Here is a 72,089-nt window from a genome sequence, read left to right on the forward strand (position 1 = left end):
CCAGAAGTGACAGTCACTCCATTGAGGGTAAAGATTAGGGAGGTTTAGCCTCAACCTTTACACTTTTCTTTGAATACATATAACAAAGTGAAATTTCAGTTTTGAATTTTCTCTAAAACTCTTAAATTTCATTCCAGGCTCATTGATACAACTATAATGTTGGCTCCAACAATAAAATTTCACCACATATGTTCAGTTTCATTTGAAGAACATGGGGATTTAGGAAATCAATGTCTTTCTATGAATTCCACTGTGAGTCCAACATGGTTCTCCAAACTTACACATTATCTCATCAACCTACACAGTGGCACTTTGTTAGAATAATCATCTTTAGCATGTATATGAGAAACAGGAGGCAATAGGAATAAATTTGTTAGAAGTTGAATAAAACCAAAATTTAATTTTACTCCAAATCTCCTTCTTTAGAGAATGCAATTTATTGGTTACATCCTGAAATATATATATATACACACACATCTTATATATGCAAAATATTATGCATAACATTACATATATAACTATATTGCATATGTTTATATACATATTTACATACTCTATATTTACATATGTAATATGTATATGTAGATATATGTAATATTTATGTATTTAAGTACTTACATATATAAATATGTGCAAATACATATTAGGTATTACATATATAGGATGTATATATATTATATCACAGAATGAAACCAATAAATTGCATTCTCTAAAGAAGGAGATTTGGAGTAAATTTAAATTTTGGTTTTATTCAACTTTAACAAATGTATTCCTATTACCTCCTGTTTCCCATATGCATGCTAAAGACGATTGTTCTAACAATGTGCTACCATGTGGGTATGTAAATGTAGATATGTACATATATACATATAAAACATATAATATTACATATTAATATGTAGTAGAATTATATATGTGTATATGTATATTAGATTATATATAATTATCTATGTTCTCTAAAGTCCACTGATACTCAATGTCATGACTCAGGGTATCAGTAGAATTTAGAGATGAGGACATAAAAATGTGTTAGGAGAGAAACAACCTCACAAGGGGAAGACAGAAGGGAAGACACAAGGGAAAGACAAAGCACCTATTTATAGTTTCTTCCTGTGGCTTGGAAATTTTCACCACGTGGTGGCCTAAGTTTAGGAAGACTACTTTACATGATCGCTAAAAGTTTTAGGAATTGCTGTTCTAGTGAGTGAAGCAGAAGTTGCTTCATCTTTATAACCTAGTCTTGGAAGTTACAAAGTATATTGTATTGGCTCAAACAGTCACAAAAACCTGACTAGTTTTAAGGAGACAGGTCATAAAATGATGAAGATTTTTATAATCTTTAGAAACATCAAAGTGCCTCAAAACCCAAAATAGGTAAAAATAGATTTAGACATAAAACAATAAGCAAAATACTACATTTAAAATGTCACTTTTGAGAGATAATATCATACTATTTGATATATATCAGGAGCCAAAAACATAAATTTGAATTTTAAGGATCCATGTCCATCAGTGCAAATTATCATAGTACTAGGCAAAAAGAGGAATTTCATATGGCTTTCTTAGCATAAAATGAAAATAACTTGGTAATATTCTATATATATATATATATTATAATAAGTCATAGAACACTAGACAAAGAATGGAAATAAAGTCCGGTGATGCTTAACAATGGGATATATTTGAGAAATGCATTGTTAGATAATTAAGTCATTGTGTGAGCATCATAGAATGTACTTACACACACCTAGATGACATAGCCTACTACACATCTAGGCTATATGGTATGGCCTAGTATTCCTAGGCTACAAACCTGTGCAGAATGTTCCTATACTGAATATTGTACATAATTATAAAACCACTGTAAATATATATATATATATATATATATATATACACACACATACCTAAACATAGAAAAGGTACAAGAAAAATATGGTATAAATGACATAAAATGATGTGTATACCTGTGTAGGGCAGCTCCATTATATTCTTATGGGGCCACTTCGTACATGTGGTCCATTCTGGACAGAAATGTTCTTATGCAGTGCATGCATGTACTTAAGGTACCAAAGTTTACATAAAGATTGATACATTTATTTTACAATTAGAATTAAGATGGGAATGATCACTATGACCACAATTGCTTAAAATTTTGATGAATGTCTTTTAGAGAAAAACACTAAATTAACAGATACTCTATTAAACCAAGAAGATAGTTTATCAAGACCAGTCTATAAAATTATGTAACATTTTTTCTATGCCAGCGATAATGATTTGAGAAACATATAATAGAGTACTTGATAACAAAAACAAGTGTATAATATATAAAAATTAATATAACATAGAATGCAAAAATCTGCCTCAATAGATACAATTTAAAAGTGTAATAAAAGACTTACTAGAATATTGGAAAAAGTAGGCATTCTGTATTCAAGGATGGGATCACAATATAACCTTGTAAATTCCACTCAATACAAATTTCTAAATATTTATTTTAAAGACCTAATACAGCTTACTACATTATTCCTTATTATAAATTAACTAAGAGATAATAAATGTCCAAAATAACTTAGTAAATGTTGAAAAGTAAAGAACAAAGATGAGTAGTTTTCCTAATACCTATTGCTATATAACATAAAGTCATATTTATAACATCATCCTGATACATCGTAATATACACATCTCTATAATCAAATATAGAGAAACAGTTGGGACACTATTGCTCTCAAAAGTCAACTTACAATATATGAAACAGTATCTAATAAAGGAGAAATTTTATATTGAAAGAACAAAACATGCTATTACTCGATGTAGGAAAAACTTGCTCAACAACTAAAGAAAAAAATTATATTTCTATTTAAAAATATATAGAAACTAGACTTCAGATTAAGACTTAAATACATAACGTAATGCTATAGAGTTACTTGAACGTAATAGAAAATAATCTCTTTCTCATAAAGTGGAAGGGACACATAACTTCAACAGCAAAAGATTAATGAAATATATTTAATTACATAAAAATTAATAATATTTATCTAGTGAATGACATCATGGGCAAACAACATACTAATACAAATTGAAAGAAGATAATTTGCATCTCAGAGACAAATAAGCCAATAAAACCTAAAATATTCAATGTATTCCTACACATCTTAGGATGCCCATTTTAATTAGTAATCAGATAATTACTTAATCAGAGAATTAATTACTTAATCAGAGAATTACTTAAGATGCCCAGTTTAATTTGTAATCAGAGAAAGGGCAATTAAACAAAATAAAATATTACTTTAGATCCAATAAATTAGCAACATTTCAGGAGCTGAATAATGCTAAATGGTGCAAAAGATGTGAATGAATAAGAACGCTTGGAACTACATTTGAAAACATGATCTGATGTTGGTATCTTTCTTTTTTTTTTTTTTATTTTGAGAAAGTCTCACTCTGTCATCCAGGCTGGAGTGCAGTGGCACAATCTTAGCTCACTGCAACCTCCGCCCTCTGGGTTCAAGCGATTCTCCTGCCTCAGCTTCCCAAGTAGCGAGGATTACAGGTTCATGCTACCATGCCCAGCTAATTTTTGTATTTTTAGTAGAGACAGGGTTTCGTGGTGTTGATATCTTGAAGAGCAATCTGCTGGTGTCTAGGAAATTTATATTTTCATATCAATTAGAAGTCAGCAATTCTGCCTAAGCCCATTTATACCAAACAAATTCTCAGAAAGGTCCAGAATAAAGAAAATAATCCAAACAAGTTAAATATTATTTTTAGTTATAAATAAGTTATCAATAATAACATGGAATTAAAGCACAAAATTGTGATTTTTTAAAAACAAAGCCAAGATTTAAGTAGCTTACGATGGAAAATAAAGCATAAAGAATGCTTAATGCATTTTTTTTTGACATGGGGTCTGGCTCTGTCACTCAGCCTGGAGTGCAGTGGTGAGATTATAGCTCATGGCAGCCTAGAACTCCTCAGCTCAGTCTCCTGAGTAGCAAGGACTGCAAGTATGCGCCACCACACCCAACACATTTTTAAATTTTTTTTGTAGAGATGGGGTCTTGTTATGTTGCCCAGCCTGGTCTCAAATTCCTGGACTCAAGTGATTCTCCCACCTCAGCCTCCCCAAATAGTAAGATTATAGATATAAGCCACTGTGCCCAGCCTGGAATGCTTAATACTGTAAAAGCAAATAAAATAATGACACAAGATAACACATCTTCAGTAACATCAAGATTTGTTTATAAGCTACAGAAATAAAAACCAGGTAGGGGGTTGGGGGAAAGAGGAGGGAAAGCATTAGGACAAATACCTAATGCATGCGGGAGTTAAAACCTAGATGATGGGTTGATGGGTGCAGCAAACCACCATGGCACACTTTTGCCTATGCAACAAACCCACACATCCTGCACATATATCCCAGGACTTAAAATACAATAAAATTTAATAAAGTAGAAAAAATTATTAATATATACACATGAAATATAAATATATATGCACATACACATGTGGAAATAGAAAAAATGCGCACAGGATTTGACAGATATTTCACAAAGCAACAGTTAAACACATCAAAAGTCATGTAAACATTAGTAATCAAAAAGGCACATTGAACAATGATGCACCTATCAAATTGACTAAGACGGAAAAGTGCATAGAATTCAGTCCTGGTACATGTAAAGTTTATTGCTGTGATGCTGTAACACAAGTTGAAAACATTTTTGGACAGGGAATTTAGTTTATGGATATTAAGAAATTTGAAAACTTTGTATCTTCTTGCAAATCACTTTAGGAAAAAACACACTTAGAGAATGCTATCTGGGAAAGGTGGCGGGGGAGAGTATACGGAAATGTTGGTCAAAGAGTTAAAAGTTGCAGTTGTGTAGGATAAATAAGTCTAGAGATCTAATGTATAGCTTGATGACTATAGCTAATAATATTGTATTGTACACTGGGAAGTAGCCAAGAGAGTAGGTTTCAGGTGCTCTTAGCACATGTAGACACACACACACACACACACACACAAAGTAAAGATGGACATGCTTATTTTCTTGACTGTAGTAATAGTAATAATTTCACTATGTATATAAAAATATGTTGCATACCTTAAATATATACAATAAAAAGAGAATCCTTTGTACATAAGCTATTAAAAATGTCAAACAATTTATCACTTAGAAATTTGAACACAACCTAAATAACCACTATTTGGATTTTAATTGTGGTATAATTAATTTGATAGGATATCAATGTCTAGTCACATATATACACTTAACCTATTTTAAATAGAATAGATTTAATGTACAAAAGTGGTTACAGGGTGGCACAAAGGGCTGGAGGGAAGGCTGATGCAGCAAGGAGCCGAGTGTTATCACTCACAGACCAGGAGTTGTCACCAGTGGCGCCTCATATGCTCCTCAGTGCTGAGCTGATGGAGACCGCACGCCCAGGGCTGCTTGTGTGACTTTCCCATGCTGATATGCGGCAACTTAGATGCCCTGCATCCCCACAAATGCAGCTGAAACTGACTGTAAGCCCACAACTCCCTCAGGACCCCTGCTGCCTGCAGTTGCTGCTGCTGCCGCCACAGATCATCACCAGAAGCAGGAAATAAGACACAGTTTCCTTCTTTCTCCTGCTCTCCAGTGTTCCACCAGGGCCTGCCCTCTCATAGCCTTACAGGAAACCAGGTAGCACAGGAGTCAGGACAAGCTCTCTGCGGGCTGAAGCCCTAGAAGTCAGCGGAGACACCAGCCCTAAAGTGTGGGCCCAACAAACAGAAGACAGACACCATCTGGACAAACGTTTTCATGAAAAGACTTCCGTGACATGGTAACATGATCAACATCATTCTAGAACACACGCACAGAAAACGGTTCAGAAATACTTGTCTGCAAGATCCAAGAGGGTGGAGTTGCTTCCACCTAGTTACCTATTTTATTCCAACTGTCTGCTACATGGTGTACACTTCATAAATATTCATAGTATGAAGTCAAGACATGAATTTTAAAGTTTTGTTTCTATCTGAACTATTACATTATGGTTGATTTTTAAATTTTATTTGTACTAGACTGTGATTTTAGATTTTTTAGTCATATCAATATTTAAAATAAAAACAAACTTTAAAATTAAATGCATCACTAAAGTAACAGAGCTTGCAGGTGAATAACAGAAGAAAGAACATAACAAGCTAATGAAGAGTGATAGCAATGAAGATGTGAAAAAGACAACCTCAATTTTAGTATGGAGTTCATTACTGATCAGCGATACTCTCTTTGACACATCAACTGAACTCTGAGTTTCAAAGCCTATATTTGTGAAAGATTGGAACACAAATAGCAATATTTTATAAAAATTTCCTAAAGTTTAAAGGAGGAGGCACATACACATGAAAATATTGTGTAAAACACAAAAGGCCATATATAACTAACTCATATATCATAGGTAAAAATTCATTAGTAATGGCTAACTTTGAGATTATTGTTAATATTTGTTGAGATTTTCAGTTTAACAATAAAAGAAGATTAAATAACAACAACAAAACAGCTGGGCACAGTGGTGTGTGTCTGTAGTACCAGCTATTCAGGAGAGTGATGTGGAGGGGGTTCACTTGAGGCCAGGAGGTCGAGGCCTTTGTGCACTGTGATCTCACCTGTAAAAATCTACTGCACTCCAGCCTGGGCAACATAGTAAGATTCTGTCGCTTAAAAAAAAATGAGAAGAAAATCAGAAAAGGGCAACAGAGATATCTATTAGCTTCTTTAGCTCCTTTATTTGCATTCGTCTTCAAAACCCCAGAGAGGACTTATTAACAGAAAACTTTTATCTACACCCCTAATGGACACAGTGAAGCCAGGGATGATGTCACTTTTGTTTTTCTTTGCACACTTAAGCCAGCCACACACCATGAGCCCCTCCAAATGAGGGTCAAGACATCATCTGATGGTGAGTTACACCAGATAGGTAGACAGTATTGCAGGAACAAAAGATGGTCACGGTTCTTGACTTGTTCTGCTTTTGAAACATTTCTATTAGTTCTTGACTGTATTTCCTCATTTCCCTCTATCATCTATTTTTATGGAGAAAAGCCAATCTGTTTTATTTTTCCTTTGAGTCTCATTTTATATAATACTTATTTACTGCAACATATTAGTAAACGGGTTTTTCATTTCCAAAGTATTTATGGACAAAATCATATATATTCTTCCTCTGTTATTGAATGATACATTTGTTTTAGTGGGATGAAAATTTTGCAGAGGAAAAACAACTAATTTTTCTTTGAATGGAAATTAGGTCTTAGAGTTAGAAAACACTAGCAACAAATGTTTCAATCATATTTATGTTTCCCTGGTGAAACCAATAGTGAGTTATCTAAAACCCAAATTTTAGTCTACGGAAGCAGGACTGTGTCCCCAAGAGAACTGAGGTAAGTGACATGCTCTGGGTCCCGCACCTGCACCGATGTACTTACTCCATGGGGTTAGCTGTGTGATGTTAGATAGATACCCCAGAACTTGAACTTTTAAATCTGTAAATGGTGAAATTAGATTATATACCTCATAGGTTCTTGAGGAAAATTAAATGTGGTAAACTGGCATTAAGAACAATTCCTAGGATACTGTAAGCTTCACATAAATGCTCAATATTGCCCTACCACCACTATTAATTATTCCCTGGGTTAAACATGCATTGTGCTGTTTGGAAACTCAAGCAATGTGATCAAGAAAAATAAAAGAAAGAAAAAGTCCAGTTGTGCTGCATGCTGCAGTCACAGTTTTCCCTCACTGATCTGGTGTCCCAGGTCAGCTGTTCAGCGTGGCTTAATGACAGGGACTTCCATTTACAAAAGTGCAGCAGAGATTTGCCCAGCATCCACCTCCCATCCCGCACTGCCCTCTTGGTCTCCCTCCATTCACTTAGCAAACAGCTGCCCAGTCTCCGCATCTAATTATTATTCTCCAAAACTTGAAAATATTAATAAGTCTAATTAGAATTATTAAAAGAATTCAAAATGTATTTGAAACTTGGAAATTCTTCCTGAAATATGACTGTATGATAACCACTGCTAAAGTCTTCCCTGAAAAAGGACCCTATATTTTCTTCCTATTGATAAATACTAAAATTTAACAACATGTCAGAAATCGAAAAGTTGCAAAGTTTTAATCTTCTTAAGAGAAAATGTAGGAGTTATCAGTGATTCTCTTCAGAAAGGTTAAATGTATTTTGCTTCTATTAGCCTTGTTAATGTAGCTCATAGCTATTCTAATCTGAAGTTGTACTTTAAATCATGTTTATATGTTTTTTCCTGAATAGACTGACTGTGACCTCCTCAAGCTTAATCAAATATAATTTGTCTTTGATTCCTGCACTAGCTAACACAGAGTCAGGCTGTGAGTAGCAAGATAGAGGAAGGAATTTAATTGAAGTGAGAGACATCTTAGTGTTTTATTTTCTTTTCTGCCTCACAGTTTCCGTGAAAAAATTCACTGTAGCAGGCAATAAAGCAGATATTTGCAAAAACACCAAAAGCCTTACCTGGTAAATAGCAGGGAGTTTCTAAATCCCAGTTATGCCCCCCTGAGATTTAATGCGAATGACAGGAGCTTTAAGGAGTTAAGCTTGGAGAAGCATGCACTAGTCACAAAGAAGGTGGATTCTGCATAAATCTCTGCTCAACATGAAAATAAGAGACATACCTTACATTAATATATGCATTTCTATTTGTAAATATGCATATACAATGTATTCTTATATTTGTAAATCTGCACATATATAAAAATGCATATCTATAAATTTATATAAAATAAATGTAAACTGTATACATACAAGTTGTCTGGGACTAGAGAAATTATCAAATCCAAATTCTTACAAGTCTGACTAAATGATAAAATCAGCAAACTGAAGTAATGAAGCTCATATCATAAGATGATTATAGTAATACAGTCTGCAGAATAATTTGTGTAGATATTAACTCTTTGACAGTGTATGTATTTGTTCATTTGTAACTGGTAATATTCTAAGCACTTTCATTACTTTTCTGCATTTAATCTTCATCAACCCTGAGGTCAAACCTTTTCTTACCATCTATTTTTATGTGCAGTAAACAGAGGAATAGCAGGTAGAGGGGAAGCTGGGTCCACCCTGCAGTCCAGCCACGGTCCCTGGGCTCCTCACCCCATGCGACTCTGGTTTCTGAGGAGTCTGGTGTGTAGGAGGACCCTGGCTTGCTCATGGGGATGTGTGGGGTTTTGCTCCACGAAACCACAGAGCCTCACAGCATTGTCCAATACTGTGGGTAGAAGGGTGCAAATGTTTGGTATGGATTTTCCACAAGTGATATTTTAGTCATGTTCTAAATCATTCCTATATGGAATACACTTTTGGGAGTTTTTAAGATTCCAGATGGATCCTTAAACCAGAGAATGTAATTCACTTTAGACTTCTCTAAACAACTCTAAAAACAGGGGGACAAAATTCTCCTTTGTTTTCAATAATTCACTATTCATGTCTGCATAAGGCAGTGACACTGCCAGTTTCCAGGACTTGTTTATAACAGACACTCTCATCGGGAAATCTCATGACTCAGAACTGTGGCAACTTCACTACAAATCACCCTTTTGATCCACAGTTGTGAATTCTTAGTTCCTGGTAAATTTTTTGAATTGCAGATAATTTATAACACCCAAATCTACAGGCCCATGGGCCTTTCTTTGGTTAGAACACACACACACACACACAATTTGTTTCAGAGGCTCAAATTACTTTAACCCCAAGCTTTCCTTTGTGGCCTAGGTGAAACCTCATGGACAACATCACCTGGATGGCCAGCCACACTGGATGGTCGGATTTCATCCTGATGGGACTCTTCAGACAATCCAAACATCCAATGGCCAATATCACCTGGATGGCCAACCACACTGGATGGTCGGATTTCATCCTGTTGGGACTCTTCAGACAATCCAAACATCCAGCACTACTTTGTGTGGTCATTTTTGTGGTTTTCCTGATGGCGTTGTCTGGAAATGCTGTCCTGATCCTTCTGATACACTGTGACGCCCACCTCCACACCCCCATGTACTTTTTCATCAGTCAATTGTCTCTCATGGACATGGCGTACATTTCTGTCACTGTGCCCAAGATGCTCCTGGACCAGGTCATGGGTGTGAATAAGATCTCAGCCCCTGAGTGTGGGATGCAGATGTTCTTCTACGTGACACTAGCAGGTTCAGAATTTTTCCTTCTAGCCACCATGGCCTATGACCGCTACGTGGCCATCTGCCATCCTCTCCGTTACCCTGTCCTCATGAACCATAGGGTGTGTCTCTTCCTGTCATCAGGCTGCTGGTTCCTGGGCTCAGTGGATGGCTTCACATTCACTCCCATCACCATGACCTTCCCCTTCCGTGGATCCCGGGAGATTCATCATTTCTTCTGTGAAGTTCCTGCTGTATTGAATCTCTCCTGCTCAGACACCTCACTCTATGAGATTTTCATGTACTTGTGCTGTGTCCTCATGCTCCTCATCCCTGTGGTGATCATTTCAAGCTCCTATTTACTCATCCTCCTCACCATCCACGGGATGAACTCAGCAGAGGGCCGGAAAAAGGCCTTTGCCACCTGCTCCTCCCACCTGACTGTGGTCATCCTCTTCTATGGGGCTGCCATCTACACCTACATGCTCCCCAGCTCCTACCACACCCCTGAGAAGGACATGATGGTATCTGTCTTCTATACCATCCTCACTCCAGTGGTGAACCCTTTAATCTATAGTCTTAGGAATAAGGATGTCATGGGGGCTCTGAAGAAAATGTTAACAGTGGAACCTGCCTTTCAAAAAGCTATGGAGTAGACCATTTTGAGAGTAATTTACTTTTCCTTCTCTCTGCACTTCACATATGAGAATGTTATACCAGTGTTATTTCCCAGACTCCAAGACTGCCATGGTGTTTGATCTCATTTTCACACCTCTTTTAGAAATCGCTTTCCTGTACTAGAAACTTTTCAATTTACACTCCGTCTCACTTCAAAATGCATTATTCAGTCATATTATATTGATGTTACAGTTACTGAAGTTCATAACTACTTTCTAATTCTATAGGATATTTTCATATTCTGGGAATACATAATGATACTACTTAGAGGATAAAGGTTATAAGGCATAAAATTGAGAGAGAGGGAGAAATGAGGAAGAAAAAGGGTTCATATAGATGTTCTTTGTACTACTTTTATTTATGCTAATTTTCTGTAAAATTGAAATTAATTTTAAATAAATAATTAAAATATGTCCCCTCCCTCCCACCTTTTTTGAGCAGTACACATGATATAATATCTTAGAAAACTTGCTGATTGCAATGTAGTTATTCACTGCTGAGACAATCCAGCCATTTGTCCACCCTTATTGGAGGCTGTCTTGGCCCACATGGTTGGTTCCTGAAAGATTAAGGTCTGTTATTGAGGTTAACAGTCTTCATCAAGTGCTGGGTTTTGAATCCCGAATTCCGTTAAGAGACTGTGGAAAACATATTAGCCTGGGGTGAAAAGAAGCTTTAGAGAAGATTTCCAGCACAAAGTGACATCTGAGCTGAGTTTTGAAGTATGTAATTTATTAGACAAATAAGAAGAGGTAGAGTATCAAATATCCAATTGTTCATTTATCCAGTAAATATTTGTTATGCTATATTAAATCTAAAATATTCACTAAAGAAAATTCAAAGGTGAATACTACATACTGCTTTCCCCAAGAAATTTGAACTAGTAATTCTGTGTGCAAATAGGTGCTATAAAGTGTATGAAATGCTTTGATGCACATGTGGAAAGGGTATAGCTCATTCTGGCACCTCGCTTCTTCCTGTGCTGTGCACATTCAATCAAGCAGAAGATGCTGAGTGCAGCCCCAGGAGCTCAGTGTTAAAGGTGCCTAGCTGTTCCCCTCAGATAACTACACATGGCTGGGGAAGGGGGAGGGACTTTGTCAGGGATGTGATTATGCCTGGGAAAAGGCACAGCAAGAGCAAAGGTCAGACAATTGACCAAGCAGGAGTGGCAAATATTCTAATCGTGCCTTCTTTCCTGTTTTATTTTGTGGAATAATTCCTTGCTTTCTGTGACCCAGATGTTTACAAACAGTAGAAAATGATCAGTCTTGCATTTCAGAAATATTACTTTGGTGACAATAGATTGGAGAAGTGCAAACCTGGTGGCAGGCAGACCAGGTGAGTGAGGATGGTGAAATGCACGAACTCAGTGGAACGATGTGTACCTTACCACCAGGAGGGACTTAGGGAGAGGAAATGTTTGGGGTATGCAGGGATGTGAGACTTTGTCAAACCAATTGGATTATAATTACAGACCTAGTTGCAGGTGTATCATTTTCCAATTGCCTGTGTCCAACTTGTGAAAAATCAAGTGGCTTCAGATTTACAGATTCTGCTTTCCTCTTGACAATATGATCCTAAACATGTAAAACTTAAAATCTCCACAAAAGCTCTGTTAGAACAATTGAAAGCCTTCACATAAAGTTGCAGAAATCAAAATCAACATACATCAATAATTTTTCTATGCACTAACATCAAACTACCTGAAAAAGAAATTTAAAAACAATTTTATTTATAATAGTGTCAAATCAAACAAACAAAAACTTTGGGATAAATTTAACCAAAAGGGTTAAATATCTACACTGAAAAACATAAAACATTGATGTAGGAAATTAAAGAAGACACCAATAAATGAGAACTATCCCATATTCATGGATTGGAAGAATTAATATGTTAAATTTTTCATATTACCCAAAGGGGTCTATACATTTAATGACATTCTTGTCACATTTCAATGTCATTTTTCACAGAACTGGAGAAAAAAATGATTTATATGAACAGTAAGAACAAAAGGGGAGCATCACACTACTTTTTTTCTAAATATATTACAAAGCTATGACACTCAAAACAGCATGGTACACGCATTACAAAAGGCACATTGACCAGTGGAACAGGATTTAGAGCCGAGAAATAAACCCACACATTTATAGTCAATTGATTTTTGACAAATGTGCCAAAAACACACCTGAGGAAAGGACTGTTCCTTCAACAAATGATACTGGAAAAATTAGATATCCACATGCAAAAGAACAAAATTGAACCCTTTTCTCACACCATATACAAAAATCAATTCAAAATGAATTAAACTTGGATATAAGACCCGAAACTGTAAAGCTACTAGAAGAAAATATAGGGAAAAGCTCTGTGACATTGGTTTGGGCAATGTTTTTCTGGATATAAACTCAAACTCCCATGGAACAAAAGCACAAATAAACAAATCAGATTATGCAAAACTAAAAAGGTTCTGCACAGTAAAGGAAACAATCAATAGAGTGAAGGGACAACCCACAGAATTAGATAAAGTATTTGTAAACTATATTATCTGATAAGGGATTAATAGAAAAAATATATCAGGAACTCAGAAACCTCAATAGTAAGAAAATAAATAACACAATTTAAAAATGGGCATAAGACCTGAATAGACATTTCTGGAAAGAAGACAGACAGATGGCCAACAGGTATATGAAAAATAATGCTTATTATCACTAGTCATCAGGGAAACACAAAACAAAACCACAATGAGATATCACTTCACTCTTGTTAGAATGGCTATTATCAAAAAGACAAAAGATAACAAGTGTTGGTGAGGACATGGAGACAACTTCCCTCCCTCCCACCTCCAACTTTGAGGGTACAGTGGGCTAAACTGAAGAATGCATGAGCTGGGGGAGGCAGAGGATGCTGGGTCCTGTCTCCCCACTCTCGGGGCCGACTCCTTGACCTGATACAGGCAGAACAGGTGAGGCCCCGAGGCTTTACCTTGACTGAGAGCTCTAGCTGTGAGTAGGATCTAGGCATGTTAGTAACGACTGATTCTGGACTGAATGTGCTGGGAGGTCATTTGAAAGTCTAGGAAGGTTGAAAAAACCTCATAGCTTGAACAGGCATTTGAATGAAACCTCAAAGTTCTTTTGTGCTTGTAACTTGAAGACATTTGCTCTTTGGAAATAGCATACACATATACAGACCATCTATATGGTATACACAGATGACAAAGGTTTGTGCTCTCCATAGTTTCTTTTCTTCTTTATTTGATGGATTTATTCTTTCTTGCACACCTGTAATTATATTTCTCTTGACACCTTGCTGTATATCAACTTCTTGAGTTACACTCCTTGTCAATAGTTGAAAAGTTTCTGTCTTTCAGCTTCCAACAAATTTGCTGACGAGTCAGTTGCTGCTCAGATTTTTTAAAAATCAATTTTATATAAGTAGTTCTTTCTATCTGGTGACTGCAAAATGTTAACTTGCATTTACTCTGAAAATAATTCATGTACATATTTTAACTTACTGTTACAATTGCTAACTGTTGTTAATGTATAATTTCTATAAATGTATATCTATTGCGTTGAATATCAGAGTATTAATTTAAAAGTGGTACTTTTTACATATATAACTAGGAGTGGAATAGCAGGGTAATATAATAATTCTATACTTTGTGTTTTGAAAAGCTGTCAAACTGTTTTCAACTATGGCTGAAACATTTTGCATTTCCACCAGCAATGCATGAGTCTTAATTTCTCCATATTCTCACCAACACTTATTACTGCTTAATGAGTAAGGGGTTTTACAGCTTGGGATCGTGGAAATGTTTTGGAACTAGAGGTTGTTGTTGCCCAATATTGTGAATGTATAAGATACCACTGAATTGTTCACTTTAAAATGGTTAATTACATTGCATGAAGTTCACTTGAATAAATTATTTTTAAGTGGCGCTGTTTGTTTGGAAGACTATGAGAGAAATTTATTTTCACATAGGGTTATCCCATGGAACTAGGCAAAATCTTGAGAAATAGTATTTCCAAATAATTCACAATAATTTTTCAACTTATTCCAAGAAGACAACTTCTCTAAAAACATGTAACATAATGGGCCTGGTCAGTTCTTGGTTGATGCTTTGACTCTTTCAGTGTTTCTTATTTTAAAACATGATTTTAAGTTTCAGTTTTGGCTGGGAGAAAATACCCTGTCTAAAGCTGTATTTCAGCCTCTTGCTTTCAGATTTACCAAATTGTCTTTGTTTGACTTAAAAAAAATTTTTAGTTGTCTGTTTCCAACATATTTGCATTGTTGATTTAAAAAAACTTTGAAAAGCATGTGTGTTCATTTGAGAATAATTTTAGCTCATTTTTGATAGGGGAAGTGTATAATTTATTTTATTAGTTCTAAGTCCTCCTTATTTCTAAATTTTATTTTTATGAAATAACATTTTAAATGTGCTTCAAAATATTTCCACAGGGCAGTGTGTGTGTGTGTGTGTGTGTGTGTGTGTGTGTGTGTGTGTGAAAAATAATCATACATTTTATTTAGAGTCGGTTTCCTTTCACAGAAAATTTTCATTAGCTCTTATGCATGAAAATAAATAGTCAAATGATTTACAGTTTTAAAATGTGACCTGTAAATTCAAAAATGTTTAAAAATCATTCAGAGTTCCTATTATAATAGATTTGTATGATAATTTTAAAAAAAATTTTTTTTTGAGAGTTTCACTCTTGTTGCCCAGGCTGGAATGCAATGGTACAATCTCGGCTCACTGCAACCTCCACCTCCCGGGTTCAAGCGATTCTCCTGCCTCACCCCCTCACTAGCTGGGATTACAGGTGCCTGCCACAATGCCTGGCTAATTTTTTGTATTTTTAGTAGAGATTGGGTTTCACCATTTTGGCCAGGCTGGTCTCAAACTCCTGACCTCAGGTGATCCGCCCACTTTGGCCTTCCAAAGTGTTGGGATGACAGGCATGAGCCACCATGCCTGGCCTGTTTGATAATTTTAAAAAATGTTGTTACCATCCACATTTTACTCAATTTTTATAAAACTTATCTTTTATTTTGTTTTTCAGAATAATTTGTTCAATTTAGGCTTGTTTCAAAACATATTTATTTAATTTTGCAATTATATTTCGGTAAAGGAAGGAAAAAGAACAATGAGCATTCCAGTGTGACAGGAGACATGTAACTGCAGTAAACAAACAGCTCCATGATGGTGACAGAGCTACCGGGTGTAGAAGGTACACATTCTAATAGCTATGGTTATTCCCATTCCACAGATACTGATTAACGAGTTTCACAAAAGATATGTTGAGAATGAATTACTTCAGTGGTAGAGTAAGCAGAGATGAATTACAAAAGCTTTTAGTAAATACAGTCAGCCCTCTTTATCCGAGTTCTGCATGTGTGGATTCAATCAACTGCAGATAAAAAATATTCAGAAAAAAATGTTCTGAAGTTCCAAAAAGCAAAACTTGCCATGTTCTGAGCACTATGTTGAATCAATTCCAATGAAGTGATATATAGACCTTGCATGAGGTATAATAAGTAATCTAAAGATGATTTAAAGTATGTGAGAGGATGTGCATAGCTTACATGCACATACCGCAGCATTTTATATAAGGCACTTAAGCATCCTCAGGTTTTGGTACCTACAAGGTGTCCTGGAACCAAACCCCACAATGAATACCAAGAGACAAATGTGTTTTTAAAACAAATGAGAATTGGTCTTGCAGGGTCCTCACCAAGTGAAAGATCACTCCCTGCCTTATGGAGGTGGGAGGGAAATAGGAAAAATTGTATTAAGTAAATGTCTACCATGAAGTCATAAATACGATTTGTTCAAAATACTTAACAGTGAAATTTATATTTTGAAAACATCATTTAATATTGAAAAGAAAAATTTAGGGAACGGCTAGTGGAATAAAAATTACATAGAAGAATCAGGACAATGAAGTAAACTTACATAGGGGAAAAGGGAAATCAAAATCATTTGGGGCCAGGCATGGTGGATCACACCTGTAATCCCAACACTCTGGGAGGCGGAGGTGGAAGTATTGCTTAAGTCCAGGAGTTCAAGACTAGCCTGGGCAACATACTGAGACCCCATCTCTACAAAAAATAAAACAATTATCCTGGCATGGTAGCAGGTATCTATAGTCCAAGCTACTTGTGAGGCTGATATGGGAGGATCAGTTGAGCCCAGAAGGTTGAGGGTGTAGTGAGCCATGAATCATACCACCACATTTCAGCCTGGGCAACAGAGTGAGACTCTGTCTCAAAATAAAAATAAAAAAAATCATTTGTAAAACATAAGTGAAATGAATTTAAATACAAGTTTCAAATCAGTATACATGAACGCTAATACAATTTTCTTGAACTAGAGAGACTGTACAAGGAAACTGTGCATCTGGACATTGCTGTAATTTTTTTTTAACAGGGTCTTGCTCTGTCCCCTAGGCTGGAGACAACCTCCACATCCTGGCTTCAAGGGATTCTCATCCATCAGTTTTCAGACTAGCTGGGATTACAGGCGTGGGCCACCACACCCAGCTAATTTCTTGTATTTTTAGTAGAGATGGAGTTTTCCTATGTTGGCCAGGCTTGTCTTGAACTCCAGGTCTGAAGTGATCCACCCATCTCGGCCTCCCAAAGTGTTAGGATTACAGGCATGAGCCACGGCATCTGGCCTATTGCTGTAATTATTGATCATAACTGTGGTCATTAATGCATATATTTTTGTTAAGTTGTTTTCTTGGTTTAATTCAATATGGCTTAGGGATATGGACTGCATATTTCAAACTTTGTAGAATTCTCTTGAGTTTTGTTATGTGGCTGAGAACATTTTATATTGTACAGGAAATTCATAACTTTTGGGCAATGATTTTATCATTCCTTGAAGACTTCTGCCCTGCTCCTCTTAAAGGGCACATTGCCTGCTCCATCCACTCCTGAGTGTTCTTTTCACCTGGAGTGACCTGATCTGCCTGCTCTAGGCTTTAGAAGGGCAGAGGTAATGTGGGTCATTTCTCCACTTCTACCCCAGGCTCTTGAGTGCATCTCAATGTCAAGGTTTATTAAACAGAACAAGAAACCGTTCTTCCTTTCCCGAAATAAATTAATTCTCCTTTTAGATCTCACAAATAAGTGAGAACATGCAATGTGTGTCTTTCTGTGCCTGGCTTACTTCACTTAACATAGTGACCTCCAGTTCCATCCATGTTGTTGCAAATTAAAAGATCTCATTATTTTTTATAGCTGAATAGTACTCCATTGTGTATAAGTACCACATTTTCTTTATCCATTTATCTGTTGATGGATACTTAGGTTGCTTCAAAATCTCGACTATTGTGAAAAGTGCCACAACAAACATACGAGTGCAGATATCTCTTTGATCTCTTTTCCTTTATTTTGGGTATATCCCCGGGGGATCGATGGATCATATGATGGCTCTGTTTTTAGTTTCTTGAGGAACCTCCAAACCATTCTTCATAGTGGTTATACTAATTTACATTCTCACCAAGAGTGTACAATGGTTTTCTTTTCTCCACATCCTTGCCAGCATTTGTTGTTGCCTTTTGGATGTAAGCCATTTTAACTGGGGTGAGATTATATCTCATTATAGTTTTGATTTGCATTTCTTTTATAATCAATGATGTTGAGCACCCTTTTCTATGCGTGTTTGCAATTCGTATGTCTTCTTTGGAGAAATGTGCATTCAGATCTTTTGCCCATTTTATAATTACATTACTAGATTTCTAGACAGTTGTTTGAGCTCCTTATATACTCTGGTTATTAATCCCTTGTCAGATGGGTAGTTTGCAAATATTTTCTCCCATTCTGTGGATTGTCTATTCATTTCATTGATTGATAAGTTTCCTTTGCTGTGCAGAAGCTTTTTAACTTGATGGGATCCCATTTGTCCATTTTTGCTCTGTTGTCTGTGCTTGTAGGGTATTACTTAAGAAATCTTTGCCCAGACCAATGTCCTGGAGACTTTTCCCAATGTTTTCTTGTAGTACTTTCATAATTTGAGGTATTAGATTTAACTCTTTAATCCATTTTGATTTGATTTTTGTATATGGCAAGAGATAGGGGTGTAGTTTCATTCTTCTGCATGTGAATATCCAGTTTTCCCAGCACATTTATAGAAGAGACTGTCTTTTCCCCAATGTATGTACTTGGCATCTTTGATTGCAAATGAGTTAACTGTAGGTGTGTGGATTTCCTTTTTGGGTCTTTATGCTGTTCCATTGGTCTGTGTGTCTGTTTTTGTGCCAGTATCCTGCTATTTTGTTTATATAGCTCTGTAGTATAATTTGAAGTCAATTAATGTGATTCCTCTAGTTGTGGTTTTTGCTAAAGATAGTTTTGTCTATTCAGGGTCTTTTATGGGTTGCTATAAATTTTAGGATTGTTTTTTCCATTTCTGTAAAAAATGTCATTGGTATATTGATAGGGACTGCATTGAATCTGTATACTGCTTTAGATAGTATGGACATTTTAAGAATATTTATTTTTCCCATTCATGAACATGGAATATCTTTCCATTTTTTTGTTTCCTCTTCAATTTGTTTGATCAGTGTTTTATAGTTTTTATTGTAGAGATCTTTCACTTCTGAGGTTAAGTTAATACCTGGGTATTTAATGTTATTCATGGCTATGATAAATGAGATTACATTTTTTCATATTGTTCACTGTTGGCAGATAGAAATGCTTCTGACTTTTAAATGTTAATTTTGTATCCTGCAACTTTACTGAATTTGTTCATCAGTTCCAAGAGGTTTTGGTAACGTCTTTAGGTTTTTCCAAATATAAGGTGATATCATCCACAAACAAGAATAATTTTACTTTTTCCATTCCAATTTGGATGCCCTTTATTTCATTCTCTTGTCTAATTGCTCCAGCTAAGACTTCCAGTGCTATATTGAATAATAGTAGAGAAAGTGGACATCTTTGTCATAATCTAGACCTTAGAGGAAAGGGTTTTAGTTTTTCCCTATTCAGTATACTAGCTGTGTGTCTGTCATATATAGCTTTTATTATGTTGAGTTATGCTCCTTCTATCTTCAGTTTTTTAATGGTTTTTATCATGAAGGGATGTTGCATTTTATCAAGTGCTTTTTTTTAACATCAATTTAAATGATCATATGGCTTTTATCCTTCATCTGTTAATATGATTCATCACATTGATAAATTTGCCTATGTTGAACCATCCTTGCATCTCAGGGATAAATCCCACTTGGTCATGATGAGTGATCTTTCTAGTGTATTGCATGCCAATTGTATTCTCCAGCTCTAGAATTTCTGCTTGATTCTTTTTAATGTTTTCAATCTCTTTGTTAAATTTATCTGATAGACTTCTGAATGCCCTCTCTGTGTTAGCTTGGATTTCCCTGAGTTTCCTCAAAACAGCTACTTTGAATTCCCTGTCTGAAAGGTCACATATCTCTGTTTCTCCAGGATTGTTCCCTGTTGGCTATTTAGTTTATTTGGTAAGGTCATGTTTTTTTGAATGGTGTTGATGATAGTAGATGTTTAGTGTCTGGGCATTGAAGAGTTACGTATTTATTGTAGTCTTCACTATCTGGGCTTTTTGTACACATCCTACTTGGGAAGGCATTCAAGATATTCAAAAGTACATGTGTGTTGTGATCTAAGCTGTGTCTACCTTAGGGGGCACACTAAGCCCAGTAATTCTGTAGTTCTTGAGACTCATTGAGGTACCGCCTTGATATTCTTGAACAAGATCTGGATGAATTCTACAGATTACCAGACAAAGATTCTTGTTCTCTTCCCTTACTTTCTCCCAAACAAATGAAATCTTTGTCTGTGTTCTGAGCCACTTGGAGATAAGAGTGGAGTTATACAAGCACCACCGTGGCAACCACCACTAAAAGTGCCCTGGTTCAGGCCTGCAGCTAGCACAACACTGAATCTCAGCCACGGCCTGCTGTAACCACTTCCTGACTACCACTCATGTTTGCTCAGGGCACTGCAGCTCTAAAATCAGCAGGTGACAAAGCCAGCCAGGCCTGTATCTTTCTCTTCGGGGTATCAAGGTCCCGTAGGCCCCAGGAAGGTCCAGAGGTGACATCTGGGAGCCAGGGACAAAAGTAAAAAACCTTAGAAATCTACCCGATATTCTGTTGTATTGCAGCTGAGCTGGCACTCAAACCACAAGATACTGTCTTTCCCACTCTCCCCTTCCCTTTCAAAAGCAGAGGAGCCTCACCCTATGGCCACGGCCAGCACATGCCCATGGGAAGTGTTGCCAGTCTACTGCTGATGTTCCCTCAAGGCCCAAGCGCTCTTCAGTCAGCTTGTGGGGAAGGCTCCTTGGCTTGGGACTCATCCTTCAGGACAGTGGGCTCCCCTCTGGCCCAGGGAAGGACCAGAAATGCTGCCCAAGAGCCAAGTCCGAGAATTGAGGAAACCAAGAGCCCACTTGGTGCTCTACCCTCCTAAGGCCTTGCTAATACCTAAAGTCCAAGACGAAGTCCCGTTTACTCTTTCCTCCACTTTTTTTTTTTAAAGCAGAAGGAGTTTCACCCCATAGCCACCACATGTGGGAATGTGCTGAGTCTCATCTGTGAGCCAGTAATCTCAGAGGCTCACCTAAGGTCCTCAACGTGGTACCTGGGTATCACTGCTGGTTATTCAGGGCTCAAGGGCCCTTCAGTTAGCAGGTGATGAATGCTTCCAGGATTGGGTTCTTCCCTTCATAATAACAGGTTCCCTTTTGGCCCAAGGAGTGTCTAGAAATGTCCACAATCTGGGGCCTGGAGCTAGGGGGTGGAGCAATGATTAGATCAATGATGAAATTCTCAAAGCTTTGGCACAGTGGTACTGATTAGTTGTAGCGATTTCTGATGACTCTGATTGGTGCCCTCTCCTGCTGTGGCTGAGCTGATTCCAAGATGCAAGAAAAAGTCCTCACTCTTTCTTATCTTCTCAAGTGGAGGGAAGGGGTTTTTTAGGAGCCACAAACTGTGCAGCCTGGGGCTAGGGGAGGGGTTCCAGCACCCCCTTACTTGCTCTGGCTGGTGTCTCAGTAGGTTGTGTCCCCCCATAGTCCACAGGCTCTGGGCCAGGTCAGCACTTGGACTCATTTAGGAGTTGTGGTCATTGTGGCCTGGTTTCTTTTTCTCATGTTTCTTTTAAGGCCCCAGAGCACTTTAGTCCATGGTGGAAAGGCTTGCAGGAACTCAAGTTCAGACGGCTGGGATTGGTAATTGCCCTCGGGCTAGTCTAAATGCTCCCTCCATGGATGGGCATCAGCTGAGTTTGGTCCAGCTTTGTTTTCTGCTCCAGCAGAGCAGCGCTGAGTTCAATGACTCACGATTGCTGTGCTCTCCCTCTCCCCAGAGCACAGAATTGCTCTCTGCACCATGCTGATGCTGCTGGGGAATGAGGCAAGGGTGCATTTGCAATTCACAATTGTTTTTCTATCTCTTCAGTGCTTCTTTCAGCAATATAAAGTTAAGGCCAGGTACAGTGAGTGCTCACCTGATTTTTGTTTGTATAAAGGTGCTTTTTGTGTGTAGGCAGTTATTAAATTGGTGTCCTTGCAGTGGGAACAATTGGGGGAGCCTTCTATTCTGCCGTCTTGTTCCTCCTCCTTCCAAATTTTGATTCCTTTAAAATAACATAACTGAGCTTATTATGCCTGTCATGATTCTCTTTTGTACATATAAAGTGTTTCCAGTTATGGCTACCTAATATTGTCATTGTCTATGTTTGCATTTTTTACTTTACAACTCATATCCTCTCTTTCTCTATATACACACACACATAAATATATATTTATGTACATATAAATATTTGTTACATTTATATATATGTGTGTATGTGCTAAAACTAAGATGTAGGCATTTTCACATGAGTAGTATCCCTTAAAAAAAACTAATAGAAGTTGCCATGTATATGAATAAGGAAATCTGAGGTGGATGGTGGAAGGCGCAGAGAGAGGCAATCTGAAATGGAAAAGAGTCAAGAATCCATTAAACCTTTAAGTCACATTGTTTCCTTTTCTTGGAACTAACATTGACACAAACTATTTTACATGCTGTTTCGTTTTCTTTAGGTTTTACGATTAAACACATTTAAAGCCCAGTTGATATCTCTACAGTTAAAAATTGAATGTGTATGTTATGATGTGTCACAAGATAAGTAGCAAAATATAACTAACAAAACTTAGCAGGCAAAAAAATAGAATGTTGGAAAACAGCACATATGCACGTGTTAATTTCATCTTTTAAACCAGGCATAGATTTATCATTTAAAGTTGATACATCGGTAATACAATATAATTTACATTCATATATATTACTATGAGAAGACTAAACAAAAATGATTCATAACCGTACACCTTATGCATCAAGAGAATGCAACCAGGCCGGTCACAGTGGCTCACGCCTATAATGCCAGCAGTTTCGGGGGCCGAGGCAGGCAGGTCGCCTGAGCTCAGGAGAATGAGAGCCACCCATCGAGTATAAAGTGATTTTCATCAACTTCATCTCTTATCATGTGTTCAAAAGGGTTTTGTAGCAATAGTTTCCATAAGTTGGATTTTTACACTAACCTGTTCATCAAGAGCCTGCCTGATATATTTTCTTAAAAGATTGTTTGGTACCTTTACTGAATTGGCAATTAAAAGTTTTTCTTAGTGACATTTAGTAAATGAGTGATGTTTATTGGGAAGCTGCTTAATGCAAGAGAAAAATGAAAAGATTAGATCATGACTATTGTTAAAGTGAGAAATTAAATGACCACATAAAAAACTTCTCTTCTCTTCCTTGGGTATTTTTCCAATATTACTCATTTGCCCTCTAGGGAAACAAACAACAGAGTTTTGTGATGAAACATGCATTAAACAGCTGTTCTCAAGCTGTTAATTAAAAACAAAACAAACAAACAAACTGCAGAGGAGGCAGCCCAGGCATTTGTTGTGGAACACATTCTCTGCTTGCCACTTACATGTTTTGAGTACAGTTTTCAGTACCCATCAGAACCAGTTTAGTTGATATTCCTTCTGGATTATTAGAAGGAGTTTTCTCCATGAGAAATCTCAGGATGTTTATGATGTCACATACTAGATTACTTAAACTCTTCCCTCTTTGGTTCCTGGAGCTGTGTGCACAGTGCTGAAGTATGACATCCATGCCTTCAGTTAAGTGGTCATCTTCAAATACCTCTAACTGGCACTCTCTTTTTTTTTTTGAAGCTTTTGCCTTTTAACCTGGATCTCCTCTCATCTTTTCAAGGAAAGATACTAATATGAAGACAGAAAAAAAGAAGATCAAGAAGGTTCCCTTTTATCTCTTGTTTCTAAGGTCTCACCTCTTGTGAAGTTGTTTGTAAACAATTTTGTCTTTACCTAATATTCCTCTCTCTGGATATATTATACCTGTAAGTGATCCACTATCATCAACTTATATCTCCATACTCACAGTAAGAAAGCCATTTGGCTCTCTTAGATAATGTGTGTGAGTAGGAGAAAAACAAATAGGGAAGTTCACTCATTTAAGATAATTCAGATATTTTGTGCATGTTCAGTTCCCACAAATGTGATATCTTCTAAGTTACAGGGAATTAGGTAAGATGATCAAAATAATTAAATCGAATGGGATTGGAAGGTAGGAATTTTGGTGGAGGTATGAGTAATTGGCATGTTTACTTTAAGAAGATTTGATTGAAGGAAATGAATTAAGCATAATCCAGGAGTACAGAGGTAAATACTTTTAACTGAACTAACAAAGGAAAGACTAGACAAAAACTTAGTTGTCAAAACTAAAAACATAGGTTACTGTTGAACTGTTCCTGAATACTGTCAAACTCTTCATTTAGCACACTTAAAAATACATTTTTCAGGGAAAAGTGGAACTTTTACAATTAAATGGAGTCACCAGTTGGGCATCAATAACCATGGAAACACTTGAGGAAGGCTGTACATTTTCTGTTGTTTCATCTATAAAATACCCACTCATGTATGTATTTAATTTTTTTAATTTTTAAATTTTTTTCAACTTTTATTTTAGATTCAGGTGGTACATGTGCAGGTTTGTTAGCTGGTAATATTTTGTGACGGTGAGGTTTGGGGTGTAAATGATCCCATCATACAGGCACCTAGCATATACCCAATAGTTAGTTTTTGATCCTTGCCCCTCTATCTTCCTTCTAGCAGTCTCTATTTTCTGTTGTTGCCATCTTTATGTCTATGAGTATATAAATGTTGAGCTCTTATTCATAAGTGCCACTCACTTATTTAAAACAAACATCACTTTCTTGAAAAAATGTTTAAAAATGGTCAACTACCCTGATAGCATTTTGATAGATTCAGTCACTCTTTTGTGAACTTATTTTATTGATTGCTTTTTGTGACCCATTTTGGACACACTAAGAGACAGTATCTGAAAGACAGGAACATTCTTGCTATCGTGTGATGGTTGGTTGGTCAGATGTTGTCAGTCTGGCTATGTTGAAAGCACGGGCATAACACTTCCTGTGAGGTTAGAAGGGACCAAGTGGCCTACATATTCCTATTGCCTTCTGGACTGCGTCATTAGCTTGCTTTCTTTTCCAAAGATCAGTTTTATTTGCATTTAAGTGGTCTTCAAAGTTAGCCACTTGTCACAATGCAATATCATAGAAGATATCAAAGCAAATCTTCTGTCATTTGTGCTCTCAAATTATTAGTATGAGTTTGAAATGGGAAAAGATAAAGTGTTCTAGGAGTAATCAATTGATGTATAGACCACCTAATACATACAAGGCTGTGCTAATGGCTGTTGATATAAGGACTATTTAGAGGATGACTCTACCCTCAAAGAGCTCATATTATATTTGAGGAGGCAGAAGCATGCAGCAAATAAAAACAACAAAGAGAGTTGTAGAAACAAGTTGAAGAGGTGTCATGAGGGCAAGGGCAGCATGGGGCTCGCCCCTGTCAGAGCGCGTCACAGAAAGACTCAAGATGTCTTCATTAAACTCTGGTAACCATCCGAGTGTGGTCCATCTTATTTGGAAAGGCATGAAATACAAAGTTCATAGTATGTGATGAGTAAAATAAATAATCAGATTCACGGATGCTCTGGTAAAGTGTATTCCTGATTCTTCAATCTCCATTCAGTTCAGCAAAATCTCCTGATTGCTCTACCTTGAGCTTCATTTCTGCCTTTGGGCGCATTTTTTTCCTATCCCAACCCAAAACTTTCCAGGCTGACTACACGTGATTATAATTTATCTATGCACATATATGTTTGTAAACAGGCAGTGCTATGTTTCCTACTTAAAAATATATTATGTATATCTTTACATGAAAAGACAACTAAGCTACACCATTATCAATGAGTATAATGTAAATTGAGCAATGTTTGATTTAGTCAACCCATTAATGTTGATCATTAAGATTGTTTCTAGTTTATTTTCACAATCAATGGCAATAATTTATTTAATGTCTTCATATATTATTCCCACTTCATACTATTTATTTCCTCAGAATAAACTGATGAAAATGGCTAAAAGATGGATTTTTTAAGTTTGCTAAATGCCAGACGCTTACAGAAAAAAATGGTTTCAATTTGTACTTACACTAGCAGTGTGTGATGTTCCCCGCTTCTTCACAATAAAAATCCTAATTTATTGTCATTACTTTAGCATTTTTTCAGAATACAAACAACATACCTTTTCATTAAAGAGACTCAAACATCATAAAAAAGTTTTCATAAAGAAATGTATTTATTTCTTGTACTTAAGTTTTTGAGCCACTTGATCTGGAGTGTGCGTTTTAAAGTCTTACTCTTTACCTCTAAGTTGCAATTTTGTTTTCTTCATATATATAAACTCTACCTTTCCCAGTTATCCGAATTCTCATCTTACTTGTGTGAAACATTTGCGCATATGTGGGTTTTTTTGTATTTTGGCGGGAGACAGCAGTGTTTATTTCCAGATACTCTTCCGTTTAGTTGTTGAGCCTTGTTTTTTCTATTCAGTTACTCATCCTTTACATTTCACACTGGTCCTACAGAGGTCAAAGTCAATTTTTAGCATTGTTTTTCCCCAGACAATTCATATGTGTTTGTCCTTTCAGATCAAATTTATAATCATTTTGACAAATTCCTCTAGAATAATTTTCTATTGCTTTTTAAATTAATACTGAATTATTTAGTTTTATAAATGTTCTCCAAAAGTTTAGCATATTACCAGTTATTTTACCATTTTTATTGTTATTATATAGAAATTTTTTTTGTGTCTGGGTGCGGTAGCTCATGTCTGTAATCCCAATACTTTGGGAGACCAAGACAGGAAGATTTCTTCAGGCCAGAAGTTCAAGACCAGCCTGGACAACATGGCAAGACCCTGTTTCTACAAAAAATACAAAAACATAAGCTGGATATGGTGGTCTGTGCCTATAGTCCCAGCTACGCAGGAGGCTGAGGTAGGACAATTGCTTGAGCCCAAAAGGTTGAGGCTACAATGAGCAGTGATCGTGCCACTGTGCTCCAGCCCGAGGAACAGAGCAAGTTCCTGTCTCAAAAAGGAAAAGAAAAAGAAAAAGAAATATTTTTGTTGATATGTTGTTGATATTATGAGTAACTACTTGTTCATATATGCTGGGGCATTTGACATTGTTATTAAAACCATAGGGGATTCCTGCAAGAAGTATAAGTGACCTGAGACCTGGGTCTACAGTAACCAGATGAAGAGAGAATTGTGCTCCAGGCAGAGAGAGCTCCTGAGTCAGGCTATTTTCTGGGAGAGAGGTGCCAGGAATTGACAGAGTGCTGCAGAGTAGAGAGCTGAGTATCCAGGTCACTTAGGGACATACAAACCACAATCAAAACTTGATCTTTAGCTCACAAACAACCAAGAATCTTTGAAGGGGGATAGAATGGGAAAAGAGGGAGTTTATATGAACAGGTTTGAAGATGTGTTGTTATTAATATACTTCTGAGTTCAATAATTAATATTCATTTGGGAAATATTTATATATGTGAACTTGGTTTATAATTATGAGAGTTTTCTGTCTTTTGAAGGCTATATATATTTATAAAATAAATGATTAATTAATTCCATTTTTTTGTGTACAAAGATTTTTAAATTTTCTGTCCTTAGAAGATTTTTATGGGATGTTTTCTGAACTAGGAATTTTGGGAAAGCAGAATTCCATTAAAACTTTTAAATTGTTCCAAATTTAGAGATCTTCTTTGGTATTTTCTTTTTTTTGATTTATTTTTATCATACTTTAAGTTCTAGGGTACATGTGCACAACGTGCAGGTTTATTACATATTTATACATGTGCCATGTTGGTGTGCTGCACCCGTTAACTCGTCATTTACATTGGGTATATCTCCTAATGCTGTCCCTCCCCCCACCTATATGTGTGTGTATGCATTATATCTACTTATAATTATATATGAATATTAAGAATTTTAACTGTATGTGTGTATGTATTATATCTACTTATAATTATATATGCATATTAAGAATTTTGACTATATTTGTGTGTATGCATTATATCTACTTATAACTATATATGCATATTATGTGTATGCATGCACTCATACAAAACTATACTTTAAAATCGTCTTCTTCATTAAAATTTCAAACTATATTAATATAATGTTAAAATAACTTCTCATACTATAAATATTTTATCACTCTTCTCATATCTGTAGTTGGATCATTTTTCTTACTTTTAATGATGTTTTGTGTCATCCTTTCTGCCCTCAAATATCATTAGCATGGCCAGAAATAGGTCTATTTTGTTTCAGTTTTAAAGAATCAACTTTAAATATTCAGTCTGCTTATTTTAAAATCCATTAATATCTATTTAAGTCTTTTATATGGTCTTTCTCTTATTTAAATGTATTTTGCAGATATTTTTCTAATGTATTGGGTTGAATCTTTATTAACATCACATATTTTTTCTATAAGAATTACATTATTAGAGGTTATAAAATTTTGTCTGGATACATCTTTAGCTATATCCTATAGGCTTCCATACATAATATATTTAATTTAATGAAAGTTTGAACTTCCTTTGGTCTAAGTAGTGTTTTAGGCATACGTTAAAGTATTTCAAATTCTCTGATTTAGATGTGAACCTATTATTATGATTTTAGAATTCTAATATATTTTAGTAAAAAAAAAAAAAGAGATTGTCCTATGGAAGCTAACTGAATATATTAAGCACATAATGCATTTCCATTTAAAATCCAAATTACAGAATTGTTCTCTTTGTTCCATTTATAATATCACCTCATATTGTAGTTTATATATACTATGTCATTCCTTTTTGCATTTTTTTAGTTTTCTTTTCCATTTTGTACATTTTGTTTTGTTTTCTTTGAAGAGTAAATCTACACTTTGAAAGCGGATGTTTACTCTGAATGATGTTGTAGCCATGATTAACCTAGTTGTTTCTATCTCATTTCATCATATGCTTCGCGTTAATTTCCTGTGCTGTTATGCCTTTTTTTCTTTCATTATTTTAAACCATTTTAATAGACACCCAAACACACATGTACACACATACAAACATTCTTTTAACTCATTTTAATACCAGTAACTGATTTGGTTAATCTTTTTCAAAATTGTTCTTATTCTTATAGTTGCCTCTGTGTTGGAGTCATAGGCTCCAGAAAAAAAAAATGTATTTTTTTTTCTGGCTCATTTACTTAGAAAAAATGTTAGATTCTTCATAATTGTATATGTTTTTATTTATAATCAGCCCTTTGCCCTGTATGTTCCAAGAAAGAGGGAATATTGTTAATGGTATCTTCTGCTCCTAGAAAAATGTCTAGTGAATACTGGATCACAATAAATACTTGAATGTATAAATACATAAATGAATGAAAGCTGCTTTCTGGTACTTCTTAATTTTACATTCTATTTAAATAGAATTTGTTTTGCATGTATAGTATTAGCATTCCATTTTCAGACCCTGTTTTCTGTATAGACAGAGATAGGTATGTCTGTGTCTACAGATTAGATGTCATAGATATATATGTATCTATCTATTTCTACATATATATGTCTTTGTTGATAAGAATCTTTTGAGTTCTATGCAATAAGGCAATCATATTTACATTATTTTTAAATATATATATATTTAACCTGAATTCAACGTTTACTGTTAGTAATATTACAGTTTCTTCCCTTTTCTTAATTTTGTTTCATCTACAAAAATATTCAGCTGTATCTTACTGTTTATCCCCCCTAATTTATCTCAGAATGTCTTCCTGTTTGAGCCACACATTACTCTCAACTAAAATGTATCTAATGATATCGATAATAAGTTTTACTGAACAGATAGCACATTCTAGATACTAGTCTAAGAAACTGATGTGTGTGAATGATGTAAACTTTGAAACTTGGGCCCTTTCTATTATTACAGAGCAAATGGGGGAAATGGATACAAAAGTAATTTCAGTATCCGTGGCCACACAATTTGGTGGTGGAGAAAGGGTCAAACCCAAGGAAATTCTGGCTCCAGAGCTCTCTCTTTTTACTGCAACATTGTATATCTTCAGTTTAGACATTTTTTCACTTTTATTTGGAATTTATCAGGAAGACACCTGTGGTCAGTGTGAATTTTAGCCTGTGTAGGTGACTGTGTTTTCCTTTTCTTGTGTTTTGTTTGCATGCAACTATGTTTTTATTAGATGCTGCCAGATGCTTTTACTTCAAATAACTTTCCCAGACACACACAGTGTATTTATTAATGAAATGAAACATCCATATACAGAGTCTTTTTGTTCCTTTCCCAAGTTTTCCTTTTCAATTTTTATTAATAATTCTCTCCTATTTGTGAAATCACTCTTTTTAAAACACTGATTATTTATATTTTGCTTTTGTAATTCCAATACTCCATGTCTACCTTTCTTTCTTTCTTTTTTTTTTTTTTTAGATGGAGACTTGCTTTGTTGCCCAGGCTGGAGTTCAATGGTGCAATCTCAGCTCACTGCAACCCCTGCCTCCCTGGTTCAAGCGATCCTCCCACCTCAGCCTCCAGAGTAGCTGGGACTACAGGCACCCGCCATCATGCCTGGCTAACTTTTGTAGAGACAGGGTTTCACCATGTTGGCCAGGCTGGTCTTGAACTCCTGACCTCAGGTGATCCACCCACTTTGGCCTCCCAAAATGCTGGGATTACAGGGGTGAGCCACCGTGCCCGGCCCATGTCTATCTTTCTTACCATTTAATATCTGCCTTTCTGCATCCTGGAGAGCTACTCAAGTTTTATCCTCCACAACCCTAACAAAATTTTATGTCTTCAGCGCTCTTCTTTGCAGCCTTTCTTGTAACGTCTCATCCTGGAACTGTTTTTAATTGTCATGGGTAAAGCACCGCACTTGCCTGAGTGTGTTCACCCTCTCCTGAAGTGTTTCCTAGTGTTATCATCATGGAGAAAGCACTGCACTAGCCTGAGTGTGCTCATCCTATCCTAATGTGTTTCCTAGTGTTATCATCATGGAGAAAGCACTGCACTAGCCTGAGTGTGCTCATCCTATCCTGGTGTGTTTCCTAGTGTTATCATCATGGAGAAAGCACTGCACTAGCCTGAGTGTGTTCATCCTATCCTGAAGTGTATCCTAGTGTTATCATCATGGAGAAAGCACTGCACTAGCCTGAGTGTGCTCATCCTATCCTGATGTGTTTCCTAATGTTATTGTCATGGGTAAAGCACTGCACTAGCCTGAGTGTGCTCATCCTATCCTGATGTGTTTCCTAGTGTTATCGTCATGGAGAAAGCACTGCACTAGCCTGAGTGTGCTCATCCTATCCTGAAGTGTTTCCTAGTGTTATCATCATGGAGAAAGCACTGCACTAGCCTGAGTGTGCTCATCCTATCCTGATGTGTTTCCTAGTGTTATCATCATGGAGAAAGCACTGCACTAGCCTGAGTGTGCTCATCCTCTCCTGAAGTGTTTCCTAATGTTATTGTCATGGGTAAAGCACTGCACTAGCCTGAGTGTGCTCATCCTATCCTGAAGTGTTTCCTAATGTTATTGTCATGGGTAAAGCACTGCACTAGCCTGAGTGTGCTCATCCTATCCTGATGTGTTTCCTAGTGTTATCGTCATGGAGAAAGCACTGCACTAGCCTGAGTGTGCTCATCCTATCCTGAAGTGTTTCCTAGTGTTATCATCATGGAGAAAGCACTGCACTAGCCTGAGTGTGCTCATCCTATCCTGATGTGTTTCCTAGTGTTATCATCATGGAGAAAGCACTGCACTAGCCTGAGTGTGCTCATCCTCTCCTGAAGTGTTTCCTAATGTTATTGTCATGGGTAAAGCACTGCACTAGCCTGAGTGTGCTCATCCTATCCTGAAGTGTTTCCTAGTGTTATCATCATGGAGAAAGCACTGCACTAGCCTGAGTGTGTTCATCCTATCCTGAAGTGTTTCCTAGTGTTATCATCATGGGTAAAGCACTGCACTAGCCTGAGTGTGCTCATCCTATCCTGATGTGTTTCCTAGTGTTATTGTCATGGGTAAAGCACTGCACTAGCCTGAGTGTGCTCATCCTATCCTGAAGTGTTTCCTAGTGTTATCATCATGGAGAAAGCACTGCACTAGCCTGAGTGTGCTCATCCTCTCCTGAAGTGTTTCCTAATGTTATTGTCATGGGTAAAGCACTGCACTAGCCTGAGTGTGCTCATCCTATCCTGATGTGTTTCCTAGTGTTATCATCATGGAGAAAGCACTGCACTAGCCTGAGTGTGCTCATCCTATCCTGGTGTGTTTCCTAGTGTTATCATCATGGAGAAAGCACTGCACTAGCCTGAGTGTGCTCATCCTCTCCTGAAGTGTTTCCTAATGTTATTGTCATGGGTAAAGCACTGCACTACCCTGAGTGTGCTCATCCTATCCTGATGTGTTTCCTAGTGTTATCATCATGGAGAAAGCACTGCACTAGCCTGAGTGTGCTCATCCTATCCTGAAGTGTTTCCTAGTGTTATCATCATGGAGAAAGCACTGCACTAGCCTGAGTGTGTTCATCCTCTCCTGAAGTGCTCCCTAATGTTATCGTCTGTTTCTGCTCCCATTGACATTGCGGGAAGCTCCTTCTGATTCATCAGGTCCTCACGAGGAGCTCGTTAGATGAGATGCTACCCATTAGATGGAGGATCTGCATTTTGGGTGGACAGTGGACAGAATAAATCTTCAGCCCGTTTTTCCCCTCACCACCTGATCCACTCAGCCTCTTCTAAACCGGTAAGCAAAACTGTGCAGTTATGTTTGAATTTTTGTTGAAAGAGAAGGAAAAACTTAGAAAGGAAAAGTTTCGATTTCTTGTTAGCTAGCATTTTTCCTTGTGTCTGTGTATTTCTCACTTTCCTAAATGAAGTCTCCTGTTCACTGTGCTGAGAACACTCCTTCAAGAACCTCCTTTGTTGGTCTACTTGCAAAACTCTACCCTTTTTCTCCATAATTTCTTGGCTAGGGGAGGGTAAGAATGGGGAAAGCAGAGAAGCAGACCCTGCTGCAGAGAAAATCTGGCACAGAGACACACAGCCAATCCTTTTTCTGAGTGGTTCACGCCATGAGAGACCTTGTACATGTGCTGGCCAAAACCGAAGAGGCTTTTCTCTACTGAGGAGTCGCTAGGGTTCATCTTTTTCTAGTACTCAAGATTTTTAATTTTCAGTATAGATAAAAAATTGAATCGTTTCTGTGGTTTCGTGAGCATGTACTGAGAAGTTTGAAACAGGCCACCCTGGAGAATATGTAGACACTTGCAAATTATTTTTTAGGCCCTGTTGTTCATGTAATGCTATTACCTAACATCTTGATAGTCACTGTTTAATCTGAGAGTGAACTTAGGAAATGACAGTCTTCTTCCTGGAATCAGTTTTCCCAGAAACTAGTCTTTTACGAGTCCATATCTTTTGCTAAAAGATTCCTCTAATGGCAATTATTTGCATGATCAGGAAGAATGTTCTGAGATTTTATCATTTTAAATAACTCACAAGACAATGCACAAGCCTGCAGCCCTGCCTAGTTAGTGTTCAACAGGTGACACATAATTTTAGAGTGTGTCCCCTAGTGCTCAACAGGTGACACGTGCTTTTTAGAGTGTGTCTCCTATTGTTTGTGCCTGTGGTATACACACAGTAGCTAAGAAATGCAATATTGCCTTCGGCAAGATATTGTGTGTCCTCATTATCAGCATTCTCTCACAAGCGCAACAGCTTATCATAGATTAGCATTTGAATTTACTCAGCTGTGGTCCTTTGCATATGTTACATGACGTTTGATCATGACAACATCCCGTAAGTTTCCTGTGATATCCTAATTATAGATCAGGAAACGGGCTCTAAGTTTTTAAGTAATGTGCATTAGGGCACATTGCAAATGATGAAGCCAGAACCCCAAACAAGCATTCTCAGTGCAAGTATTTCAGAATTGAGCAACCCCCTACTCCAAAACGGTGTTCTGGAAGCTGGCTGCCGGCTCTGTGCACTTACTGCTACATCATCTGCCTCTCTGTCTGGTGTAACACCTGAGTGCACACAGAAGGGTCCAAGAATTCGAAATTCAAGTTGGATTTCAAAGAGTGTTAAACCTGATGAGGAAACTTTTAAAAGATATTCTTATATTCATCGTGTATTCAAGATGTGAATGCACCACCCATAGCTATCTAAGATTGTGTATGGTTTCCTGCCTCTGGCCTACAAGATCTTTTATGCATTTCCTTCAGTCACCATCTCCAAGGCTTACGACTGACCAACCAAATCAGGAAGTTTTGAGTGAAATGAGGAGGACATTAGGACAGAAAGCACAACCTGGTCTATCCCAGTCTAAGCCTTCAAGACCCACAAAAATACAACACTAAGCAAAAACAAAAAATGACTCAAATGTACCAAAGAGATAAAAAGAAAAAAACAGAAAGATCATAATGAACATGTTAAAGTTAAACTGTTACATGTTACAAACTGCAACTCAATTCTACTGATAACACTTAGAAAATAATTCTGTTCTCTTTACCCCGGCCTGCATACCTTGAAGAACTGATCACTAATATCTCACTGTCTTCATCACTTGCAATTCTCTTCCTGAACTGACTTTTGTTTCCTGACTATCCCAAACTCCTTTTTGCTTTAGGGATGTCACATTTGCTATTTATTTTGTAGGAACACCCTAGCCCTAAATCTTCACATGAATTTTCTTTTATCTTTCATTGTCTGTGTTGAAGTTTTCCGCAAAGCCCTTATTTGCATTACCTGGAACCATGGTTCCCACTTTTGATTTACTGTGCTTATTTCATAACTAGAATGTAAGTCACATGATTCATATTCTTTTTATTTACTACAGTATCCCCAGAGCTTAGAACACTGCACAGTACTCTCTCCATAAATAAAGATTAAGTGTGCAAATGGATGAGAAATTGACAAATGGTGAGGGAACACATAAGAATGACCAATGATCAGGCAGATAATGTAATCATGTTTATTACAGTTCAACATAGTTTTCAGTTGTGTCTACAATTTATGGTTATTTCTGGATGAGACCAATAGGTTTTAAAATTATCACAGAAATTCCCAATTTGAGCCAATGGCCTATTGAATTATTTTATTGGGTTGTTTGAATTGATTGGATCAATAGTCTTTCAGTTGTATCCACATTTTAAGTAAATGGAGCCAACTCCAAATGAAGGATCCTCTCTAGGGCCCAGATTTTCTTCAATCATAATGAAACTCCCTTAAGCCAAGTATCAATTGCCAAACATTCATTCATCTTCATCCCATGGGGTCCTAATGTTGAAATTATTCTTCATCAAAAAGAAATAGCCAAGAAAAAGGAAGCTACAAATCTACCACACCAAAAAAAGTTTTATATTAGCTACATAAAAGATTTTAATCTAATAATGTTTACACAGACATGTTTAAGTGATTTATCTTTTGTCATTTTCATTGACCCTGCTTCTCTTCTTATGCCTCCATTTCAAACTCAGTACCATGAATGAAAACAATGAAACCTTGACCAGAGGCTTTACCCTCATGGGGCTCTTCACTCACAATAAATGCTCAGGATTCTTTTTCGGTGTCATTTGTGCCGTCTTCTTCATGGCCATGATAGCTAATGGGGTCATGATCTTCCTGATTAACATAGACCCTCATCTCCACACCCCCATGTACTTCCTCCTCAGCCACCTCTCCGTCATTGACACATTATACATCTCCACCATTGTGCCCAAGATGCTGGTAGATTATCTCATGGGCGAGGGGACCATCTCTTTCATCGCCTGCACTGCTCAGTGCTTTCTCTACATGGGCTTTATGGGGGCTGAATTCTTCCTGCTGGGGCTCATGGCCTATGACCGCTACGTGGCCATCTGCAACCCACTGCGCTATCCTGTCCTCATCAGCTGGCGGGTCTGCTGGATGATCCTGGCCAGCTCTTGGTTCGGTGGGGCTTTGGACAGTTTTCTCCTCACCCCCATTACCATGAGTCTCCCGTTCTGTGCCTCTCACCAAATCAATCACTTTTTCTGTGAGGCACCCACCATGCTGAGGCTGGCCTGTGGGGACAAAACCACCTATGAAACAGTGATGTATGTGTGCTGCGTTGCAATGCTGCTGATCCCCTTCTCGGTGGTGACTGCATCCTACACCAGGATTCTCATCACAGTGCATCAGATGACATCGGCTGAAGGGAGGAAGAAGGCCTTTGCCACCTGCTCTTCACACATGATGGTGGTGACATTGTTCTATGGGGCTGCCTTGTATACGTATACGCTTCCCCAATCTTACCACACCCCAATCAAAGATAAGGTCTTCTCTGCCTTTTATACCATCCTCACACCCTTATTAAACCCTCTCATCTACAGTCTGAGGAACAGGGATGTGATGGGTGCCTTGAAGAGAGTTGTGGCAAGATGTTAGGGGACATGTGGTGTGATGAGGAAAGAATTCTGATGGTCTAAAACCTCCACATCCTGTTCAGGCATATATGGGGTCGTATCATGGATACCACGGATGATGCTGACAGGAACTTTCAATACCAGCTGTGCTAAATGGTGTATCAACAGTACCCCCATCAAAAATGGGAAGTTGCTGTAACAGTCACACACAAATAATGCCAGAGTTCTAGAAACACCACTCATGTTTATTCTTCTTTTGTTTCTACTGATTCCAAGTCTTCTCTCATATCACTTCTCTGATTGCAGTTTGTGTATATGAATGCCCCAAAATGTTGAGTTAATATTACATATTCTGCCCATTTTCAATGGCTCCATAAGAACTGGTGATTTTGACTATATTGTTTAAACAATCCATCAATTGGCTTGTCAAAGATTTAGGGATGCCAAGGTTTGAAAGACATATGAAAGAGACTAAACTGTCATAAAACTGTAAAAGAAAAATCTACATAGACTTACACCAAGATTTAGAAAATCCAAATATCTCTTCTTTGAGTAACCACTGAAAACACTCCTCCTTTATCTACATTTGGAGCTAAAAAAAAATGAATCATGTGTTTTGTAGAAATGCCAAGACTAAATCTTTATGGGGGAGGGAGTCTGTAATGTTAGTTTTTTAATATGGTAACTAACTGTTACATTGGAAGACACAGCAAAAGGTAGTTGAGAAAGAAATGCCCTATTAACTAGCAGTTTCTGTAATCACTTTACAGCTTCTTCTCCAATTCACTAGCATTTTTAAACTTTTGGGATCCCTGTGCAGATGTTAGTGTTGTTGGAGCTATTTCTACCAACTTTTCTCTTTTAAAAAAGTAGTAGACAGCGTCATATTTTTCCTTCTCTATAGCACTGGCTTTTGCATTGGATAGCATTGCAAAGTGGGAAGGAAATACCCAGCTTTTCATGTGAAAATTAGAACTGGAAACCCTTGTAAATGACTTAGTGTCATGAGCGGTGCAAAGTTAGAAATAACCAGGACCACAAATGCTTGTGTCTTTCCACAATGTCAGGATTTTATTGATGCTGTTTCAATCACAAAAGCCACCATGAGCTACATAGAGTTCCCAAGGGGGCAACTCTCCTTAGTACTTTTCATTCACTTGGTAGTCAGCGTTGTGGGCACACAGACTCAAGCCACTCCACAAGTCAGTCAATATTGCAAACCATACATAATAGTATACTTAATCAATATGTAAATGTTATAGGTTTAACATTTCACAACAAACAAACTAACATTTAACACAAGAAGGAAAAGGGATAGGAGAAAGGATCACAAACCAGTCCAAGGGGAGAGAAGAAGAGAAAAGCGGTCCTGGTCCAGGCCGGGTGGTCCACTGGTCTTGCAAGAAAGAGTCTCTGAGGTGGCAGAGACTTCAGCAGCAGATGCCAAGTTTTCATCACCAGTGACTGCAAGATGGCATCAGTTAACATGGCTATTTCGAGCTGCTGAAGGCCTGCTCTTTTACGGTTACAGAGTCCTCCCATGAGAACTGATCATGGAAGAGTGTGCTTGTTTGAGTCCTTATCTGGTTGGATACAGTCTTTTATTTTTTAATTTGTTTAGTAGACAACACATCTTATCCTTGTTGGAAAAGTGCTCTATGAAATATAAAATAAAGTCTTTTTCTAAGATGGAGTTGGCTACGTCAAGGGTGTTCTATACACTTAGTATGATTTCTTTTTAAGTGGCTAAGAACTGGAGAAAAAATGTTTGGCCTAAACTGTAGACACAGTAGTAAAAACCAGGACCACATCCCAAACCCCTCAGGCCACCTCTACAAGCTGCTGTGCCAGGCTTTGTACTGTCATTGGTTTAACAAAATCCAAGCCGGGTTCAGTGACGTTCTGCAGCGACTGAAGATGGTGGGTGAATGAAAGATAGCCACACCTCCTTTTGTACTGAAAAAAGCTGCTGGGTATTTGACAAAATATTTAGCCAAATAGAACAGCTCAACTTGGCATTGGGCTGAGCACTTAATCAAGAAAATAGACCAGGTCTTGCCTAACAGAGCAGGGTTTTCAGTTGAAATCCAGGAACAGCTTTTCCGAGGCTCTTCAGCTGGAGGCTCAACATCTCCTCAATCTTGTCAGACTGTCTTGGACAACAGTATGTGCCAGATAATATGAGGGAGCATTTCCAACCAAGAAGATGTTGAGGTACAAAAAACACAACAAATCAGAAGAGAAGGAGAGGGCTGGCCCATAAGAACTGATCATCAGTTTCAGCTCCACGTAAACACCATGTGAATTTCTGTCAATCATACAATGCTTCTGAGGACCAACTTTCTTTTTTATAAAATTTGACTTAATACATACTTTTTTTCTTGTAAGATTTTAAAATCAAGTAAAATGATGAATGTAATAAAACCTTATAAATGCTAGTCATTATTTCAGCTATTCTTTGAAAAGATGATTGACTTTTATATTCAGTTTTTACAATTTCTTTCATTTCTATCGATCCGTTACAGACAAAAGCACACTCTCTTGTACAGCCACTTTGGAATACAGTTTGACAGTTTCTTACAATATTGAACATAATCTTATCATATGATCTGGCAATTGTGTTTCTTGGTGTTAACTCTGCTGATTTGGAAACTTATGTTCACAGTAGATTTTTCATACATTCCAAAACATAGACTTAATCAGAAAGTCCTTCAGAAATTAAATGGATAAAGTGTGGCACATGCATACAGTGGAATATTATTTAGTGTTAAAAATAAATGATTTATCAAGCCATTGGAAGACATGGAGGAAATTTAAATGTATATTGTGAAGTGAAAGAAGCCAATCTGAAAAGGCTGCATACTGTGTGATTCCAGCTGCATGACATCCTGGAAAAAACAAAACTGTGGATACAGGAAAAAGATAAGTGTTGCAAGGGGTCTGGGGGAAGTATGGATGGATGGACAGAGCACAGAGGACTTTTAGAGCAGTGAAACTATTGTATATGACACAGTAATTAATGTTACATAAGATTATGCTACATGGTACTATGTATTTGTGGAAAAAAACATACAACTCTGGAACAGAAAGACTCATCCTTATGTAAAATATGAACTATTAATAATAATGTATCAAAATTGATTCATCTATTGTAACAAATGTACTACACTAATGCCAGATGTTAACAATAGGGAAAAGAGAGGGGATATATAAAAACTTTCTGAACTATCCATTCAATTTTTTGGTAAACCTCATTGTTCTAAAATATAAAATTTCATTTTAAAACAGTTTTCTAACAATTATATAACTCTCTGATACTATATTTCTTGATTGGATTTCAGTCAATAAATCATTAGGAGTTCTCATCAAAGAATTGTGGTGTTTGTAGAAGTTAGGATGGGGGATGGGGATGAAATAATAAAAGTTTGTTAATCTAATTGGTCTTGTTTTGGGAGTTTGGTTATATGTTGTTTTGAAGACGCGGGAGCAGTGAGGCTAATATTTCCTGGAAAGTTAGAAGAACATGGGCCAAATATTAATTAGTTTTATGCTTGGGGCATATGGTAGGAGCCCCTCATTCCAAGTTAGCATTCCTTCCCTGTTCTGCATATATAAGAAAATACTGGAAATGCATCATCTGTATATGGAAGAGGGGGGGAAATGTCTATATTACCTCACACCAGAAAACCAAAACCTATTAAAAGAGGGATGCTGCTTCAGGAGAAGGCCTTTTTAGAGTGAGTGAATTTTTTTTAAAGAATTTGATTATTCATGACCCATCATTGGGAATTTCATCTCGAGTTCAGATATTCAGCCTTTGATGGAATGTGAAGCCACTTGTGGGCCATTTGGCCATCCCTGCAGGAAAATCAGTTCAAAACTCAGCCTGACTCTGCGGGAAACCTCTTAGAAACATGTGCTTCCCCTGGTTGGAACCAGCTAGCAAAATGCATAATTTGTGCTCAAAGAAGAATTAGTAATGGCTAGAAGAGAGATTAATTTTTCTTTTAGCTCTCCTAGTAACTCAGTCTACCATTTGGATGACTCTGTTGCCTTAGCCTGAGTTTCTACTTAAGTGAATAGGGAATACTCTCCTAGATATGGTTGTTGATTCCCTCAGAACAAAATTAACACGGCAACTATCAAGTCATGCACAACCCTTTTGGAAACTTGAGGAAGAACGTGAGCAACATTTCTAAAGGTTTTTGTCACTATTCTGAAATTCATAATGTCATAAATATATGTCATTTTATTACTAGACTTTAGAAATATGTAGGCGTTGTGTAGCACAGAGTGATTTTTGATATGAATTGATGTTCTCAAGAAGTCAATGGTTTTACATTAAAAAATGCAGGACTGTGCATGGGAAGGAGTGTAGGTGGAATGATTGGGGACCATAGAGCAACAGGAGTCTGGCGCCTTCTAGGACCTATCCAGAGATATTCAGCCTGACAAGCATCAGGCATTCACAATGATGCTCAAATGAAATGTGAAGAATTATTAATGCAGGAGAAGAATTCAAGGTAGTTTTGTCAAACTGATGAGTTTTTGGTACATGCTAGTTGCAAAGATCACTGCTAGGTTTTTGGATTGCTGTGCTGAGGATTTTTCTGAGGTCACATGTAGGCCCTGTGGGAAGAGTGATGTAAACTAATTAGCCAGGATGGACACAGGTGGGTGCCTCGGGATGAGTTCTAGGACGTGGGGTGCCACATTGGCTGTAGTCAGCTCTTACCCCCAAGTGCCATCTAATGGTTTATAGCATAGCAGTTGCACAGCAAGAAGAAATAAAAAGCATCTAAATAAGGAAAAGAAGAAGGCAAACTATGTCTGTTTGCTGATAATATGATTCAATACCCCCCAAAAACCAAAAGACTTTGCCAAAAGATTCCTGGAACTGAGAAACAACTTCAAGTAAAGACTCAGGATACAAAATTAATATACAAAATTCAGTGACATTTCTAAACACCAAAAACATTCAAGCTGAGATCCAAATCAAGAACTCAATTCAATTTACAACAGCCACAAAAATAAAAAATCTAGGAATGCAGTTAGCCACAGAGGTGAAAGATCTCTGCTAGGAGAACCACAAAACACTGCTGAAAGAAAGTAAATAAGACTCAAACAAACAGATAAACATTCCATGCTCACTGGTTGGAAGAATTAATCTCATTAAAGTGGCCCAAGGAAATCTACAGATTTAATGTTATTCAGAAAAAACTACAGACTTTATTTTTCACAGAATTAGAGGCAACTATTATAAAATTAAGATGAAACAAAAAAAGAGACCAAAAAGCCAAAGTAACCCTAAGCAAAAAGAATAATGCTAAAGATATCACAATACCTGGCTTCAAACTATACTATAATGTTCCAGTAACCAAAGCAGATGGTACTGGTATAAAAACAGACACATAGACCAAATTGAATCAAATAGAGAACAAATAAATAAAGCCACAGACCTCCACCCTGTTTATCTTTGACAAAGTTGACAAAAGCAAGCAATGGGGAAAGGACTCCCTACCTAATAAATGGTGCTGTAATAGCTGGATAGCCATATGCAGAAGAATGAAAGTGGACCCCTGCCTTTCACTATATACAAAAATTAAATCATGATGAAATAAAGATTTAAATGTAATAACTCAAACTAAGAAGCCTAGAAGGAAGCCTACAAAACCCCATTCTGAACATTGGCCATGGGAAATAATGTATGACTAAATCCTCAAAAGCAATTGCAAGCAAAACAAAAATTGACAAGAGGGACCTAATTAAACTAAAGAGCTTTTGCACAGCAAAAGAAACTATCAACTGGGTAAGCAAACAACCTATAGAAAGGGATAAAATAGATTTTCTAGTTTATTTGCATAGAGATGTTTATAGTATTCTCTGATGGTAGTTTGTACTTCTGTGAGATCAGTGGTGATATTCCCTTTATCATATTTTACTGTGTCTATTTGATTCTTCTCTCTTTTCTTCTTTATTAGTCTGCCTAGCATTCTATCTGTTTTGTTAATCTTTTCAAAAAACCAGCTCCTGGATTCACTGAATTTTTGAAGGGATTTTTTGTGTCTCTATCTCCTTCAATTCTGCTCTGATCTTAGTTATTTCTTGTCTTCTGCTAGCTTTTGAATTTGTTTGCTCCTGCTTCTCTAGTTCTTTTAATTGTGATGTTAGGGTGTCAATTTTATATCTTTCCCACTTTCTCCTGTGGGCATTTAGTGCTATAAATTTACCTCTAAACACTGCTTTAGCTGTGTTCCAGAGATTCTGGTACATTGTGTCTTTGTTCGCATTGGTTTCAAATAACTTACTTATTTCTGCCTTTATTTCATTAATTACCCAGTGGTCATTCAGAAGCAGGTTGTTCAGTTTCCATGTGGTTGTGTGGTTTTGAGTGAGTTTTGTAATCCTGAGTTCTAATCTGATTGCACTGTGGTCTGAGAGACTGTTACGATTTTCATTCTTTTGCATTTGCTGAGGAGTGTTTTACTTCCAATTATGTGGTTGATTTTAGAGTAAGTGTTATGTGGTGCTGAGAAGAATGTATATTCTGTTGATTTGGGGTGGAGAGTTCTGTAAATGTCTATTAGGTCTGCTTGGTCCAGAGCTAAGTGCAAGTCCTGAATATCCTTGTTAATTTTCTATCTCATTGATCTGTCTAATATTGACAGTGGGGTGTTAAAGTCTCCCACTATTATTGTGTGGGAGTTTAAGTCTCTTTGTAGGTCTCTAAGAACTTGCTTTATGAATCAGAGTGCTCCTGTATTGGGTGCATATATATTTAGGATGGTTAGCTCTGCTTATTGCATTGATCCCTTTACCATTATGTAATGTCCTTCTTTGTCTTTTTTGATCTTTGTTGGTTTGAAGTCTGTTTAATCAGAGACTAGGATTGTAAACCCTGAATTTTTTTTTTTTTTTTTTTTTTTTGCTTTCCATTTGCTTGGTAAATCTTCCTCCATCCATTTATTTTGAGCCTATGTATGTCTTTGCACATGAGATGGGTCTCCTGAATACAGCACACTGATGGGTCTTTACTCTATCCAATTTGCCAGTCTGGGCCTTTTAATTGGGGCATTTAGCCCATTTACATTTAAGGTTAATATTGTTATGTGTGAATTTGATCCTGTCATTATGATGTAAGCTGGTTATTTTGCCCATTAGTTAATGCAGTTTCTTCATAGTGTCAATGGCCTTTACATTTTTGTTTGTTTGGGCAGTGGCTGGTACAGGTTTTTCTTTTTCATATTTAGTGCTTCCTTCAGGAGCTCTTGTAAGGCCGGCGTGGTAGTGACAAAATCTCTCAGCATTTGCTTGTCTGTAAAGGATTTTATTTCTCCTTCACATATGAAGCTTAGTTTGGCTGGATATGAAATTCTGGGTTGAAAATTTTTTGATTTAAGAATGTTGAATATTGACCCACACTCTCTTCTGGTTTGTAGGGTTTCTGCAGAGAGATCCACTCCTAGTCTGATGGGCTTCCTTTTGTGGGTAACCCGATCTTTCTCTCTGGCTGCCCTTAACATTTTTTCCTTCATTTCAACCTTGGAGACTCTGACAATTACATGTCTTGGGGTTGCTCAATCATCTAATCTTTGACAAATCTGACAGAAACAAGCAATAGAGAAAGGATTCCCTATTTAATAAATGGTGTTAGGAAAACTAGCTAGCCATATGCAGAAAATTGAAACTGGATCCCTTCCTTACACCTTATACAAAAATTAACTCAAGATGAATTACAGATTTAAATGTAAGACCTAAAACCATAAAAACCTTAGAAGAAAACCTAGGCAATACCATTTAGGACATAGGCGTGAGCAAACACTTCATGACTAAAACACCAAAACCAATTGCAACAAAAGCAAAAATTGACAAATGGGATCTAATTAAATTAAAGAGCTTCTGCACAGCAAAAGAAACTATCCTGAGAGTGAACAGGCAACCAATAGAATGGGAGAAAATGTTTGCAATCTATCCATCTGACAAAGGGCTAATATCCAGAATCTACAAGGAACTTAAACAAATGTACAAGAGAAAAACAAACAACCCCATCAGAAAGTGGGCAAAGGATATGAACGGACACTTTTCAAAAGAAGACATTTATATGGCCAACAAACATATAATAAAATGCTCATCATCACTGGTCATTAGAGAAATGCAAATCAAAACCACTGTGAGATACCATCTCACACCAGTTAGAATGGTAATCATCAAAAAGTCAGGACACAACAGATGCTGGAGAGGATATGGAGAAATAGGAACACTTTTACACTGTTGGTGGGAATGTAAATTAGTTCAACCATTGTGGAAGACAGTGTGGCAATTCCTCAAGGATCTAGGACTAGAAATACCATTTGACCCAGCAATCTCATTACTGGGTATATACCCAAAGGATTATAAATCATTCTACTATAAGGACACATGCACACGTATGTTTATTGCAGTACTATTCACAATAGCAAAGACTTGGAACCAACACAAATGCCTGTCAATGTCAGACTAGATAAAGAAAATGTGGCAGATATATGCCATGGAATACTATGTAGCCATTTAAAAAAATGAGTCAATGTCCTTTGCAGGGACATGGATGAAGTTGGAAACCATCATTCTCAGCACACTAACACAGGAACAGAAAACCAAATGCCACATGTTCCCACTCATAAGTGGAAGTTGAACAATGAGAACATATGGGCACAGGGAGTGGAACATCACACACTGGGGCCTGTTGAAGTGTGGGGGGCAAGGGGAGAGAGAGCATCAGGAGAAATACTTAATGTAGATGATGGGTTGATGGGTGCAGCAAACCACCATGGCATATGTATACTTATGTAACAAACCTGCACATTCTGCACATGTACCCCAGAACTTAAAGTATAATTTTAAAAATTCGTTTAATCCAAAAAAGAAAGGGATAAAATATTCACAAACTGTGTATGCCAAAATGGTCTAAGATCTGCAGTATATAAGGAACTTAAATAATTCAACAAGCAAAAACAAACACCGCCATTAAAAAGTGGCCAATACCATGAATAAACACTTCTCAAAATAACACATATAATTGGCCACAAACATGAAAAAATGTTCAACATCACTAATCATCATAGAAATGCAAATCAAATCACAATGAGATACCATCTCATACCAGTCAAAATGGTCATTATTAAAAAGCCAAAAACAACAGATGCTGCTGAGGTTGTGGAGAAAAGGTAATGTTTATACACTGTTGGTGGGAATGTAAATCAATTCAGCCAATGTAGAAAACAGTTTGTAGGTTTTTCAAAGAACTTAAAACAGAGCTACCATTTGACCCAGTAATCCCATTACTGGGTATATACCCAAAGAAAAATAGATCATTATGCCAAAAAGACCCATGTACTTATATATTCAACACCATGCTATTCACAATAGCAAGACATGGAATCAACCTAGTTGCCCATCAATGGTAGATTGGATAAAGAAAATGTGGCAAAAAAAAAAAAAAAAAAGAAAATGTGGCACATATACACCACGAAATACTATGAAGCCATTAAAAAAGTATGAAATCCTGTCCTTTGCAGCAATATGGATAGAGCCAGAAGCCATCATCCCACGTGAATTACCACAGGAACAGAAAGCCAAATACTGGATGTTCCTACTCACAGATGGGAGCTAAACATTGAACACCTGGCCACAAAGATGGCAACCATTACATCCTAGAGGTGGGAGGAAGGGAGGGGGTAGGTGTTGAAAAACTGCTGGGTACCATGCTCACTACTTGAGTGATGGGATCATTTATAATCCAAACCTCAGCATCACACAATACACTCAGGCACATGTACGCCATGAATCTCAAATAAAGTGGAATGAATAAATAAATAAATAAAATGATTTTTTCAAAAGAAGTTAAATAAATGAATAGTAAAAATATAAAAGTTGGCCGAGTGCAGTGGTGCATGCCTGTAATTCCCACACTTTGGGAGGCCAAGGCATATGGATCACCTGAGGTCAGGAGCTCGAGGCCAGCCTGTCCAACATGGTGAAACCCCATCACTACTGAAAATACAAGATTAGCCAGGCGTGGTGGTGTATGCCTGTAGTCCCAGCTACTCGGGAGGCTGAGACAGGAAAATCACTTGAACCCTGGAGGTGGAGGCTGCAGTGAGCCAAGATCATGCCACTGCACTCCAGCCTGGGCAAGACAGAGTGAGACTCTTGTCTCAAAAAAAAAAAAAAAAAAAGTTGAAGTTAAAAAAATTAATTAACCTTTCTAGGAAAAACAACAGAAAACATTAAATCTAGTCCTTTTACATCAGAATTTCCAGATCTGTGTGTTTGTGTTTATTTATTTATAGATAGATGAAATGATTGATATATAGATGTGAATTGATAATATAAAAAATGATAATATTTTTGAGGTGCAACTTAACAAAATCAAAACTTTAAAAATATTCACACAAATGAATTAAATAATATTGACTGAGGAAAAGTCGATGAAGAAAACTTCCAAAATCTATACTCAAATTAGACATAAGGATTTAATCAGCACATTATTTTTTAGTCCCCTGAATTAAAACTGTATGTATGTTATAAAAATGGAGCATTAATTAAATAATATTGAGCATATCCATAAAGTATAGTACTTTGTGGATAGTGCATGCTACGTTTGGGAGAATATTTCACATCGGGGCACTTTTTATGTTGTATTTTGTGAACAATGCAAATTGTGGAATTACATGTTAACCCACAGACACTCATCACACACACATATATGTTGTTGTGTAAATGCCATATCTATTTATAGTGTTTAAGTTTCTGCATGTGTCTCTCTGTTGGTTCTCTACCTCTTGTTTAGTTACATAAAGCTCTTGTAGTTTACTGGTACATACACACACATACCCACGAACATACACACAAACAAACACATACAGTATAAATGCAATTTTGTAAGGATAATCATCTCTATGATGTGTTTTCGATAACCCTATCTGGTATTATGTTTTTCCCGATGGGTATGCGTTACCTTTATGCTCAAATAAAATAATAATTATTAAACTACCAACAAACATAACAGATGTTATGTTATTAAAATATAATAGAAATAAAGCTACTTTTTATCTTTTTAATGGCTTTCCACATTTGTTCCCACATTTCTCTGTGAGGAAGAGCTGCTGGCAGAACTTTCTGATGAAACACTCAGGAAATCAGTTTTACACTTTGAAGCACAGGAGTTGAAACATGTTCTCAAAGCCCATGTCACTTAAATGTTCACTGTTTTCCACCCCATCAATACACTTCTCATTAGCTGTAATAAGTCCGTCTCATTAAAGTCTCCTGAGATCCAAAAGGAAGAAACTTGCTCTTTCCCAGAGCACTTCATTCCATGTCCCTCAAAGAAAACTATTTAAACTCATGCCTCTTTTCAATCTGGGCGCTCCCTTGTCGCTCCAGGGATCTCAAAAGCAGAACACCCAGAATAATTCGGCACTCTTTACTGGTCTGCTGCTTTCTTCCTGCATTTTTAGTTTTTCAGACCTGTTTAGTTGCTAAATATTTCCCTGTAAAGATAAGAAATAGACATTATTACATGTTTCTAGAAGGCTGGAGAATTTATGCAATTTGTCCTGGCAATGCAAATTGTTTCAAGGATTTCTAAGGTGGCATTTATTTGTTTGGCTTAATAATACTTCCTTCTGCAGAGTTATATTACAAAAATAGCTCCTAATAAACTTGTTGCATGTCTCTCTTTGTCCTAACTCCATCATCAGTTGCTAAGGATACCTTCAGTCATGCCAAGTTCATAAATCCAAATTAGAAATCTATGCATACTGGATCTTCAGGGTAACATGCTGACAGCACTTTGGCATCCAGATGGCCTAGATGTTGAAGGATTTCCTGTTGTGGGTACCAATGACTATGAATTGCTTTGTGTGTTTTCTTCTTGGTATAAGTTAGATGAGAATTTAAGTCTACTAAATCTAATCATTTTTCCTTCTAGCAAAATATCACCTTCAACCTTCTAAAAAGTCTTAGTTCTTCATCGCTTGTTTAGTTACATAAAGTTGTTGTAGTTTGCCAGTAAGTTTTTGATTTACTAAATTATACATAACCTTCTCTATCTACTACTCTGAATGGCTATCCTGACAGATTCAGCTCTCTGTAAGTGACAGATAATCATCTTTTGTTGGAATACAGTTTGGAATAAAATTAGATATTTGGATAATTTTTATGAAAATTATGTATATTGTATTCCTTGATGTCTACTTAGTGATGTGTGTCACATGCTGTTTTGAGTGGGTGGCATTCAGATTGCATGGATGAGAGGAGATATGAGAAATGTGAGAACATATAGAACACATGAATACATTACTTTATGAAGCTCTTTGAAAATTAAATAATTGGATTTAATAGTTAAGGTTTTGTCTAAATGATGCAACATCCCTCAGTAAAATTAGGCAATTAAAATGGATCATCTAGGAGCTTCTGCTGTACTTAGACTCACTTTGTTTGTTCCACTCTTCCTATTCCCTTAATGAAAATCCAGGTCTTTTGGAATTATGCAGGAATTTCACAGGTAAGAAGTCAAATGCTGATGAGCACCTAGACTGACTCCTCCTCATAGTAGCACTTTAAATATTTGGTGCATATGCAAATGACCGGGTTGCCAGAACATTTCATTGTGGTCTGACTGAATTTACGTTCTTTATATGACATAAACAAGATTTACGTAAACTGGATCTAAGAAAGTTGAGGCAGAGTTGTCTGCAACTCCTGGGCTGGAAATCTCAGGCACAAGTATAATGAGGAATGACTGTCCCATTCCCTCCATGCCAAATGCAAGTGCATTGAGAAAAAGAGTGCCTGTCTGATTATCTGTGGGAATTACATGGAGTGAGTGTTGTAAATCTCAGGTAGAAGGATGCCATTGAGTGTAACAGTGCAAAGAATCTTTTCTTAAATGTTTGCTGCTTTTCTTAAAAAAATAATTTAAGCAAACTTTAGTCTTATGAATTAGATAGGATAAGGACAATACTGTTCGAAAGGCACAAAAGATCTAAAGGAAAAACCTGTACTTACTCCTAGTTTCTAAAGTACAGACTATGAACCAGGCTTCCTGAATCTCTGAACAGTGCATTGTCTTTATCTCCTTCCCCTCGTTTTACAGATAAGAACACTGATGATTGGAGAGTTGAAGATGCTTGCATTAAAGACACAGAGCTGACGTAAGGCAGACTCCTACAGGCATTCTAATTTCCAACATAGACTCGTTGCCTGACTGTCAAACGTGCAAGCATTTTAAAAATCCTTTTTTCCACAATGATTTCAAAGAATGTGCAGACACCTGGATTTCTCAGATCCACTTTGCCAGTGATTCACAGGCATTTTTTTAGTGTCCATCACACCAAGCATAAAATAAACTCTCATCAGAAATAACAGGTCTCTCTAGTAGAGGGGTTTATTCTAGTGTGTAGTCTCTTTATGGGTCTTGTAGGAGGTGTGTGTGGGTTGAAGAATGTGGTTCTAAGTTACTCTAAAATTGTCAGAGTACATTAGTGCTTTATTATCTAATAATTGTATGATTATTATTTCAATATGAGTTCATTCTTAATGATTCCAACTTTTTGAAATACTAAACAGAATTTAGGAACACGGAGAAAAACTAGGAACATATATTTTTGTATTTAGTCTCAAAATTGCACAGCACTGTATTGACCTGTCTTGAGAACTTCTCATGTGAAAAGGTAACTGTAAGTTTGAATGTGTATGTAATGACTCAATGTGTCTGCGATAACAACAGAAAAGTAATATTGCCAGTGTATTCTGTACAGGAAAAACCACACCTACAGTAATCTGTTGAAATTGAGGTATTATATTCTAAAATAGACATTGCAAAAGCTATCCCCAGTAAATACCTGGAAGTTGAGCACTTTGGAAAAAAATTCATACATGAATGCATAAAATAACTGGAGAAGTGTGACCGGTATAGAGAAGGAGGACAGAAAACCTTGTAGTCATATTCACATTATGAAATGTTGAATGTTGCAAAGAGAGAAAACTGGTTCCAAGCAGATTCAGAAGGCAAGGAAGAATCCTGCATGAAGCAGCTTTAATTTAAGCTAATGCAGAGCTTCCTAACAAGGCTGCTGCATTGAAGGAGCATGGAGCTTGCTCTTTTCTTTGGCAGAAACTTCACCAGTGGTCATAGGGAAGCAAGCAAAGGCTGCAACTTACAAGTTAGGAATTATCTTGTCACTTGATTTAAAGGATGGGCTTGGAGATCATCACAGTCCTGGGCAAGCATTGTGTCCTACCTTCAAACTGTAGTGATGTGGGAGGAAAATATTTGCGGCCATCCCTACTCAACCAACATGCACGCCTTATAAAATAGTACAGAATATTTACAAATGTCAGGATAACATAAATGCATTGATTTATCTCTTGGTGTACGGTATTATGCAATAAAAAATAGTTTAGGTAGGCCTAAAAGACAATTTTATCCAATAAAATTATGTCTATTTTATCCACTAACTTTTTAAAAATAATTTTCTCAAAATTTGCAGGCCAAGCATACTTCTGCTCTTCAAAGGCATTTAGATGTTCTGCAAGCTTAATTGAAATGCACAGTTTTTTCTGAGAATTTCTACTAAGTAACAATCCTTTCAAGTCAAAGGATACTTGGGGGAAAAGATAGACTTTAACTGCTGATGTAACTTCACTGGGAGCACCTGGGTTTACAGACCTTTTCTGAAGATCAGGAGGTATTTGCAATTTAAATTCATAGATTTTAGTTGAATATGTAGATTGCTTAAATGAGAGATTGAGAATTTGCACCCATTTACCAATAGTTTTGAAATAATTTGCAGATATCTTACATTTTACTTGGTATTGTATAAAATATTTGCACCTGTAACTATAAATTTCTTATTTGATTCTTAAAGTAACCCTGAATGTTTATTATATCAATTAATATAAGCAGATACTGAGGCTCAGGGTGTTTAGGAAGATAATCCAAGGTCACAGAATTAATTAATGTCGTGACCAGAGGAAGAACTCAATTCATTTAATTCTAAATTTTGTTTTACTGTATGTTGCCTTCATCATTTCAGAAACAAATGCCTATATAAAGTCACAGAATCATTCCAAACATTTTCTGATTATTTTTATGTGTACTAAACCATAGCAAAGCTGTATGATCTATGCCCAGGAGATATTCAACAAGTATAGTTACTTATTGTGCTCACTCTAGTGAGAGAGCAGATAATAAATTTAACAAAACATTTTACTTAAAATCATAATTTACTTTGAGGAGGGCTTGTTCTCTGATAAATTAGATCTTTTGTATGCAGATAGGAAAAGTAAGGCCACTTGGCTGCAAAATGGAGTAGACTTTAGAATTTCCCTTTGCATTGCTAGGTTTGCAGGGCTAGCTGGCCATAGAAAAAGCTAGAACCACAGAAGAGTTACATATATACATATATAAATCTATGGGAGGAAATTATGAATGTATATACTTATATATATATATATAATGGATAAAAGATCATCCTTTATATTCTTGAAGTTTGTTGTGGATTTTACTGTAACCTGAAATTGTATAAAACAGTCCCTCAGTTTTTCTTAATTGCCAGAGCTACGGAAAAATTCCAATTTCCAAAAATCATCGGTGAGTTATACCTCAATATGTATGTCCCTGTGCTATTACATATACGTGTGTGTGTGTGTGTATAAAATGGGAGTAAGGGTGAACAGACAGCAGAGACCACTGTTTGACTTTGTGAAGCAGCACATGATTTTCCCTCTGTTTCTGGTGTCTTATCGCATGATAAAAGTCAAACCGAAAATGTAGGAAGTGTGGAAGTAGCTGAAATACTGCTAATATTTAGGCTGCGACATAAACTGGAGAGGAGTTTCCCTTTAGAAATATATTTTTATAGGTTCCATTAATGAAACCTAAAAAAAGTAAAATGAGGGAGGTTGTAAGTAATGATGACATTGTACATAGTATCATAAAAATGTATAAAACCTGACACCAAATATTCTGAATTAGCAAAATATACATTATATATATATATAAAATATACATATGATGTATCTATGTGTACATTTTTATATATGTGTGTATATCTGTACACATAGTTTATATCCATAAAACAGCAATCCTGATTATAATAATTTATGTGATCTACTCTCAAGTATGACTAATTTTCATTAGTCACATTAGTTATTACATTGTTAACAATTTAGCAGGTTCACATGCTTGGTACATTTTATTTGCTAATTACAGTAAATGTCTAGCTGCTATTCCCATATAAAGCTTCCTATATACACAATGCCATGTGTATGAATATATAATGAATTGAGACTATCTAGTCCAAACACTCCTGGCACTAACAGACCCCGTGACCACCAACACGTTACCCTCAATGCTGTCATTGGTGAGAGGGGCTTTTATAGCTCCTCACTTCTTAGTTTTATTGTGAAGATCAGGGAGTCAATAGTTACAAAGTACTTCTTAGCATGACACTTTGCAAAATAAACTCCACGATGTCATCATCATTATTCTCAATAGCAACTTCTTTTTCTGGGCAATTGACTCAAATGCTAATATTTTTAGAATATTTAGAGGAGCACTAGACTAGTTTGATCAATTTTACTCCCAAATATGTTGGTAAAATGTCTTTCTTGGGACACTTTTAGCCTTAAACAATGTGAAAAATCATCCTTTACTTCCATGAAGTTTGTTGTGGATATTTGTTTCTTTATTGTAACCTGAAATTGTATAAAACACACTCAGTTTTTCTTAATTATGAAGAACTATGAAAAATTCTAATTTCCAAAAATAATCAGTGAATTATAGCTCAATGTTTACGTCCCTGTGGTATTTCCTCTGAATATTAATTGCTAATACTGATTTCTAATGGTCATGCTAATCATAATCCTAATGCTAATTCCTCATCATCTTAAAATTGAAAATAAATAAAATTCTACAACACTGAATGCCTCTTGTATTGAGAATAATTTTTATGTCTAAATTTGCAAGAGTAGTTTCCGTTGAGTTTCTGTTGCCCTTTTTATTTCATCCCTTATAATTTGTCTGGGACATGGATAAACTAACACCAAGTATACTCTCATGATGTAGACAGTGACTTGTGACCCAAATGGTAGATAACCCGTACTTGTAGCTAAATGGAAGACATGAGCTACTCACAGCCAGCACCAAAGATGTTTTGAAAGTAGTGGTGATGCCAACCATACAAAGACACATTAAATAATAATACAAATTTAAATGCATCTAAGGTAATACACACACGCATACACCGGACCATGGTATGCGTAACTGCTGTGTAGCATGGTATGCAACCTTAGGCATTGTTATGCACATCATCGTAATACAGTATCATCTGCTGACCTCATCTTCTCCAATGTATTTAAGCAATTATTGATTAATAATGACCAATTTTATTTAAAAACCTTCTGGAATAGAGTAAATGCTAGATATCAGTCTCAATGTGGCAAGAATACTATTTTTTAAATGTTTTCTTCCCACTTTTAAAAGTTTGCTGCCTAACAATTAATTCACATGTTGTTATTTTACTGCCCTGGGAATGCTATCATCTTATTTGGAAGATATTACCTTATATCGGCACAACTGTAGGATCAATGGAAGAGTACAACACATCCTCTACAGACTTCACTTTCATGGGGCTGTTCAACAGAAAGGAAACCTCAGGTCTTATTTTTGCCATCATCTCTATCATCTTCTTCACCGCACTGATGGCCAATGGGGTTATGATCTTCCTGATCCAAACAGATTTGCGCCTTCATACACCCATGTACTTCCTCCTCAGCCACCTTTCCTTAATTGACATGATGTATATTTCCACTATTGTGCCTAAGATGCTGGTTAATTACCTGCTGGATCAAAGGACCATTTCCTTTGTGGGGTGCACAGCTCAACACTTCCTCTACCTTACCCTTGTGGGAGCTGAATTCTTCCTGCTGGGCCTCATGGCCTATGACCGCTATGTGGCCATTTGCAACCCTCTGAGATACCCTGTCCTCATGAGCCGCCGGGTCTGTTGGATGATTATAGCAGGTTCCTGGTTTGGGGGCTCTTTGGATGGCTTCCTCCTAACCCCCATCACCATGAGCTTTCCCTTCTGCAATTCCCGGGAGATTAACCACTTCTTCTGTGAGGCACCAGCAGTCCTGAAGTTGGCATGTGCAGACACAGCCCTCTACGAGACAGTGATGTATGTGTGCTGTGTTTTGATGCTGCTGATTCCTTTCTCTGTAGTCCTTGCTTCCTATGCCCGAATCCTGACTACAGTTCAGTGCATGAGCTCAGTGGAGGGCAGGAAGAAGGCATTTGCCACTTGCTCATCCCACATGACTGTGGTGTCCTTGTTCTACGGGGCTGCCATGTACACCTACATGCTGCCACATTCTTACCACAAGCCAGCCCAGGACAAAGTCCTCTCTGTGTTTTACACCATTCTCACACCCATGCTGAACCCCCTCATCTACAGCCTTAGAAACAAGGATGTGACTGGAGCTCTGAAGAGGGCCTTGGGGAGGTTCAAGGGTCCTCAAAGGGTGTCAGGAGGTGTCTTTTGACAGTCGACTCCTTCCCATGCATATGGTAAATGGGGGACTCTGTGGTCACTGTGGCTGTGCTTTCATCAAAAGATGAAGCAAAAAGGGAGGGAGTCATATGATTACAATATTGGTTTTTTGGCTAGGGTTTCTGGTTCATAACTCCATAGTTATGATGTTGTGGTTTTTTAGGCCTCAGAAAACTGAATCTCTCTCTGTGATCTTCGCCTTCCCTCTTTTCACCTGCTTCTTTTTCTCCCCAAAGAAAGCCTTAGAAACTAAAAATATAATCCAATCTTTCCCCGCTTTTGGTCACAAAGAAATTATCTGACTACCTTGTCTGACTGTATGTCATAAGACCTCTGTTTCAAAAGAGGTCTTCTCTCATACCCTGGGGGAGGGAATGCTATACAGAGAGGCCAAGAAAAATCCGATCAGACAGGCCTTCGTGGGTGTCCCCACTCACTCTATCAACATTAGGTCATACTCTTTGTTCAATCATATTTCTGTGCAATTGTCCATGCTTCAATCATGACTATTCAATAAAGTCTCCATATAAGGGCCAAAAGGAGAGGACAGAAAACTTCTGGACAGCTAAACTCATGAAGCTGAACAGGAGGGTGATAAGAACCCATCCATGTGCCTGGAGGGTGGCATGTCCCAACTCCACAGAGGCAGAAGCTCTTATGCTCTTCCAGACCTCACCCTCTGTGTCTTTTCATCTGACTGTTTCTGTGTATCCTTTGTAATATCATTTATAACAAGTGGTAAACATAGGTAAGTGTTTCCTTGAATTCTGTGAGCCTTTATAGTAAACTAACTGAACCCAAGGAAGGGCCGTGGGATCCCCAATTTACAATCACTTGGTCAAAAGTACAGGACAACTTGGGGCTTTTAATTGGCACTGGAAATGGAAGGCAGTGTTATGGGACTGAGCCCTCACCCTGTGGGATCTGACACTATCTCCAGATAGATAGTGGCAGATGGTCATGGGAGTTTAGCTTGGGCTAGAGCATTTGACTGTAGATAGTGGCAGATGGTCACGGGAGTTTAGCTTGGGCTAGCGCATTTGACTGTAGATAGTGGCAGATGGTCACGGGAGTTTAGCTTGGGCTAGAGCATTTGACTGTAGATAGTGGCAGATGGTCACGGGAGTTTAGCTTGGGCTAGCGCATTTGACTGTAGATAGTGGCAGATGGTCACGGGAGTTTAGCTTGGGCTAGCGCATTTGACTGTAGATAGTGGCAGATGGTCACGGGAGTTTAGCTTGGGCTAGAGCATTTGACTGTAGATAGTGGCAGATGGTCACGGGAGTTTAGCTTGGGCTAGCGCATTTGACTGTAGATAGTGGCAGATGGTCACGGGAGTTTAGCTTGGGCTAGCGCATTTGACTGTAGATAGTGGCAGATGGTCACGGGAGTTTAGCTAGGGCTAGAGCATTTGACTGTAGATAGTGGCAGATGGTCACGGGAGTTTAGCTTGGGCTAGAGCATTTGACTGTAGATAGTGGCAGATGGTCACGGGAGTTTAGCTTGGGCTAGCGCATTTGACTGTAGATAGTGGCAGATGGTCACGGGAGTTTAGCTTGGGCTAGCGCATTTGACTGTAGATAGTGGCAGATGGTCACGGGAGTTTAGCTTGGGCTAGAGCATTTGACTGTAGATAGTGGCAGATGGTCACGGGAGTTTAGCTTGGGCTAGAGCATTTGACTGTAGATAGTGGCAGATGGTCACGGGAGTTTAGCTTGGGCTAGAGCATTTGACTGTAGATAGTGGCAGATGGTCACGGGAGTTTAGCTTGGGCTAGAGCATTTGACTGTAGATAGTGGCAGATGGTCACGGGAGTTTAGCTTGGGCTAGAGCATTTGACTGTAGATAGTGGCAGATGGTCACGGGAGTTTAGCTTGGACTAGCGCATTTGACTGTAGATAGTGGCCGATGGTCACGGGAGTTTAGCTTGGGCTAGCGCATTTGACTGTAGATAGTGGCAGATGGTCATAGGAGTTTAGCTTGGGCTAGCGCATTTGACTGTAGATAGTGGCCGAATGGAATTGATTTGGAGGACACCAAGTGGTGTCCACTGCAGAAATGATTGTTTACTTCGTGTGTATCAAAAATCCCCCACTCATTTGGTCCCATACATCTTATATGTTGGTTGTTGTGTGGTGTGGAAGCAGAGGAAAAACAGTTTCATGTGTTTTTTTCCTCAAAGAGCGTTCAACTTGGTGGGAAAAAAAAACTAATGTAAAAAAACGTCCTCTTGATCTCTTTTCCTTCTCTTTTCTTTTTTTCTTATACCTTCCGTTTCTCCTGCCATGTTCACATGTATTCTAAATAAATACAAGAGGGCTCCATAAACACAAAAATGTGTTTCCATCTGCAAGCTGGTAGAAAGAGTCATTGAACATAGTCTTCTTAAACAGGTATTGTACTCACTACAATCAGGTGCTTATTACTTTCAGTAAAAGTACGGTATTTATCTTTTTTTATTTTGCAACACATTAGTGAAAACTATTTGTCAGATAACTTAAAATAAATGGATGAAAGCAAAGGACATTGCCCAGAAAAGACATCATGAGAACACTGCATATCTGAGGGGTAACGGGGTTTCTAAAACACTGGAGAAACATACAGGGGGATGGGTTAGGAAGGCAGTAAAATGCTTTTCAAATATCTCATGAGATCATCAAGATTAAGCATATATCAGCCATGTAATAGTATTAGGGCATAGTTAATATTCATGTTCCATATGGATCCAGGAATTGAGGAAAGAAAGCATGTGCCGATACATGGTTAGTATCCCAATTATATAAAGAGTTCACTCATCATCAAAAGGGTGACTTTCTCAAAATTATAATTCACCATGTGGGGTTATCATTATACAAACATCATCATGGTCATAATCATAATCATATTCATCAATCTCTATCTAAAACTTAAAAATTTATGTGCCTTGCCAGGTTCATCATCCTTTAACAACTTCATAACAAAGGAAGCAGAACTTGTTATGAGTCATAGTTTACATGTAAGAACAGTAAGTTTCAGGGAAGCAAGAAAATTCTGTAGGATAATAATTCTAATTAATAGACTAGATGGCAGAATTTCAAGAAATGTGATTGATAGAACACTATATTCTTCAGATACAGCTTCCTCATTCATTCATTCATGCTTTATAGCTGTGACCAAGACAAACAAAGCAATTGCACTTGAGAAATTTGCATTCCAGTGTGGAAAAGACAATGAACAAAAATAAATACAACAAGTGAGCAAGCAAAAAAACACATATATCCACCATGTTGTGTGTGGTAGCTGTGACTAAAGCTAAACATATCCATATCCTGCACCCCTGCAGGTCCATTCTTGAGTGAATTCTTAATAGATATATTATAGTTTGAATTTGGTTTATTTTGCCCCCACCAAAGCTTATGTTGAAATTTGATCCCCAATATGGTGTTGTTGGGAGGTCAGGCCTAGTGGGAGATGTTTGGGTCATGGAGGCAGACCCTTCATGAATGGCTTGGTGCTATTCTTGTGTTAGTGAGCGAGTCCTCACCCTGGCAAGTCTGAACTACCTCTTGGAGGAATTAATTCATTTCTGGGAGAGTGGGTTGTTATAAAGCCAGTACATCCTTCAGGTTTTGCTCCACCTTTGACCTTCTCCACCATGTTTTGAGCTAGCATTTGTCCCTCACCAGAAGTCAAACAGATGCTGGCCCCATGTTTCTCATACTTCTCAGCCTTCAGAACGATAGTCAAAATCAGCTTCTTTTTTTTTAATAAATTACTCAGTCTCAGGTATTCTTCAATAGCAACATAAAATGGACTAAGACAGAAAATTGGTACCAGGGAGTGGGGTGTTGCTATAAAGATACATGAAAATATAGAAGTGGCTTGGAATTGGGTAATGGGCAGAATTTGGAAGAGTTTGGAGGAGGGGGCTAAAAAAAACTGCATTACCATGAAGGGTGCATTAAGGACAATTATTGTGAGGGCTTAGGAAAAGAGAAGGCTCAGGAGAAAATAAAAAGACAAGAGAAAATTTGCAACTTTTTAGAAATCGTTTTAGTGGTTCTGGCCAAAATGCTGTTAGAAATGTAGACAAGTAAAGGCCATTGTGATGAGTTCTCAGAAGGAAATGAGGAGTATTTATCTGCAAACTGGAGGAAAGGTCAACCTGGTTCTACAGTTGCAAAGAACTTGGGTCCATGATGTCCATGGCCTAGGACTTTATGGGAGACTGAATTTAAGAGTAATGAACTAGAATATCTGGTGGAAGAAATTTCTAAGCATAAAAGCTCTCATGCTGCTATGTAGCTACTTCTAACTGCATAAGGTTAACTGTCAGGAAAAGGGGAAGCAGAGTGTACATTTTTGGAAAATTTGCAGCCCAGCTATGTGGTAAAGAATTCGTGTTTTCAAGAGAGGAAACCAGAGGTACAGCCAAGAGACCCTTTGCTAAAGAGATTAGTGTGGATGAAAAGGAGCCAGGTGCTAATAGTCCAAACAAAGGGAACAAAATCCCAAAGGCATTTCAAAGCTCTTCCATGCTATCCTTCTCTTTGCAGTCCCACGGCCTGAGAAAGCAGAGTTATTTTGAAAGACTATCCTAAGCCTGGTGCCCTGTGTTGCATCAGGACCCTGCTTTGTACATCTAGCAGTGGCTCAAAAAGCCCCATATGTGTCTCTGGCTACTCCAGAGAGCCCAAATGGTAAGCCATAGCTTCCACATGGTAATCTGCAAGTGCCAAAATTAAAAGAGCCATAGAGATATTACATGTGCTACCTAGATTTCACAGGACAGCTTGGAAATCCTGAAAGTCCAGTCAGAAAACTGCCACAGGGGTGGAGCCACTGCCAAGAGCCTCTACTAAGGCAATTCCCACTGGAAATGTGAGCCCAGAGCTGCCACAGAGAGTCCCTACTGGGGCAATGGTTAACAGAACCATGGGGGCAGCATGGGAGTGGGGCCCCAGAATGTTGCAGCCACCAGCAGCATGCAATCTCAGCCTGGAGAAGTGGCAGGCATAGAACTCCAATTTGTGAGAGCAGATATGTGACTATGCCCAGCAATTCCATAAGGGCGGAGGTGCCTGAGGCCTTGGGAGCCCATCCCTTACACCAGTGTGCCCAGGATCATGGAGTCCAGTAAGATTTTTCTGGAACTTTAAGATTTAATGTGTGCCCTGCTGGGTTTCAGACTTACATGGGGTCTGTCATTTCTTTCTTTTGGTCAAATTCTCCTTTTTGGAATGAGAATGTTTACCAAATGTCTGTCCCACCATTGTAATGTGGAGGTAAATAACTTGCTTTGCTTTCACAGGCTCATAGTTGGAAGGAGCTTGCCTTCAGTCTCAAATGAGACTTTGTACTTTAAACTTTTGAGTTGGTGCTGGGACAAGTCAAGACTCTAGGGACTACTGGGATGGAATGATTGTATTTTTGTATGTAAGAAAGCCATTGGTTTTTGGAGTCAGAGGCAGAATGCTATGGTTTGGATATGGTTTGTCTCTACCAACATACATGTCGAAATTTGATTCCCGATGTGGTGGTGTTGAGAGGTGGTGCCTAGTGGAAGATATTTGGGTCATGGGGTCATATCCCTCATGAATGGCTTCATGCCATTCTTGTGATAGTGAGTGGGTTCTCACTCTGGCAAGACTGGATTAGTTCTTATAAAAATAGATTAGTTCCTAGGAGAGTGGGTGGCTATAAAGCCAGATGTTCCTCTGGTTTTTGCCTCTCTCTTCACACATATCTGCTTTACTCTGTGACCTTTACCATGTTTTGACCAAGCACATGGCCCTTACCAGAAACTGAGCAGATACTGGCACCATTTTTCTTGTATATCCTGCAGAAATGTGAGCTAAATAAATCTCTTTTATTTAAATTACTCAGCTTCAGATATGCTGTTACAATGACAAAAAACAGATAACATGTATGCATAATGTTACCAAAAGACATATGGTAACATAAAATATGGAAGCAATCAAAAGCCCACTGATGGCGAAATGGATAAATTGTGACATGTTCATAAAATAAGAATAGATGTTCTAATACTACTTACAAACATATTGTTGAACTAATGAAGCAAGCTACAAAAGAGTACCTTCATATGAAGTACAGATCCAGCAAAACTATCCTATACTGTTGGAGGGACGGTGGCTGGAAGGATGCATGAGCATGTTCTTGAATTTCTGTTTATTGATGTCAATGCTGATTGTATACCCAATGTTCAGTTTAAGAAAATCAATCAAGTCTAAATTTTTTGTATATTGAATACCTTTTTGTGTGTACATTATGCTCTGATACAAATTTAAAATATAACTCATAATAATGTGGTAAATACAATAGTATAATGGGATAGTGGAGGTAGGTGGAGGGTTACCCTAGATATGGTGTTCAAGAAGGTTTCTGAGGCTGTATTTGAGAAAAAAAAAGAGACAGGAATAGAAAGATCCAGGTGTAGAGCCTTCCAGGTAGGAAGAATAACACGGGCCAATGTTCTGAAATGGCAATGATGTGTTCAGAAGGCTTGACAGTGATGCAGATCCCGAATGAGTAATGGGTGGAGAAGGCAAGTCTGAAAACATGGGTAGTGACCAGATCAGAAAAGGCCTTTCATGCTGTGGTACAGAAGTTGGAACTTGACTTAATTTGCAAAGAAAAACCATTGAGAGGTTTCAAACAAAGAAAAGACAGATTATAAATAACATTCTGAGAATGCTACTCTAGCTGCTTTATAAAGAATGAACTAAAAACACCTGTTAGGAGGCTTTTCCTGCGTTCTAAAGAGAGACATTTTCAGCACGGGTTAGAGTTTTAGGAGTAGAGGTGACAGGAAGTAGTATCACTGGGATGCACTTGAAGGTGTGAATAACAGGCGATGATTAATAAAGTATGAGGTCTGAAGGAAATAGAATCCAGAAGAGTGCCCAGGTTTTAAGCTTGAGCAACAAAATTGATAGTGGATCTATTTGTTGAAATGGAGTGAAGACATTTCTATACTTTTAATTTATTTTTTATGTTTTTGAGGAATATTGTGCTTTGATTGTATCAAGTTAAGCAAGAGATGATAACAGCATGATGAGTTTTGCCTTTCAGAAAGCAGTAGCATTTATCGAGCCCGAGAAGTTGAGTCTGTAGTGAGCCATGATCGTGCCCTGCACTCCAGCCTGGATGACAGAGTGGGACCTTGTCTCAGAAAAGAAAAAAAAAAGCAAAAAGCAGTAGCATTTAGAAAGCAGTTATTACTATATTTGACTCTCAATGACGGAAGATATCATAAGTCAACACCTAGAAAAGGCTAGCGATAGATACTTTTATTGATTTAAAGTACTTTTTAATGGCTAGTGATGGATACATCTTATGAACTTTCCTTTTGGGTTATGCATCTTGGCATTTCAAAAATAATCTTTGGGTAATGTTTTCAAAACTTTAACATTTTCAAAAAGCTCTGTTTGAAATACCATTTGACCCAGCAATCCCATTACTGGGTATATACCCAAAGGATTATAAATCATGCTGCTATAAAGACACATGCACACATATGTTTATTGGGGCACTATTCACAATAGCAAAGACTTGGAACCAACCCAAATGTCCAACAATGATAGACTGGATTAAGAAAATGTGGCACATATACACCATGGAATACTATGCAGCCATAAAAAATGATGAGTTCATGTCCTTTGTAGGGACATGGATGAAGCTGGAAACCATCATTCTCAGCAAACTATTTCAAGGACAAAAAGCCAAACGCCGCATGTTCTCACTCATAGGTGGGAATTGAACAATGAGAACACATGGACACAGGAAGGGGAACATCACACACCAGGGCCTGTTGTGGGGTCGGGGGGAGAGGGATAGCATTTGGAGATATACCTAATGTTAAATGAAGAGTTACTGGGTGCAGCACACCAACATGGCACATGTATACATATGTAACTAACCTGCACATTGTGCACATGTACCCTAAAACTTAAAGTATAATAATAAAAATAAAGAAAACACAGAAAAAAACCCCAAAAAGCTCTGTTTTACCTCAATCCAATGATTTTATGCATCAATATTCTTTCTTATGAGCACGGTCATCTGCAGGGGAATGTGGGGTGTGTGTATAAGATTAAGAGCTTTATTATGAGTATGTTAAGTTTGAAATGTCTATTGAATATCTAAATAAAAATGTCAAGCAGCTAGATATTTTAGTCTAGATATCATTTTAGGTGGTAGATGTGAAGACAGGTTTCAGAATTATTGATACGCAGATTATGTGTTAACAGAATTAAAGAATAGGACAAGAGAATTTCAATATTTAAATACTAGACCACAAAAAAAGTGACAAGAAAGGGATAAAAAAGATGTGGAGCACCCAGAGGAGTGTGGTGTGGTAGAAACTTAGAAAAGACAGTCTTTTTAATAGAAGGGAGGGGTCTACATGTGAGTTTTTGGGTAAAGTTTAAGTAATGTGAAACAGAAAGTTGATTGCCTGAGAGTGCAAGATAACAGTCGTTCCTATCCTTCACAGAGGGGCTTCGATGGAGTGATTGGACAGAATATCTTGTGAAGTAGACTAAGGAGAAAGGAGGCTCAAAAATTGAAGAAAATCACAAAAGTTTGCTCTGAATAATGGAACAAATATAAAGTTATACATGGATAGTGACATGGGGTTAAGGGAATATTTTTTATATATGTATATGTACATATACATATATGTGTATGTATTTTTATATTTATTATGTATATTACATATAATATATATGTATGTTATATATATTTTTATATATGTATATATATGTGTGTGTGTGTGTGTGTATATATATATGCTGTTGACAAAAGCCAAACTCTCTAAAATATTTGAAGAGGTTTATTTTGAGCCAGATATGAGTGATCATGGCCTGTAACACAGCCTCAAGAAATCCCAAGAATAATCTTACCAAAATTGGTCAGGTGACAGCTTGGTTTTATACATTTTAAGATGACAGAAATTACAGGCAATATACATTTTAAGGAGAAGACAGAAATTAGAGGCAAAGACATAAATCAATGCATGTAAGATGTATGTTGGTTTGGCACGGAAAGGCGGGACTTCTTGAAGTGACAACTTATAGGTCATAGGTGGATTCAAAGATTTTATTATCAGCAGTTCGTTGAAAGAGTCAATCCTTGTCTAAAGACTTAAGAAATCAGTAGAAAGAAATGCTTCAGTTAGGGTAAGATGGTTTTCAAAACCACAGTTCTTGTTATATAGACGAAGCCTCTAAGTAGCAGGCTGCAGAGGGAATAGATTGTAAAATGTGTAAGACTCTTAGTTAAGTATCTTCTGGGTCCATAAAAGACCCAGAAACGGAAGGAGATTCTCTAGAGAATGCAAATTTCCCCCACAGGAAATGGCTTTGCAGGACCATTCTAAAATGTGTCAAAAATATATTTTGGGGTAAAAGATCTTGATTTTCTTCAGGACCTGCTATCTGTCATATGATACTATGCCAGAGTGAGGTTAGAATTTGGTATCTTGTTGCTGCAGAGAGTCTGTTTTGTCAGCCTCAGGACCTCTATTTTAACATTACTGTTGCTCAGTTGTGCCTAAACTCCAAAGAGAGGGGGTAGAAAGAGTCATGTCTGAACTCTCTTCTAGTTGTTTGGTTTCTTTGCGATCTCCTTAACCAGGAGAGTGTCAGTTGGGGTGGGGGCTTAGACTTTTATTTTTGGTTTACATTATTCTCCCTCAGGTCAAGATTTTCCAGAGGCAACATTGATGGCCAAAGTTTTATTTGTCCTCTATTGTTGCCAGAGTGTGTGGCTATGGCTATCTGCCCCAGGTGCATCATGTTCTTTGGTGGGATCCGTATGGCCAAGGGGCTTAGAGCCAAAAGACTTATAGCAAATTTAAATGTTGTAGGGCTGGATGAGAATGGAGATGGGCAGGCATTTATCAGCCGTTAAGATCTTTAAGCAATATAAGAGCCCAAAACCAAAAGATAAGGTTACAAAATTGACTTATCAATACATTCTGTGCATTGAGCAATACAATAATCTTGATTTTTGTTACAGACTTCTAGCAATTAGCTGTAAATAACAAAAGCATTTTGTTGAAACCATTTAAGCTAAAGAACACAGAGGCTTGTTTTGTGCTGCAGTGCTTTTTCGTGGTCTTTTTCATCATTTGTCCTGAGGTGGCTGATTTAAAAAGTTACATATATCTGCATAAATCTCACAGCTAGGAGCAGTATATCCAGGAGGCTTTGTGACGAGGTTTCTTGTTATGCTCTTGGTAATTTTCTTTTAATCCTGGGACAAGCATAAAATTCTTTATAGTTGGGATGGATGGAAAGCAGCCATGTAATAGCCCAGGAGGAAAAGGCCCCTACCTTGCCAGCTGTTTAGGCATCTGGATGTCTGTCCTTGATTTGGAGGCTCTGAAATAATTCTGTCTCTGAAATTAATCCCTTACAAGCTCACCTGCCCACCTCTTCCACAGTAGCCCCTGGGTCTAGAGGGAAGGTGCCTATGTAGCCTTAGTAGCAAGGTGTTAGCAATGAAGACAGATCAGGCCCAGTGAGAGTCTAAGCAGGTTTTACATTTGGCAGATATTAGGTAGAGAGACAAAGGTAATCTATCTGTGTTTTACCAATTTTGTAAGCTACATATAGCTCAAAAGGAAAAGGCATTTCTTTTTTTACTCTGGAAAACAAAATGTAAGGAATCAGCAACATTTTAAAGAAAAAGAGCTTAATTCCTGCCTTGCTCTGACAGAAGACGGAAACTCACAGGTAGCTAGCATTTATTATCTAACATTAAGGCATAGAACAAATTATATTAATTTAGATAGAGAAAAAATTATTAAATGAGTATTCATGCCTTTGTATACAAGCCTGGTTTAGTGTCATACAAAAGCAGTTTTTTTCACTCTCATCTTCTCCCAGCTCTGAAGATGAGGCTTTGGTTAACTTACATTTGATGTCAGATACTGATAGCGACAGGAAGCAGAAAAATTCTGGGCCGAAGAGGGTGGGTGAGGGCCCCACCCTCAAACCTGGAACTGTGGCCCAGAGTGAGAACATACATTCCTGTTTCCCACTCTAATGTTGCCTTTTCTAAAACTACCAATGGCCTGTCCCCACCATCATCCTGTGCCCATAAAATCCCAGGCTCAGCTGGCAAAGAAGAGAAGCAGCAGGACATCAGTGACTATGCCTGGATGTTGGAGCAAATTGGCTTCATTTCAGAGAGACAGCTTGATGGTATAGCTTCAGAGCTTTAGGGGAAGCTTACCTTCCCAATCCATTCCCTTTTCTGCTCCCCTTCCCACTGAGACCCACTTTCATCAGCAATGAAATCCCCGCATTTACCATCTCCAATTTGTTCCTGCAACCTCATTCCTCTTGGATGTCAGACAAGAACTTGGGTGCAGGTGCAAAAGGCTGTCACATTTACCCTCCACTAAGCTGTTAACACTTAAGCCATCTGTGGATGTCAAAGCTAAAAGGGCACTGACTGTAACACTCCTTCTGGGGCTTTGGGGGTCACAGGCACTCCCCTAGACGCTGCCATGGGGCCAGAATGAAGTTCGTTCCTGCCGGCACCCAAAAGTGCTAGCCCCAGCTCCTGCACCTGCTCAGCTGCATGCTTCCTCCCGTGATGGGTTGATCACAGCAGGTTTGAGTGAACAGAGTTTGCACCTGCTGGCACCGTGCACTCCAGTTCCTGCCCACAAAGGACTCAGGGAAAATTTCTCGCTTCAATGTCAGCATTGACATTTAAGATTCAGTAGGAGTCAGTGCTCCTTTTTAAATGAGATATGTGTACCCAGAAGTCAAATACCTGAAACTTAAGAGCAAAAAGGTTAGTAACAATATTTGATAAAGACCCTTTTCAATGAGGCTGGAGGGAGTTTTTTAGGTGAGATCTAATCATCAGGCTGGAGGTGGTGATAGTGGAGTTTATGACTTAATTGAAAACTGTAAAAAGATGGTATAGCACTGGGTAATTAATTTGTATAGTTTTGATGAACCCCCGGCAATAAGTCTAAGTCAGAGACTTAACTTAGAATTTGATTTTTGAGGATGTTTGTCAAAAGATATTGAAAGGCTCAAAACATTTGATTAAAATGAATCAAAAGTCATTGTAAAATAATAGTTATTCATTTAACCAGAATGGTAATCAAAAGACTTCAAAAGCAATATAGAAAGTTACATGAATATAAAACCCTACCTGGTTTTAAACCTATACTTTTAGGTTTTAAAATGGTTAAGGGTTTTATAACAACACAGTAATTATCTTAAAATCTGTATTTCCTAGGCTAGCTGTCAAAAAGTAAAGAAAAACCTTATGCAGAGTGATTGTTTTGAGTCATTGGAAGCCCATTTGGATAACCTGAAAGTCAAGCCTCATGAAAAGATAATGTGAATTAATCAGACACAGGAAGAGTGTGTTCCATGTCATGAGTGAACACTGTTATAGAGACCTTGAGCAGGGGAATATGTGACTCTTAGCAACAGCATGGGATGTTGCCTGGGTATACTGAGCACTTTTAAACCTATGTTAGAGCTCAGAAAACAATATCCCAAAATGAAGGATTTAGAGGCAGCTGCAGAAGTAAAAGTTTTTCTTTGGCCTTCTTCTGGCTTCCTGTTTGCAAGTCCCATGCTCCCTCAAGGCGGGTCATAGCAACTAGAATCTCGCTTTCCCAAGATGAGTCCTCAAAACTGAAACTCCTTTTTCTCAAAGCCAGCCATAAAACCTAAAAATATTACTCCAATATTTTCTCTGCCTTTCTGTGAAAGAACATAAGGATATTATCTGATCTTCCTTTTGAACTGTAGAGTGCAAGACCCCCACACAGAGAAGGAAGAAAATGAATGTTCAAGGAGGTTAAGAAGAATCTACACAGGCAGGTCTTGCTGGGGTTTCCCCACACAGTCCACTAACATTGAATTATACCCTTTTCCATCATATTTTTAGATGGATGTCCCTAATTTTTTGAACCTAAGCATAAAAATGCACAATTTCCCCCATTTATTGGATCTTTGTTCTGAGCACACCCATGTATACATGCCCAAAAAACTGCATATCTGCTTCTCAATGAATCTGTCTTTTTTGAGTTGATTTTTCAGTGAACCTTCAAAGGGACCCTGGCCCCTACACATTTTAAGAAAAGTCAAGAGTAACAAATTAAGTTACAACAGAGGAAGACATCACTTTTTTAAATCTTCAAAAGAAAACATTTTAGTATCAGGCTATAACACAGTTAGAATTGAAGAAAAAAATAGTTATAGGAGACAACAAAAGTTAAAAGAGGGAGTTACCATTCCAGGCCTTCTCAAAGGGAGAAAAGCTGAAAACAGTGGGGTATATCAGGAGTTAAGCTTCTGAAATATCAATCTGAGAGATTTCTTTCTTTTTTTTTTTTTTTTTTTTGAGATGGAGTCTCGGTCTGTCACCCAGGCTGCAGTGCAGTGGCGCAATCTCAGCTCACTCCAACCTCCACCTCCTGGGTTCACGCCATTCTCCTGCCCCAGCCTCCCAAGTAGCTGGGACTACAAGTACCCGCCACCACACCCAGCTAATTTTTTGTATTTTTAGTAGAGACAGGGTTTCGCCGTGCTAGCCAGGATGGTCTCAATCTCCTGACCTCATGATCCACCCACCTCGGCCTTCCAAAACACTGGGATTACAGGCGTGAGCCACCATGCCTGGCCTCAGAGAAATTTCAAAAAGAGATTATAGAATTAAAAATGTAAAGCTTTTTGTAATTTCATCAAAAGTAAATCAATACTTTAAGAAAATATATTTGTTCTAACCAATTCGTCAGTTTTATATTCATGTATTTTATGAACTTTTATTTTAGGTTCAGGGGGGTACTTGGGTAGGTGTCATATAGGTAAATTGCATGTAACAAGGGATTGGTGTACAGATTATTTCATCACCCAAGTAATAAGCATAGTACCCAATAGGTGGTTTTTCTATTTGTGTATTTTTAATATTAAATCCCAATCTCTAAAAACACTAATACGAATAATTCTTTTTAAATTATCACCAGCTTAATCACATACAAAATTGTTTTGCAGTGAGCAGGTCTATACAAACCTATCCAAAGTTGGAGGAAGCTGAGATGCTGAAGAAAGAGGCTGATAAATACAGTTTCTTAGGCAGAAACAATTAATAGGGACTTATGAACAGAAGCCATGTCTGTGTCTCAGGCAGCAGTGAGATAAGATGGTAAATTCCTGTGCCATTAACCCCAGAACCCAGGGCTTATATGCCATAGAGAAGGAATGATTCAGAAGGCATATGTGGGACAACTGAAGTATGATAATGTAAAAGTTGTTTGTCCTAAGGGCAGGATTTATAATAAGTACCTGTTCTTACACAAGGAGCAATAAATAAACTGGAAATCTTAAAGGTCTTCCCACCTGGAGTTAATCAGAAGCCAACAGGGCAGATCACCATTCAAGATGGAGTTACTTGAGCCTCCCATCTAAGAAAGAGTAGCTTTAGCCTCCAAAACATTTCTTTCATAAATTCTCTTTATAAACTTTATCATATCTTACACAGACTATTTATGACATACTTGGACTTTCTGTTTTGTCCAAAATTTCCCTCTTTCTTAAATAACGAGTTTTTTTTTTTTTTAGGACTAAATTTACTATACAAGACTCTTTCTCATACAAAATTATTCTTTTTACCCAATTTTTAAAATAAATACATCTTTGGATTTGTATAATAGCCTTTGAATTTGACAAAGATTATTTTCCTTTTAATAAGAACATATTTTTATGTCTTTATTATAATTTCTTTTTCATAAAAAAACTTACTTTGGCACTCTTTGAATACAGAATTATATATTAACAAGAATTTTTATTCTTAGTAACCTTAATTTTTTGTGAAAACCTAGGAAGTAGTAAATCTTGAATTGTCTGTCATATATCAGTATTTTATAGATGAGAACCGTTTTATATTATTTTAGAAATATGTTTTTCTGTTTTTTAAATTAGAAGTGATCCAGACACTAAATGAGTATTATTTAATTTAACTTTAAGATTTTAAATTATATGACAAGTTCATTTATAAGCACTTATCCCATTAAAGTTAACTAACTTATTTTTTAAAATAGTTTTCCTAGGTTACTTATAAAAACTGACATATTAGACAAAGCTAGTCATCATTAGTTATTTTCAGCTAACCATTCTTATAGGCTGTGTTTATTTCAGGTGTTTACCTACATAAGAACCTAAATGTTAAATATATGTTTATTTGATTTTTTTTTTTGCCAGCTAAGGTTTTACCTATTTTCAATAAATCAACAATATTAAATGTCTTATTTATAAAAAATTATGCAAAGATCATTAAGGGATGGGTTTTATAGTTTTATAACCTTCATGACAAAGTTTGGTACTTTATAATATCAACACAGCTAAATACAAAACTATTTTACCAATAAATCCAGACAAAAATGTACGCTGACAATTCTGAAGGCATTTCAAATTTTATTTTACTAATAATTATAAAACCAGATTACTTATTGAAGATTTACTTGTCATGTGAACTTGAAGAGCATTTGGACTTTATTAGTTTATGAGTAATCCTTTATTTTTAAGCCCATTTGATACCTTGCAGTTACAACATATAAGAAAATACATGTACATGTAACATAAACACAACTCAACATAGATACACGGATACAAAGATCCCATAGATTTTATTTCAGAATTCTAGTCACAAGACAGCAATACAGATTCACCAGCTTGCAAAAGATGGTTTAATTTAAACAATGGGTTTTATCTCAATACCAGTAGAAAAGCAACAATACATTTAAAACAGAAAAAGAAAAGAGAGAAATCAAGAACTAAGCAGATGCCATATTTAATTCTATAGTTGCAGGTCAACTTTGAGCTCTGAATTTACCCATCAGTTTACAAATGTGCCAGAACAGACTATAATACATAACCAGCCAGAGTACTAGAAAACCAAGCATGCTCTCAAAACTTCACATTTACACAAACAATTGCGAGTGCCATAAAACCCCCAGGGGTGCCCCAAAGGAGGTCATCTCCTTGTCTTTTCTCAATCTTAGAGGATTTGCTTCCCAGGTTTTCTTTTTTTTAATGGAGGAGCCAGACTGTAGTGTGGGTTTCAGTGCAGTGGGGCTCAGAAGCTGTCTCTCATTCATTTACACAAAGTCAGGTTTTTCAAGCAAATGCACAGATGAACCAATTGAGACTAATTTTTGGAGAAAAAAGCAATGAGAAGACTCTAGAATGAACCTGTGAATCCAAAATTAGAATCTGAAACAACAAGTTCCCAGGAAAAGACCAGCTCAGAATAAACCAAAGTACTATTAACCACGTAAGGGTTCTGTGGCTCAGGAAGACTTACTTACCAGTTCCACCTATGGAGAAGCTCAAAGTCAGGAGGCTTTCAATGAGCCTGCAGCAGGAGAATATGATCTGGAGACCTGGAGACAGGGAACTTAAGGCCAATTTATGCTAACTTCCTAAAAGAGAAAACACCAAGGTCTGGAAGCAGGACCTGGACAACTTGTAGTCAAGACCCTCCACTGGTAACAAGCCCATATTGGTACCTTATTTCCAAGTTCACACAACTTCTTTTGGGGAGGAGAGTCCTTAGTCTTCTCTGAGGTCCTGCATTGGGCACCAAATAATGTTGATGAAGAAAAGTGAAACTCTAAAATATTTGAAGAGGTTTATTCTGAGCCATGAGTGACCATGGCCCAGGACACAACCCCAGATGTTCCTGAGAATATGTGCCCATTGTGGTTGGGTTATA

At 37.4% G+C, this 72,089-nt stretch overlaps 3 protein-coding genes across 3 annotated transcripts, besides 2 other annotated features; all 3 read left to right on the forward strand.

The window, feature by feature from the left end:
- Nucleotides 1-9,886: 9,886 nt before the first annotated feature.
- On the forward strand, nt 9,887-10,849 carry OR2T4 (olfactory receptor family 2 subfamily T member 4). The gene has a single exon (NM_001004696.2). It carries the CDS (start codon nt 9,887-9,889, stop codon nt 10,847-10,849), a length of 963 nt encoding a protein of 320 aa, NP_001004696.2.
- Nucleotides 10,850-23,967: 13,118 nt separating this feature from the next.
- On the forward strand, nt 23,968-40,033 carry OR2T6 (olfactory receptor family 2 subfamily T member 6). The gene is made up of 3 exons (NM_001005471.2): nt 23,968-24,276; nt 32,933-33,086; nt 35,827-40,033. Exon 3 carries the CDS (start codon nt 35,831-35,833, stop codon nt 36,755-36,757), a length of 927 nt encoding a protein of 308 aa, NP_001005471.1. The 5' UTR covers nt 23,968-24,276; nt 32,933-33,086; nt 35,827-35,830; the 3' UTR covers nt 36,758-40,033.
- Nucleotides 48,476-48,676: a silencer, noted in NCBI's record as "peak838 fragment used in MPRA reporter construct". NCBI's record gives its function as "represses an SCP1 promoter by STARR-seq MPRAs in K562 erythroleukemia cells {active_cell/tissue: K562}" and the evidence as "EXISTENCE:reporter gene assay evidence [ECO:0000049][PMID:32103011]".
- On the forward strand, nt 51,270-56,242 carry OR2T1 (olfactory receptor family 2 subfamily T member 1). Its single transcript, NM_030904.2, has 2 exons — nt 51,270-51,467; nt 54,337-56,242. The coding sequence occupies exon 2, from the start codon at nt 54,370-54,372 to the stop codon at nt 55,324-55,326; it is 957 nt and encodes a 318-aa protein (NP_112166.2). The 5' UTR covers nt 51,270-51,467; nt 54,337-54,369; the 3' UTR covers nt 55,327-56,242.
- Nucleotides 69,666-69,866: a silencer, noted in NCBI's record as "peak839 fragment used in MPRA reporter construct". NCBI's record gives its function as "represses an SCP1 promoter by STARR-seq MPRAs in K562 erythroleukemia cells {active_cell/tissue: K562}" and the evidence as "EXISTENCE:reporter gene assay evidence [ECO:0000049][PMID:32103011]".

The sequence above is a fragment of the Homo sapiens genome, chromosome 1, assembly GCF_000001405.40.
Source record: "Homo sapiens chromosome 1, GRCh38.p14 Primary Assembly".
Taxonomy (NCBI): Eukaryota; Metazoa; Chordata; class Mammalia; order Primates; family Hominidae; genus Homo; species Homo sapiens.

Excerpts from the sequence above, each read along its gene's own strand:
- OR2T1 (NM_030904.2), top strand. The coding sequence starts at position 54,370 with ATGGAAGAGTACAACACATCCTCTACAGACTTCACTTTCATGGGGCTG.
- OR2T4 (NM_001004696.2), top strand. The coding sequence starts at position 9,887 with ATGGCCAATATCACCTGGATGGCCAACCACACTGGATGGTCGGATTTC.
- OR2T6 (NM_001005471.2), top strand. The coding sequence starts at position 35,831 with ATGAATGAAAACAATGAAACCTTGACCAGAGGCTTTACCCTCATGGGG.